Source organism: Haliotis asinina, chromosome 9 (genome assembly GCF_037392515.1).
Source record: "Haliotis asinina isolate JCU_RB_2024 chromosome 9, JCU_Hal_asi_v2, whole genome shotgun sequence".
NCBI classification, from domain to species: Eukaryota; Metazoa; Mollusca; class Gastropoda; order Lepetellida; family Haliotidae; genus Haliotis; species Haliotis asinina.
The window spans coordinates 7,684,885-7,748,228 of NC_090288.1; the positions used below are offsets into that span (position 1 = coordinate 7,684,885).

Below are 63,344 nucleotides of genomic sequence, written 5' to 3' on the forward strand. Positions count from 1 at the left end.
TCTGCGCTGTAGATATATAAGTAAGTAGGTATGGGATGTAAGATTATTTCTGTGTAAAGACAATTTCAGCAGTACTAAGATTATTTGGCACCAGTTGATGTGATGCAGTACTGGGGTGTATTTAGTACTACTTTAGTTTTTCTAGTTTATACTAGTATTTAAACTTTGCAGGAGTGAAAACTTTGAAATCGATAATTATAATATACTTCCCATCAAAAGTTCAGACTCACTAGTGATAATGTAGCCACTTACTTCAAGCAAATGTTCTAAACCGAATTTTGAAAAGTATCCCTTCCTGTTTGAATGTACTGTTTACACATGAAATGATATACTGTAAACCAAATTCGTAACACTGAAAAGTTATAGTCTTGTGTTCAATAAATGATGAAAATCAGTGAAATTTTACGAATTCCTTACGCAACATTACAACAAAATGCAGCTGTTCACGTGCGATATTTGCACAAGTTTTTCAGGCATCTGATGCAATTCATCTACATAAGGTCTACAGTTGGTTCCCCTAAGAAATTCATCTTCGATGTACACACACACACACACACACACACACACACACACACACACACACACACACACACACACACACACACACACACACACACACACACACACACACACACACACAAAAGACAAAGCAGTGTTTTAGGTGACTCTACACTTTTGATGGGAAGTTTGTATCAGTCCAACGTGTTGGCCACAGGAGACTTTCTTTTGTCTTGAAAACAAATACTTGTGACATGTTTTAATATTGGGTAACATCTATAGCATCTGCAGTGTTACACGGAATCAGGTGTGGGTCGTAAATGTCAGAGGGACTTCCCATCAGACTGAAACCTTGTCCTTTTCCTAATTCTGGTTGAATCCATGTTTGGTGTCCACACTGACGTGATTCCTTTGGACAAAGCACCACGTTTGACGCACCCCATCATAATGTCCAGTAGCCTGGTCTTGTGATATGAGCTGAAACAATGAATCGGGAAGTTTTGCTAGGAGTGAGTAAGTGAGTATGGTTTTACACCGCTTTTAGCAATATTCCAACAATATCACGGCGATAAGCACCTGAAACGGGTTTCAAACATTGTACCCATGTGGAGAATCGAACCAGGGCCTTCGGCCTAAAGAGCGAATGCTTTAACCACTAGGCTACTCCGACTCTCCGTGGCTTGGATTGTGCATCATATTACGTATTTCTCTGATGCAGACTCGATTATTGAAAGGTGGAATATTACTGTGTTTCAGGTTGATAGCGAAAAAATACAAAAAAATCATGTGGCATGTATGGTCGTGTGTTCTGCAAACACTCAACAAAGCCAAGTTGTCAAGTTATCTGCAACACACGCACGCACGCACGCACGCACGCACACACACAGCTCTTGCAAAAACGTGACATCAACTGGAAACGATACCAAATATAACCTACATTTTTAAAGTGAACATTTTTCCATTTCAAACTTACCGCCGTCGCATGCTTACTACAATCGGCAAATATCAAAATGCCCAATTTATCGACATTCGATTAAGAACGACGTTTCAATTTGTGTGAGTTCATTGGAGCATGAAATTTGTAGAATCGGATTCAATATGTACTTTTGTCAAAGCATGCTTTGGGCTATGTGTGTTAGATTACAAATTAAATTAATCACGAACACGTGCACAGGTAATCATCTTCATTTCATAGTATCTGTATCGGTCATCAGCCACAGCGACAGAGGATGGTGACATCTACAGTGGATCTACGTCAACTACGAGAAGTCATAATTGCTGACACGATCTGAACTGACACAACGTCCTCAGTGAACGTGAGTGAGTGACAGGTCGTTTTCACATTTATCCCGAAATTAGTTTTATCACCAGTTATTTTAATAATCTCTTAAATTATGTGAGATATGTCTTGAATAAAAGTGGAAATGTTTTGAAATGAACCGAAGATATCTCGAATGATGATATAATAGATATTTGTATGATATCACGAAATGGATTAAGGATATAATAAAACATACTGATGATATCTTTAAAATAATTACGGATATCTTAAATGTAAATAGTGAACAGGACTAAACGCATCCATTTAAGATGTCAATAGTTCATTACTAATGTAATTGACGTGATTTCGTAATACATGGTTGGGTTGGAAAGTGATTGAAATGTTCGCGCGTCACGCCAAAGACCCCACATAGACACAGTAAGTAAAGTCCATTTCTGGTGTCCCCCGCCGTGATATTGTTTAAATACTGCTCTAAGCAGCGTAAACCTCACTCACTATTAATAAATTCCATACGATCGAAAACAGTCATTAGAAAGATGTGGTCTTAAGGCCCTGAAGTAACATCATATATCTCTGTACAATGTCATTGATCGTCCTTCCTCCTCGGTTCGTTGGTGAGGATATTCTACCACTGCAGACAGCCACTGTGACTTTTCCCATTGTATACTCAATCCTGAAATCAAGATCACACTAGCCAACCAAGTTATCAGCAGCGACGTTTTATGTTTATTGGCGTCAAGAACATGGTCAGTCACTCCTCAGAAAAAGCAACATATACTATGCATACGTCGAAATAAATAAGAACATAAAGATTTTCTGCGAGAGAAAGTTCTGATAGTCATACAAAATAAATACCACATATGAATTCCTCATTCGTGTATAGGGGCGGAGGGGTAGCCTAGTGGTTTAAGATTTAGCTCTTCATGTCAAAGATCCGGGTTCGATTTTCCATGAAATGAACATATGAACACCATGAACTGTTTTCATTTGTCTGTCGTAAAATTGAAATACACGCGACGACAAAAGCTCAACTCAACAACGGTATCGGTCGACTAAAGAGAGAAACTATTTCAGCTGGAGCCAAGTTTTTCCACGTATTTACAAAGACCATCACAAGACTACGGAACCATTGTTCGACGTATATGTTGACCCACACCGACTCAGTTCACTCATTTGATAGACTCCTCAAGGTCAGAAAAACAAGATTTATGGATGTCGACTTCCTTATTGTGAATAGCACGACGTTTTGGAACGTATGCTTGCTCCTTCATCAGGTGGTACCTGATATAGGTACCATCCGCTCCGATCAAGGTACCTATCTAAAAAGTAAAACAGTTACTTATCGTAACTCTCATGCCTTAACATAGACTAAGGATAGGGTTAGCGGTGAGGTTGTTTCGCTTCTCAAGGAAGAAGGTGTCGTGTTTACATACGTCATTGGTAACTTCCGCTCAATACTGCATACATGCAGAAGTGGACAGGTTTGGTGTGGGCCTCCATCTCAGACACCGGTAGAACAGAAGTGGTTCACTTCCAGGGCAGTTTAGCGGCACATCATTCCACAGATGAAATCCATCGGCCACACTCCAATTAGAGAACAAGCAAACGTCATCTTCATAACGACAACGCACTATCTCACAGTCACAATACAGTCAACTGCCATCTTGACCAGCAACATCCAGGTACATGGTCCCCAACGTCTCCAAATGTAAACCCCATCGACCAGTCACGGGATGCATGCTGTCGATTGTCTACGATCTGAATCCATAGATGATACTGAAACCACAGAACCCCGAACAGTTGACAGAAACACAAGAGAATGAGTGCGTGATCGGTCCCCAAGCCACAGTTTAAAAAATTATTGATTCCCAACTTTCATTGGAGCAAGTGAAAATACCTAGAGCAGGTATCATTTAGTTGATCTCCAGTGGTGCCTTTATGAACTTTGGCCAGTGATATTGTCCCATATTTGAACAACTATCTGTGGATTATTTTTATGACACCTGAAGCATATATCTGAAAAAACACATTTGCATTCCTTTTTGTGCAGTGTATATTTATACTCCTCCCACATTTAACCCCATATACAACAGTAAGTTTCAAACCACTTTCAACGCAACGATAAATATACATGCCGTACACACTTCCAAAAACCTGTAAAGATCAAAGTTAGAATTGGTCTTCAGCAACCCATGCTTGTCGTAAGAGAAACTGACAAATGATGACTCTCTAATGTTTCTTTGTAGCTTGCCTCCTTTTGTATGAACCCGTGAAAATCCTGGTTAGAATTGATTTTACGTGACGCATGCTTGGCGACTAACGTGATCGAGTGGTCAGGTCCTCTGACTTAGTTGACATATGTCATCGTAACCCAGTTGCGTCAATTGATGCTCACGATGTCAGTCAATGGATGGTCTGGTCCAGATTAGATTATTTACAGACGTCATGTAGATGGAAAAAAATTGTGCGTTTCTTTTTTACATACATTCCTCTCACATTAAACCAAAGATGTAAAATACATTTGAGCAGTGTTCCGAGCAACGTCACCCACTACGCATTACCATCTCCATCACGACAAACATGCACCCTATACTCTCTTGAAATATGCTGATTATTTGAGGAATGGTCAAGACGAACTGAATGAGTAAGTCAGTACGCTCTTCCGTCGCTTTCAGCTATATTCCGGCAATATCCATATCACGGCGGAGGAATTGGCTCGTACCCATGTGCGGAATCGAATTCGGGTTTTCATTGTGACGTACGAACGCTTTGATGACTGGGCTATCCCACAGACTAACGGGAAATAAATGACTTGATTGACATGTATGGTGCTGATGAAAGAATTGACTCGTCCTCACTCAGATATATGACTATAAATGGAATAGTTCAAAAGCAAACAAACAAATAAATTTGTGATCGGATGGTCAAGATGCACAATCTCCCTCATCGACGCTGACTGACTTTTGTCCACAAGATGGAGAAGAAGAACCAAAGACGTATTGTCTCCTTATTTTACTTCAGCCATATCTACTACTCCTACTCCTGCTCCTCCTCCTACTCCTACTCCTCCTCCTACTCCTCCTCCTACTCCTCCTACTCCTCCTCCTACTCCTACTCCTGCTCCTCCTCCTACTCCTACTCCTCCTGCTCCTCCTGCTCCTCCTGCTCCTCCTACTCCTCCTACTCCTACTCCTCCTCCTCCTCCTACTCCTACTCCTCCTCCTACTCCTACTACTACTCCTACTCCTCCTACTCCTCCTCCTCCTCCTACTCCTCCTACTACTACTCCTACTCCTCCTACTACTACTCCTACTACTACTACTCCTACTCCTCCTCCTACTCCTCCTACTCCTCCTCCTACTCCTGCTCCTCCTCCTCCTCCTCCTCCTACTCCTACTCCTCCTCCTACTCCTCCTCCTACTCATCCTCCTCCTCCTCCTCCTACTACTACTATTAAAGTACTGTCGGAAATAGACCAAAATATGTTTAGGTTTTTCTCTGTATCCCTAACATTTACACAACTGCATGTAGGACCTTGGTCTAACTGGGCATTCAGTGGGATGGTAAGAGGTTATCCAGAAAAGCATGTTTACACGTAAAATTGAGCAAAATTTAGAAAAAATACTTGCTGCTGAAAACGATATAAATCCGAACATAGATGGCAATTAGGTCGCTCAGCCATGTATGACGACGGACCGTCGACTCACCTGACATGAAATGTATGTGCTGCCTACTGACACAAAGGTTCAATGTAAAACAAAACCCAGCTTTTTTCCCATTTCCGTTACTACTACTACTACTACTACTGCTGCTGCTGCTGCTGCTGCTGCTGCTGCTGCTGCTGCTGCTGCTGCTGCTGCTGCTACTACCAGGCGACTGTGTTTGTCGTAAGATGCGACTAACGGGATCGGGTGGTCAGGCTCGTTGACATGTCATCGGTTCCCAGTTGTGCAGACCTATGTTCATGCTATTAATCACTGGATTGTCTGGTCCAGACTCGATCATTCAAAAACCGCCGCCATAAAACTAAACTCACTCACTCACGCACTTACTACTACTACAACTACTGTTGCTGCTACTACTACTACTGCCATTACTGTTACTGCTGCCGCTGCTGCTGCTACTACTACTACTGCCATTACTGTTACTGCTGCTGCTGCTGCTGCCACTACTACTACTGCCATTACTGTTACTGCTGCCGCTGTTGCTACTACTACTACTACTGCCATTACTGTTACTGCTGCCGCTGTTGCTGCTACTACTACTACTGCCATTACTGTTACTGCTGCCGCTGTTGCTACTACTACTACTACTACTGCCATTACTGTTACTGCTGCCGCTGCTGCTACTACTACTGCCATTACTGTTACTGCTGCCGCTGCTGCTGCTACTACTACTACTGCCATTACTGTTACTGCTGCCGCTGCTGCTACTACTACTGCCATTACTGTTACTGCTGCCGCTGCTGCTGCTACTACTACTACTGCCATTACTGTTACTGCTGCCGCTGTTGCTACTACTACTACTACTACTGCCATTACTGTTACTGCTGCCGCTGCTGCTGCTACTACTACTACTGCCATTACTGTTACTGCTGCCGCTGCTGCTGCTACTACTACTACTGCCATTACTGTTACTGCTGCCGCTGTTGCTGCTACTACTACTACTGCCATTACTGTTACTGCTGCCGCTGTTGCTGCTACTACTACTACTGCCATTACTGTTACTGCTGCCGCTGTTGCTACTACTACTACTACTACTGCCATTACTGTTACTGCTGCCGCTGCTGCTGCTACTACTACTACTGCCATTACTGTTACTGCTGCCGCTGTTGCTGCTACTACTACTACTGCCATTACTGTTACTGCTGCCGCTGTTGCTACTACTACTACTACTGCCATTACTGTTACTGCTGCCGCTGCCGCTGCTACTACTACTGCCATTACTGTTACTGCTGTCGCTGCTGCTGCTACGGCTACTACTACTGTATCTTTTTTTCGGCTGCAATCAATTATTTCATTGAAATTAGACTATTCCGTTGACTACTAATATTCGAAAATGACTAATACAATTGCCAAGTAGTTGTAACAAGCCACTCAGATACGACCCTGACAGACGCTGATAGAATTATTCCCCTCCAGGAATCATATTACACGATACACCGGCACCCGGTGGCACTATCCGAGGTAAACACAGTGATCTCATTCAAACCTACAGCACTGTCGCTTGCCCTTGGTAGGCTTAACAATCCTTGACCAACGCGACGATATCGAGAACACTCAAAGAAAACAAACAAGTATGAAAAACCAACAGCCAAACTGTCAAAACAGACATTGAAGAAGAGAATATGATCTTAACGATCATCAAATTTCAGACCTATGAGAGTAATCCCCACTTTCTACACACCAGAATAAGACGTATATTTACGCTGTCATATCAGACTTAGTGTGAAGGTTTATCATTCAGATATATGTCAAACAGGCTTCAACTGCGTAAATGCGTATGTTCCCAATCACACAAGATGTCTTTTATGCAAACAGTGGTATGTAACGCATCCACACTTTTTATTTCCAAACCAACTGTTTGTTGTCCAACCCTTTTTTGTCTTTAAATTTACCAATATAATTATTGTTCCTATAGCCAGATGCATTTTTGGGAATGGAGGTGGTATGGAAGAGGGGTGGTGGTTAGAGGAGGTCTTCGGATTGGGAGGTTAGATAGTGGTAAGGTGTCCGCTCGTCACGCTGAAGTACTGGGTTCGATCCACCACATGGTGTGAAGCCCACTGCCAGTGCCCCATTGATGAAATAATATTCGAAGCGGCGTGACGCCACTCTCACTCACTCACTCACTCACTCACTTGTCCCTTGGGGAAACGAAACAGCAAGCATAGATTTAGACAGTCTGAAAGGAAATGGTAATCGACAAGCTGTACTGTTTGGTTTATTGTAAATATTCGTTTGTAGAAATTCCTATTTATTACTGTTACATGTAACTTCATATCCACGCATCGCAATCCTATTAGTTACATTGACACCTGCAATCATGAATGAATATGCACAATATTATAAGTTGTTCACTGGTCACGAGGGGGCATGTTTTGACGTACCCTCAATGTTTGTTTATGAGCCCGAACATAAACAGGGGGAGCATAAATAAGCATCGCGGGTACGTCCCCAGCGACCAGTGAACAACATACTTATCTTACCGAACACCTCAGTGTTAATTTTAAACTGTTTGAAGCATGGTATCGGATCCAACCTGTGAGAATCAAACGATTCGAATATTGCATCTTGCTGTTTTTAATATTCACAGGGACTACATTTGAACGTTTCGTCAAAATTAATTCATTGGAATGTGAGGGAAGTCATTCTGCAACCATCGCTACATTTTGCAGACGCCAGAAGGAAAAGAGATATAGAGTTATCTCCCTTCCAGCGATTTGCATTCGCTAAACATCGGTAGCTTATGGGTGATTCAATGTTATTCGAGATAAAGAAGTACTAGCACCAAGAACCGATTGAGTTACATTGGCAACGGAGTACATTGCATATTTACCTCGCTTGTAGGATAGGTACACTGACATTAATAGAAGAACGCTTAGCCAATCAGAGAACGACATGTATGCGTGAGGTAAGATAAATGTCATTGTACCATCATTTGTGGTTTGGGAATACATGTCTGAATCTGTTTCCTGCTGCCAGTAGGTCTTAAAGGTGAATTACATCCAATGTTGCATATGGTAACTGTGTATACAACCATTATATACTACAGATACAATACTGTAACTTTTTTATTGTAGTACCTCGCAATATAAGATACGATAGACGTAAGCTCTCAACGTAAGAGCTCCATGCTCTACGCAAAGGGTTCGTATGTTCATGTCACGTATTTAGCGCACGTGTGCCAAGAGAGACTGAGAGAGAGGGCTGATGTTGAAATTCATGTTATCAGAGAGTGAGAGAGAGAGAGAGAGAGAGAGAAGGAGAGAGGGAGAGATGATGATGATGGTGACGATGATGATGATGATGATACCTTAAATAACCCACTCGGATAGTTTCTCGACGATCGGAGATTCATTCCCTAGTGCCAAGCAGGGTGTCGGCTCATTCAGATGACGTCCTTTGGTTTGACACAGTCAGGGTTCGAACCACAAACATTCTGCTCTGTCCACTTGACCAAAGACGGGCTGGATCTTTCGTCAGCTTGTTTCCTCGATATACATGTATCTACAGTAGTCACAATTGTCCAGTTGACGGAGTATTACTGAAGGGGTTGGGCTTACTCTTTCGTGGCGTGAGAGGGTAACCAATGGTTTAAGCATCCGCTGGTCACACTGTAAACCCAGGTTCGATTCCCCACAGGGCTAAGCATGTGAAGCGCCTACCCTGATATTGTTAGAGTATTGCTTAAAGCGGCGTAGAAAAATACTCACCCCCTCATTCGCTTGTTTTTTGTTGTTTTTTTCGTGCACGTTGGGAAAGAGAAAATTGTGTTTGATGCCGTTTTGATCAGGCCCCCATTTCCCGAAACAAACTTACGTCTGAATTTTAACTTCATAAACTATACCCATGTGGGGAATCCGACCCAGGTCCTCGACGTGACGAACGCTTTACTCGAAATTTGAGTAAAAATTTGTTTGTTTCGAGAAATCGGGGCCATACGTTTCAGATGTGATAGTTTGTCAATGATATTGGAGATGGGGTGGTGAAATAGCCTAATGAGGTACAAACCACGCTGCTCCCTCATTTACAGAACAGTGCAAGAGACTGATAAGTGTAGTGATGTGAGGTATCATCTTCAGTCACATCGGCAGTGTTTCAACATGATCGTGCATTCGAAAAATTAATTGAATGATGCTTACGTGTTTGTTTCTATCAATCGACAGTAACACTGGATTACTGCCTGCCAAATAAATATGCTGTAATCTTTTTGATAGATGCCATACGCGTATTTTTAATACACGTCGTGCGATGCAACATGTTGCTGATTTGCATATATATACACCCTAAAGATCGAAGATCGTAACCCTTCTGATTATCTATAGGCTAAGCTAGACGAACATTTACTTTAACGTCAATAGAGCCTACGGGTTCTGAAAGAAACGGTTGCTTGTTCATCAGATGCCATTTATTGGTTCCCTGATTCAATGAGTGAGTAGAGTTTGGCGACGTTTTAGCAACATTCTTGCAACATCACCGCGAAGTCCACCAGAAATCTCCTTCTCACTTACATACGGGGCATGGTCGTCGAACTGTCTAAGGCTCCAGGTTAAGAGGTGCCGGGATCGAACCCACCTTTGATTGGGTGTAAAAATAAAAGTGAAAAACCTTGGAGTCAGCTTTGTGTGCAGACACTTTCAGTGTTTCGTTGATGTCTCAATCCCTTTCGTGCAGTATACAACCATGCACACTTAAAAGAATCATCGTTACCGTTGGTAAATGGCCAGACGGTGGCCACATGAATACGTTGCACATATGGCAACGTGCAGTAAGCTTGGACAAAGTTTATCAACTGTGAATGGGTACCTCATAAGGGTGTGAAAGCCGCAATATCTTGGTGCGCCTAGTGGCAGCAAGAATTAAGTGATTCCCAGGGAGCAGAGACTGATAACACGATGTGCCGTTGACGCTGACATCTGACATAACAGCACCTTGCTGGTCACTTGCCTTGACTATGCACCAGCTGAGTGGATATGTGCGGTATATACATATCCTATGATAAAAAAATACCCTTCTCGGGAATCGAAACTGGGACATCCGCGTGATAAAAGGACGCTTTAGCTACTGGGCCACCATGTTCGATCAGAAGGTGCTGCGCGGTCATTACGGACAGGAGTGAACACTCAAGGTTGTATGATTCACCACGTATCATATGTGTGATATTGACGTAAACAGTAAAAAAAACATAACGTTTTAAACAACATATCCCTATCGTTTTGGGGAGAGTATAAATGTCTTGCAAAATACCATAACAGCGTTAGGTAGTGATTTACTTCTTCAATGTTTCCATTGACGACGACGATTCTTGACTACTCGTTTTCCCATTCGCCGATTGAAAGAGCAGGAAGCAGCCCAGAAATGTCATGTTGTAAACATTAATAAAGTTGTAAATCCATACCGTACGCTGTTATGTTACCTTTCAACTTCAAAATACCCCATCAAACTTCCACTTATGTCATTTTAACTATCTGTGTTCAGATCCATTCTCAAATATTCGAAAACAAATACTACAGAAAAAAACATGAATTAGTCTTTCGTGGCATATCCGGTTGTCACTTAAACAGATCAAAACTTCTTCGAAAAACAACTAATAGCAGCAAAACTGTTAACGCGTACTAAAGGCACGCGGATACAGCAGGTGTTATGGCGTTGTAACTGAGAAGCGTCATTGCCATGACTGTTTGCTTTGATGTCACTTCCTTAAATAAGATTGAGTGGCATATATGATACTGTTTACCTAACCACTTTTGCTCATATGTCATAGATAACAGTTACCCGCCTACCTGTAATAGTCATATTTTACGGAGGGGCTGCGCCAGGGTATATAAAGCCCCTGCTGTTACCCTCTGTTTTATCATCACACAAGATCAGGCAAAATGCAAGGGCTTACTCTTGTCGTCCTCGCTGTCGTTGCAGTGGTCGTTGTGCTTCCGTCTGCATCGTCGGAAAAGTGAGTAAAGTCCTATTTTTGTAGTTGAGTGTTTACTTTTATTATCTTTTCGGTTTTTCACATAATGGGATATCACCCATATCACACCATGCCATCTTAATGTGTCAGAAGCGATTCGTGATATTACCTTTAGTATTGGTAAGCGACAAAACAAGGATCGTAATCTGCTCAAAACAACGAAGTATGTTTTATAGCTTCAATACTAATTTACTTTTAAAAACGAATAGAATTGTTTAAAAACTATTTGTAAATAAATGTTCTTTTAAATATGGAATTTTGAATTAGCAAAAATGAAAAAGAAAACTGAATGAAAAAATACAAACCAAAGAAATACATCTAAAAATTACAGTTAGAACTTGCTCTGAAGGGACATCGAAAGTTAACTCGTATACGTGACAAGCGGACACAATTTACCTGTACAGTTGACATATTTTACCTTATATAATTACCTTATCAAGATTATATGCTGATATGTATCTGAACACGGGTACATTTGTAGATGATAAAGGTTGAATGACTTATCCATCCTCCTCAGTATAGTGTGATTTTGACTGCAGACGGAATGAGGGACGGCTGGGGAGGCGATGAGTCGGTTACAAGTTGGTCTGTGAATCAAATGAACGATTACTTAATGGTGAAGAGATTCATTTAAGCATTTGGCAGGCATTCTTAAGATGGAAGAACATAGAAACATGCCATTTTATGTGGAATGCCAATTAAGAGGATAAATGTTGTTGTGATCCATAACAACACTTATAAATAACAACAATGTTTCATTTTTAAAGGCAATAAATATGTGATTCAGTAATTTAGAAAGACCTTTAAGGTCGCATATACCGGTAGTCGACAGGAGTTTCTTAAAAGTTGACAACTATTGGAAAACTGTTTAAAGCAGGAACTTGGACAGGCGAACAAGCCTCGAGGCTGATATAAACGCCGCTCCAGTGCATTGTTCCATTAGATGGATACACGTTTGAAATAAGCTGACAACGCAAGAAAAGTACTGAGATAACAGATAAATGATTGGAAACTAAATATGTTCGATATGGTGTTGGTTATGTCTAGCAACGAAATGAGAAAATCAAGTTATATACAACTTTTCTTACGTGGAATATAAATATAGAGGTGATATTCACAGGAAGCGGTTACCTGCAGATATGAACTGGTGTAATGAGTTGAGAATGTCACTATTTCTTAAGTTATTTCTTACGTTATATATAAAGTTGTTTTAACATCGTATCCTTGAATTTATTTATACACAGTTGTTCTTATATTTGACCTGTTAAGAAGATAAGTGTTGTTTTGATCCATAAAATCGTTACTAGCACCATTCTATGCGGGCATCTAGGCAACTTTAACGTTAATCCGTCAGTGATAGTATAATCACAAAATAAACTTATCAATACATTGTTTTACAACTTGTATCCGTTCAATAAATCGAAGTGTGGTTTAGGCATTACTTTAGTCAACGTTTAAACAGCCAAAAATTGGTTAACTGCCAACATACATCATCATTGCAAAGAGTGCATAAATAAAAATGTTAACGTTTTTTTGTCACAGATTATCCCAAAGGTGCCTTTGTACCAAATGTATATATAACATGAATACCCGAAAATTCGGATTTCTCTCAAGGCAGAAAAATCATTTTATCTCATATTGTTAATATTATTCTGTCTGTGTTAGAACACAGACCACAGCTCTCTAGACCATACCTCGATGTTTCAGGATTGCTTATAGTTGTGGAACAAAGTCAACTCATTACACAACTAAATGTGGTTGGTTCGGATGGCAGCGCTGCTCGAGATACAGGTAGGATCAACGTAATGTTTACAGGTCGGAGTAGGTTTATGACTGAGTGTGGTTTTACGCCGCCTTCAGCAATATTTCAGCAATTGCAAGACGGGGAACACAAGAAGTTGGCTTCATAAACTGTGCCCATGTGGGGTAATCGAACCCAGGTCTACGACGTGACGAAAGCTTTCAAAGCTAGGTTTCCAGAAAATCGTCCTGGAAGCAGACTTTATACTGGTTTTAAAAGTATACTCTTTGGCGGACTTGTGTATAATAGGTGTAGTGAGTGACTAGGTCTGATGTATTTTACGACGCTTTTAGCAATATTGCAGCAATTTCTCGGTGGTAAACACCTGAAATCGAACCCGGTCCATGGGAGCGAAAGCTTTAACCGCACGGCTACCCCACTGCCCTACATGTTGGGCGTAAGGTACCACGTCATCGCCTCGTGTGTGATGGTTAAACTTGAAACGCTGGATTACTGTAAATACCAATCATAACCGCAGATGTTGGTTTTCTTTTAGTCTTTCTCCCGGCTCCAGATATCAACGTAGGTTATGTATTTTTTTTTCAGGTCTACTACCAGGACTTGCTATAAGATGCGGCCAGGTGAGACACTTAGGGATTTCATTACTAATACTGAAGTGAGTGGGCGAATGGGTGAGTGAGTGACCGAATAGACGAGTGGGTGGGAGAAGGGGTGAGTGAGTGAGTGAGCAAAAGGGCGAGTGTAGGCGCGATTAGGCGAGTGGGTGTTCGAATAGGTGAGTGAGTGAGGGAATAGGATGGGCGAATGGATGAGTGGGTGCCCGAATTGGTGCGCGAATACGGGCGTCCTTTAGTGGGTGATATGGTAGATCTGAGTTATTAGGTGAGTGAGTGTGTGAGTGAGTGGTTGGTTGGTGAGTGGATGATAGGAGAGTGAATGAGAGAAGAGTTCGCGTGTGAGCGACTTGTAACGCAGCTATGATCGTGGTCTTTCATAAAGAACAAATTTGGTAAAAGCTAAAATATTTCGTCAAAGCAGGCATGATCTACAGTGTCTTCTACCCTTAAACTCGGACTCAAGATAGCAACTTATGAATAACAACAATATTTCATTTTTAAAGGCAATAAATATGTGATTCAGTAATTTAGAAAGACCTTTAAGGTCGCATATACCGGTAGTAGAGTTTCTTAAAGGTTGACATATATTGGAAAACTGGTCAAAGCAGGATCTTGGACAGGCGAACAAGCCTCGAGACTTATATAAACGCCGCTCCAGTTCATAGTTCCATTAGATGGACACACGTTTGAAATAAGCTGATAAAGCAAGAAAAGTACTGTGATAACAGATAAATGATTGGATACTAAATATGTTCTATACGGTGTTGGTTATATCTAGCAACGAAATGAGAAAATCAAGTTATATACAACTTGTCTCACGTTGAATATAAATGTAGAGGTGATATTCACTGGAAGAGGTTACTTGTAGAACTGAACTGGTGTAATGAGTTGAGAATGTCACTATTTCTTAAGTTATTTCTTACGTTATATATAAAGTTGTTTTAACATCGTATCCTTGAATTCATTTATACACAGTTGTTCTTAAATTTGGTCACAAGATGACCGACTCACTTAGCTTCTTATCATTGTGTATACCTTGGGAGTCTCCCTTATAGGTTTATTTCAAAGAGGAGACAAACTGGGAGTAATCAACTATACTGCTACAGTACATTATTAAGTATAGGGGTTCTCAATAATATGTTTACGTTTATGAGTAGTCATAATGGGAAGATACCCTACAAATGTGCCCCTCCGACAGTCCGCATGTTGACAAGCTATTGCTTTGAACAAAATGTTTATCAAGGTCCCTCTCGTTTACCTGCGAGATAATATCCTGTCAAGGATTAAACCTATCCGGTATCAGATATATGCAGATACTTTTTATAAACTGTCGTTGTACAACGCAACAGCCGCACTATTCACGCCATCTGTGTAACAGACACTGACGAAGCCAACATTACCTTAAGAAGCAAGCATATACGTTTAGTATATGCCACGGCCCTCATTTCAGGATTTCATGACACGTTGTCATATCATAACACACAGCTTGCCAAGTCACAGACTGAGTTCGAGGCCCAAAGGTGCCACTTTGGTATAATATTTTAGACCCAAATTAATCGTTATTTCAGTTTTGTGTTGACTTTTGTAAACGTTTGAGGTTTAATATGTTACTTTTTGTAACACGTTCAGTTTTTGTAATTTCGTTTATTTTATTTTTTCGTAATATACTATATCAAATTACGAAAAGGTAGTCAAAGTAAAACTCAACTTGTGGTAAAAGTATTTGAAATAATCTAACAAATGATTCCAAATACTCTTCAAACAAAGAAAAATTATTCGAAATTGTAAAAAATAATCAAAATAAAGAGAAAAAAGTATTTTCCCAATAGGAAACAAACAAGTGACGTGAAGAGACTTTTAAACGGTTTAAGAAAGAATATGCTCATAACGTAGGACAATTTGGGGCTTTGTACTTTGATGTCAGATCTCTTTTAACAAGTCTGAGACAGAGGTAGCCGGTTCTAAACTCCGTTACAGTGATGCTGAAGGATCGACAATAAGGAAAACATTAATAAATGCGTATAATTAGTGGTTGATAATTAGAAGAGATGTTTTGAAGCGCTGTAGGGTGTGACATACACCATGGTTCACACGAACACCAGTATTCCCCCTGTAACCTATCTACACTATTTCTGTTTCCCAACATGATCGAAGAGGACATTAATCTTAATATGATAGTTCAATTACAAACAGCTTTAGATGGGTTAACGTATCTGAATATACTTTTACACTTCGGAAGTAATCAAAAACACCCAAGAGCTCATCTAAACGATTTTAGGCGTGAAACAGATTTGCATGTCTGAAAAATTGGCAACAGATTTATAAATTCCATTTTGTGGTTGTATATATGGAGAAAAGGTGATACATTTGCATAAACGCTTAAACAATCCATTTAATTTTGTCTATGTGCAGGAAGAAAGGAAACAATTGGTGTATATATTCCATTCTGAGTTTGTGTATATGGAGTAGAAATGATACATTTACGCTTAAACTTTTCCATAACGTTTTTGTGCATGTGCAGTGAACGGCGGATGGTCAGCCTATGGCTCGTGGTCAGCATACAGCACGTGCACAAAAACATGTGGAGGAGGAACTATGTCGCGATTTCGCACACGGTCGTGCACAGAGCCACTTCCCGCCTATGGTGGAGCCTCATGTTCTGGCCGAGAACGCGATACACAGACCGCCAGATGCAACACACACAAATGCCCAGGTAAGTCAAGATCTGGAACAATTTACTCCATCTCTCACTCGCTCATGAATTAGTCTCTCAGAACTCTACCTGTCCCAATGTTTAAAATGATTTGGTATAGCTACAATGAAGCTCACCTGCAACGTCAAATATCAGTTCTTATACAGTCAGTACATGGACTTATCAAACGCATACACACGCACGCACGCACAGGTATATGTCAAGTATGACACATGCAATGCCAGACATACACTTAGTCCCTGAAAATATATAATTTTGTTAGAAAGAAAGATTTCTAGTAAATGATCCTGAATGGCGTGGTGAGACTAGACTTGCTTCATTTGAAACGTTTGCATCACAGTTCGGGTGGATGGAAAATAGTATGGTTATACTCGAGTCGGTACGGTACGGTAGCTCCGCCTTCCAGGTCTTTAGACGTAGTCTTGTGGAGGGACGTGGAGTAGAGACTGACTGTGTTTCATTCTTTTCCACCTGTGATTGTTTTGTAACTCAAGAGAAATATTGATCTCAACAAAATCCTTTACCCAAGCTTATTGCTGACAGTTGACGGTGGCTGGAGCGTCTACAGCATGTGGACACCCTACAGCGCATGCTCAGTGAGTTGTGGAGGAGGCCGCCAATCACGATCCAGAACAAGGTCATGCAATAACCCAATCCCAGCTTATGGCGGCAGCGATTGTGAAGGGGAGGCAAGTGACACCTACAGCAGAGACTGCAACACTCACCCATGTCCAAGTAAGTGGCATTATAATAAATTATTTATTGATAAAACACAAATCAATCTTGGGCGTGACGAGCGAACGCTTTAACCAGTGGGCTATCCTTGAGTATATAGTTTCGTCAATATGTATACATAAAGATATCAATGGACCCGTGAAAAAGATTGAAAAAGATTGGTATTCATCGACTAGAGCTTATCATGAGAGGAGACTAACGGGGTCGGGTGATCAGGCTCGTTCATGCTGATGACGTCAGTCATTGGATTGTTTGGCCCAGACTCGATAGTCATATAGTTTGAATATTGCTGAGTACAGAGTTAAAACAAACAAACAAACAAACAAATTATAGTAAATACTGTTACGGTTCAGAATTTACCGAGACAACAATTTAAGAAATCCACTTGTAAACCAGCAAAACAGAACAAAGACAAGTTGTTTACGTTCAAATTCTGTATTATGCAACGAGAGCAAGGTATACAAAGTCACAAGTCAATGCAGATTTCAGGTACAATTCAAGAGAGACAAAATCTAAGTCAGTGGGTCACAAAATACAGTATAGCAAACTCACCAAAGTCTTGGTGTGAGAGAGAATCAACTATGGCAGAATGTCAACACAGCGATCCGTGCGACAGCAGATAATGTAGTTTCAGGCGTTGACGGGATTGCAAGCGTGGCAGAGATGTAAATGAGTGTGAGTGTCGTTATATATATTTACTAAGTCATTTCCCGAAAGTTCGGGCACAAACGAACATCGTCAACACAGTAGAATGCCCTAGAATAAGTCTCCCGGAAGTAAACATCGAAAACTAGGAGAGGACAGAAAACCAGATTGCTAAAAGTGTTGACCATCTATTAAAACGAAATGTGATACATCATATTTAATATTCAAAAACACTAAACATTGTGACCCAATAATAATTATTACTGAATTAATAACAAAATACACAGGAAATACACACTCGTAACAATACTCAAACAAACAAAACAATTTTTGTATCAACTGTTACTCAGTACAGTCTTCGTTTCTGGAGTTCCCCACCGTGGGGTAGACTAGTAATTAAAGCGTCACGTCGAGGATCTGGATTCGATTATCCAATGGGTACAATATGTGAAGTCTCTGTCTGGTGTTTCCTGCGGTGATATTGTTGGAATATTGCTAGAATCGGCGTAAAACCAAACTCACTCACTAATGAACTGTACAGTCTAAAACGTACTAATACACGCTATTTCCAAAAGGTGGCGTTGAATGAATTTACCACAAATCCAGACAAAGTCTGGGTACTTTCTGACCGACACATCATTACTAGCATCACACAGGTTTTATGGTTGGGTATGATTTTTTACAGTTGATGGTGGATGGAGTGACTACACCGCGTGGACAGAGTACAGCACGTGCACAACTACATGTGGAGGAGGATCTCAGTTCAAGACCAGAGACAGGTCTTGCACCAACCCTGCCCCAGCCCACGGAGGACGGGACTGTGACGGTGATACCAGGGACAGATCTGAGAGGGATTGCAACACTCATCCGTGCCCAAGTGAGTAGCGGAAGTAGCTCTGTTAATTAAGGATATATTTGCAATAGGGACAGTAAGCAGCTGCCTGCACCTCGTGAGACCTGACGTTTAGCACTTCCGTTGACAAACGTTTCATACCTTTTCCAATGGTCTCGTGGTTGTTAGTTGACAGTAAGGACATACTCAAGAATAGTGGGGACATAGACAAGGTGCGTAACATTTCTGGAAACGCATGTAAAATATCTCGATTCAGGAACAATGCAAGGGACGTAACTTCAGCCGCTTCAGCCAAATATTTTATGAGTGCTTTTTCAAATTAAGTTGCTCACTCAGTAAGAACATAAATATAATATAAGGAGACATGTATTTACTTTACAGACATTTCATTATACTGAATAGTAACAACTGTAAATGTAATCCCCCTGTAAGAAAATGACAAGCATTCCAGTTCAGATTTCCAGTAATGTTGTTGTCCTTCCCAAACCGAAATGCAACGTCATATGACCGAAAGACCTGAATGAGTTTATCAGTGTACTTTGCACTGCATCTCCCCTCTGGGACTGATCTGAATTGCATGCTTGATTTATCAAATTCCTTTCCAGGACATCAGTGATGCGAAAAAGCATATGTAATACGGCTATTACAAAATTGCCGATATCAGTGTTATTACAAAGACAGATGTTTCACACCATATATGGGCATAAGCTCTAAAATCTGAGCTTCAAACAATTATGGCAATCAATCTCTGGGCAGCTAAATATGGCCAAGGTAGAATGGCGCAGGGATGACATATTCTATGCAGGATCAACTACTTGAGAGGAGAAAACAACAAATGTGATTTTCAATTAACCCTGGTACCATCTCCCATATCTTCACGGCAAACCCTTTTTCTTTTAGTTTTTCACAGAGTATATTTTGAAGATCTTCCTTTAACTTGACGTATGCATCTGCTATATTTCCAGGAACTGAGATGCATGTGTTTCTTCACTCACCAGAGCGTGTGTTCACGGTAGATTAAAAACATCTGGGCTTAGCTCATGATATCGCGAATTCCATGCCTCTCCCATATGGCCACTAACCCCTACAGTATATCACGCCTAGCCTCTACCAAGCCATATTTTTCTAAACCTGAGGTTTTGCCTCATCCACATTGAAAACGTTATGCAAACGCCTTGTCCATGTCTGTTCAGTTTGTACCATCAACTGATGCCCAGGGGTAACCTAGCGAAGCCTGTGAGTTCCACCAGCTTATATCCATGATTAGGTCTAATCACGTAACGGTAGATATCCAAAGGGAATTTTATGGTTGAATGTTCAGACCTAGGTCTACAATGAACAGTGGCCTCTAGAACCCCAGCAACTGTGATGAGACGACCTTCATTGATGACGTGTAATGAGAAGCTGTCCAGCAGATTTTCAGAGAGATGACTCAGGGGGTCCCTCGTTGCAAGATGTAGGGATAATCACGCAACTTCACCAAGTACTCTGACTTCTGAAAATATGAACACGTGCAAGTAGTACATGTAGATAGGTCACATATTAACATATTAAATTTATAGCATTTATCTCACGTCTTACATTGTAACTTGAGTTACATTTATTTTATAATGGATTACGCTAGAATTGTCCACTGCATATTACACATCAGTACGACGAATAGTGTACAACACAAAGACATACAATCAGTAGTTCTCGCTGTGTACAACACAAAGACATACAATCAGTAGCTCTCGCAGTGTACAACACAAAGACATACAATCAGTAGCTCTCGCTGTGTACAACACAAAGACATACAATCAGTAGCTCTCGCAGTGTACAACACAAAGACATACAATCAGTAACTCTCGCAGTTTACAAGGTTGAAACAGATTTCGAAAGTTGGGCAATGTGATGTTTACCTTTAGGATGCATTACAAACTTTTCCATTAATGGATTGGTATAAAAAATATTATTGCTTTTCTTTTTACCTTAGGATCTATTCATTGTATGTGTTTCACAGTGTCTAGTACAGATCTGAAAGTGGCATAGGTTTTAAGCTTTGATTTCTGGGATATATTTTCATTCCATTCTTCTTGACCACAGTCCATGACGGATTTTAAAATTAAGATAATGAACGCTGGCGGTTACCAGCTTCCTGAACTAATCAGGCGTAGCCAAATCCATATTTGAAGGGAATATTTCTTACATACGTTGCCCAAGATATACAATCATCTTCATCGAATTGTAATCCATACAGTATTAAACATGTTTGTTTAGGTAAGCTTTCATTATTCATCGAAATTAACTTTGTCTAACATTTAATACATTAAGACATATAATAAATAAACGATCGTGGTCTTCCAGTTTCCCCAAGAACAGCGTCGTTACATGTATTTATAAGCAGCTACAGGATCCGTTTGTAATGTTTAGTTTTTTCGATGTTTTCACCGTAGCCCCTCTTCTGATGTCATTCACTTCAGATGTCAATATAGGTCCATAACAGTTTAGGAGTGAAAAATAGTCCCAGATATTTTTAGAATGAAACTGCGTGTATTTTTGTCTTCTCTGTAAAACCAATTTTCATAACGTCTTGAAACGCCCGCTATTCCTGAAAAGCTGTATTTTTTTATTTGTTAATGTTTAAAGAGAGACCCCACTTAATTACTAAATTCTATGATCCAGTCAATATGTCCTTGTAGTCTTCCAGCACTATCATCACCGTTTGCAAGCTTGGACTATCCATGCTGTTTAAAGACATCAATGAACACTTCATGATGTCGTTGTATGGTTACGGTTGTTCTCATGTATTACGACAATGAGGGACATGTAGCATATGCAGACATAGCTCACCCCTTTACTGGAAAAATACTCATTTAGCATTTTTTGACAGTCACATTTTATGAGTGAATATTTTGTTTCATTATGTGTTTGGAATGTTTGAACCCATAATCCTTGAGGAGCATCATATTTTCGAGACAACCAACCCAAAATAGCCATCTATTACGATTGTCAACATATGTGACAACCAAGCATTGTTGTAAACTTGGTTCTATCTCGTAAAGTCATATTTGGGGTTGGGCAATTTGGAACAAAAACTGGTTCTTTAAAATACGCCGGAATTCTGGTAACGAAATTAGCGCCCCGTGAAACTCTATTTACACCCTTGTTTAGTTGACGGTGGCTGGACTGACTGGGAAGAGTGGCAGGATATGGATGACTGCAGTGTCCTATGTGGTGGAGGAAAAAAGGACCAGAACCGCTCCAGGAGCTGTACCAACCCAAGCCCGGCCTTCGGTGGAGCCGACTGTGACGGAGAGAGCTACCAAAACCGGACCATCGTCTGCAACACTGAGGAGTGTGGAGGTAACTTCAACAACGGAAGAAAAACTGGATTCAAATTGGCGTACAATGCCATAACTAACCACATCCCCTAGCTAACCAGTTCAATGTCCAGAGTAACCTCCATTTGGTGTGTCAGGATTCGCTTATTGTTCACTCTGTTCCCTAAGAGTAAGATGGAGGGATTAACAGTCCAAATCTGGGGAGTATGGTGGTATTTCGTAAACATGAAAACTCGTTTTCTAAGCACTAATATTGCTGATACATTTTCCGTCCTCATTAACACAGAAATGGAAATATAACCCCACTTCTTGCAGATCTTTGCCCGAAAGATGAGGTCACCTTCCATGCCCATACTACCAATGAGAAACGCTTCTACCAGTGCAGCAATGGCGTGGCACATCGCCACCAGTGTCCAGAAGGTACCGTGTATGACTCCGTGACATCTGTCTGCAATCACGCTCCCAAAACAGCGTGTCCCGACATCGGTGTCGCCTTCCTCGCCCACGAGAGCGACTGCACCAAATTCTACATGTGCTCCAATGGCATAAAGCACGATATGGCCTGTCCAGCCACTACCATGTTTGATGCCACCTTGAAGGTCTGCACCCACGGAACATGTTAGAAGCAAGATCTCTTCAGCTTTGTAAAGGCAACTTAAATATACCTTTCTGTAACTATTTTCCTTGATGTAAAGCGCTTCTGTCTCTATGTGTTTTGATAAATCATTTATTGCATTTTTTTCATTGTCATTCGTCACAATTCAGATTGTTGCCTCAACGTATACTCCACTGAAAGTAACTGTTTGGATTTAGACAAAATATTATCTCAGGAACCATCGCCTTTTGAGTCGGGGATTCGTTGGGCGGTTCTCATGATAAATATCATAACTTGACAGTTTGATGCATGGAGTAAGTGAGTGAGTGAGTGAGTTTAGTTTTACGCCACACTCAGCAATATTACACCTATATGGCGGTGGTCTGTAAATAATCGAGTCTGGACCAGACAATCCAGTGATCAACAACATGAGCATCGATCTGCACATTTGGGAACCGATGACATGTGTCAGCCAAGACAGCGAGTCTGACCACCCGATCTCATTAGTCGCCTCTTACGACAAGCATAGTCGCCTTTTATGGCAAGCATGGGTTTCTGAAGGCCTATTCTACCCCGGGACCTTCACGGGTCGCATGGGGAAAGGCAAGTGTAAGATGTTTACCAGTCTGCTGAATCTCGTGTTCATCATAATGCCGGCCGAATTTGGGATTCGAACCAAGGATTCGAACCAAGGATGTAGATGTCGTTTTACCATAAATAAAATTTTGATGAATACGTCATATATAATTGTTACTCGTAAACAAATCTTCCTTCGTGATCATAAGCCAGACGCAAAGAAGTCAACAAACGACGGGATGGGTCTTCGGCAAAAACAGCTCATCCACTTTTATTTGTTTACAGCCCATAGGATTTTCCAGGATTAAGGTTCAGGATTAGACTGTGATAATGGGTTGATGTAACCTCGATGTTTGTTGATGTTCCACTTCGAGCTCATGGAACATAAACAAACCTCGAGAATTTAACCCATGGGCTCCGAGGGACCAGTGAACAAAGTGTTTATCTTACCGGACACCTAAGTCTTCACTTTGAATCATATGCAGCATGGATACAAAACTTTTTGTAGCCATCGCTAGATTTTGCAGACGACACGAAAAACAGATTTGGAGTTGTCTCCCTTCCGTCGATTTGCATACTTAAAACACCGGTAATTTCCGTACATCATTCGCAATATTCAGCGTTATTTGAGATGATTAATTACTGCCACAAAGTAGCAGATGTGTTGATTCCCAGTGGGGTACATAAAAAATGTCACCTGTCAGCGGGGTACATTGGAAATAATGGAACAGCCTGGTTCCCTGGGTCTGATGTAGTGTCGGAGCGTTAGCGCAGGCGCATCAGACCCAGGGAACCAGGCTGATAATGGAAGAGCGCTCAGCCAATCAGAACACGACATTTGCATTTTATGTGAGACTAAATAAACGGTACGTGTACTCTTGTTAGACGAAGGTAAGCATGAGTGGTACCACACAATACACTTAATACCTGCCCCGAAACTGTCACTGGCTGTTTCGTGACCTCACCATGCACACTAACAGTCATGTGTTTGTTACCTGCCATTTGTGACACACAGAGATCAAACAATATTATTTTTTTCTGATTTTTACGTTGATTGACTACTAGGTTTGGTAGTGTTTGTATGATAACAAGTCATAATAAATAATGATTTCGTCTTTTCATTATAAACAAAAGAAATAGCGAGACGTGAATTAATAATGGGGACATTCTTTAATGGATACATCCATAAAATGTGCCCTCACTCTTCATATTCTTGACTTCGACAATGCCTATCAAAGAAGTAACGTTAATTGCAAAAGTTATTAATACAATTTTTAAACACATGCACATTTTTCAGCCTTACCACTTTATGGACTCCAGTCACATGGTATAAGTTACTATACATCGGCACACTTTCCGGGCTGAGATGTATCGGAGCGCATACCCTTCGCCTTTTCGAGGATGGTCGCAGAGTGGTAGTGGTCTCTTCATGTTATTTTATAGCTATTTTGTCCTTTACACGCGCTTGTTTCTGACCATTGTCTAGACTAGGTGTTCTGTATCACCCGAACCAATGTCTGAAATTACTATCCAAAAAATCAGTATCATGGTCTAAAAAAGGATAAACGGTGTAAATTAAAACACAATGAAGAATTACATTATGACTTTAGACTTTACACACAGACCGCCACGATGGGTTGAAAGAGAATTTACATTCTGTAGTCAAGACAGCCTGACCAGCAGACCGAACCTGACCACACAGGCGAGTGAGTGAGTCTGGCATTACTCCACACTCAGCAATATTCCAGCTATATTGCGGCGGCCTGTAAATAATCGGGTCACGACCACACAATCCACTGGTCAACGGCATGAGCATCGATCTAAACAGTTGGGACACGACGACATGCGTCAAGCAAGTCCGCGAACCTGACCACCTGACCACCTGACCACCTGAATCCCGATCTTCACGGATTCACGCAAAAGGAAGCAAGCTACAATAGTTGGCCTTGAGTCATCATTAATGAAATTTTCATCGACTTACATGCTAACTAACCGTTTCATGAATTGAGTAGAAAACGTTATGTTTATATATTTTGCAAACATCTTGGAAATCATCTCACCAACGTGAACAAAATTTCCATTCAGCTTTCCGTTGATTAGTTATCGATTGACACCTGATTAAGCACCATAAGTACCACTTAATTTTAATCTATCCCACAGACAGCTATGCTAAACCTGATTGGTATGTCTAATATATGTTGTTTAAATAGTTGAAATTTTCTTTACGATTCTGCTTCGGAAAATTTAAAAATAATGTGTATGAAAATGTTGTGAATTTCCAGTATGTACTGAAAGCAATTCGACCGAAACTAAATTTATGAAAATTATTCTTGCAAGAAGTAATTAACAAGCAAGTCTATGAGAATTTCTCTGGGTAAGAAAGTACATTACTGTGGTACTGTCGTTCAGAAAGTTTTACATAGCACAAATACTTGCTAGAATTTATATATGCTGTCATGTCTTGGTCGCCCTTTTTAAAGTTTACTTAGAAAGTTAACCTTAAGAGGCATCCATTTTCGTAATGCCACTCGCATCGGACCATGCAACACTGAATGCGTGCAAGGTAATCCTCGGGAAAGGTTATTTCCTCGTCCTGACCGTTTCAGCTGAACAGAATCAGAATTGGTACCTTTTCTCAAGACAACAAACTCATAAGCAGACATGGGCAAACTTTTTGTTTAATGACAAACAGTATGGATACCAACCTTTCTTATTTTGTGAGTATACCGTTTCTATACAGATTCCGATACCGTTTGGACAAACTTTATGCATAACGTCTATATTTCGTGAGTGTAGCGTTTCTATACAGATTCGTGTACCGTTTAGAAAACTTTATGTATAACTTCTTTATTTCGTGAGTGTGACATTTCGATACAGATTCTGGTACCCAAAAAGTTGTCGAGAAGGGTACACGATTGTGTATCGAACTGTCGCGTTCACGAATTGAAGAAGAAGTTGTTGTCGCAGAAGTTGTATGTCGCACTTCCCAACTTCTAAATTGCCTCTCAAAGAAGTTATTGTGAATACCGTTGTCAAACTGGAATGTCACGATGATGATGATTTTGAGATTGTACGTGCGCTTTCCAACATAATTCATGGTTCACACATTGGCGCGCTTAACCATTTAGTGTTTGACGAAAGAGGGATAATTTGACCGAAAGATGTGGTGGCCAGGATGGGATGTAACGTGAAGTGGAAATGATGTTTATGTACTTAATGTAGCAAAGAAAACAAAAGGGCAGCAGTTATGTTTTTCTCACGATGCCGGAGTGACAAAAAGTTGGGCTAGTCTCTGAGCATAAAAAATGAAGCAAATGCAAATGAAATAATGTACCTGGAAACATCATTAAACGAAATGAAACAATCTGTAAGTTCCATTCTGCTTTACTTACCTGTTTCTTGGTGGCTGTGGGAAAAATACATCTGGAAATAAAGAACACATCTGTTTTCGGAACACTATTTATTCTATTTTCTTTGGTGTTTGAGAGATACAGTGGAAGCTGTCTAAACCGGCACTCATCGAGACTGAAGAAATAATCCTGCTTAGACAGAGTGCTGGATTGTAGAGCTGATGATAAATGTACAAGCGACAGAAGGGACTGAGGCTTTATGCTGGTGTTGACAACTTACCGGATTGGACAGATGCCGATTTTGACAGCTTCCACTGTATATGAAATATGCAATAATGTCATTTGTTGGACATCGCGTTTGCAGATTTTAAATCCATAACACTGTTTGAATTGCTAGCAAATGCAACAGAGAAGAAAAGTAGAAGATAGCATCACAAGGGAAGGAATTACATTACTCTCACACTTTGACACATCAGTCACTAAAACGTTTCTTTAATCACTCTGATATCTGATAATGATAGACACAACTGTCGGTGGGTTTGCCTTGGTGAATTCGCCGTTTGATTGTTCACAAGAATTATGATGTCATACTAGTTTATTTGACGACTGGGTAGGTTTGATGTGATTGGAGATATATGATTTGCTGTCAGAATTAGCAACGATAGATTAATGTTCTTTTCTTTCGAGAAGAAAAGAAGAAAACAGGGGTTCATTTTAATTATTATTAAATGAATTATGGGCCATTATTTAAATTGGCTTCAATACTGTATGTTTGGATGCTCAGTTGAAAATATTTTACTTAAAGTATACCTATATTTGTTATGTATTTCTTAAAACAATTTGATTCAAATCATTTTTAAAATTACGAAATTGCTAAATATGACTTAGGAACGTTTCTTTGAAAATCGACAAATTAGCATTTTTGAGAAAAACATATTTAGCAACATTTCGACACAAGTAGACTCAAATACGGGCAAATTCTTTCTTTCTTTATCGAATTTATTTCAAAACAAAATTACCCAGGCAAAGACTGCTTTTCACAGAATGTTACAGGGTTTAATGATGGTTAGGTGGGATGTTAACGCGGCACTAGAAATTACAGTTACTTAACCAGGGAAGCAATGTTGTAGATTATACCTGATTTAAAATACCTTATTTCCTGTAATAAACGTTCTGAAATTTTTTTCCACTAACCTCCGCTTCTTAGAGGCGAAAAAAATTATCAGATATACTGGCACATTTTTTTCTAATTAATTTTCTAATTAAGTCAGTCATTGCACAAAATGTTCAAAAAGAAGATCATTAATCTACCTGAATCTATGGGCAGTCTTCACCGACACGACAATGGCATTATAAAGGACCACCCTATGATTTTCATTCAAAAGACGTATAATGATTTAATATGCATTAACAAAAGTATATATCTGCTTCCTCGTTGTTATAGGATATTTGACGACAGCGACAATTAATACACAATGAGAGTTTGTCTGTTTATACCATGGCGACTCCAACACGCGTTGTAGATTATCCCTGGTTCACTCATATAAAATCCACCTCGTGATACCCCGTCATTATCTATGTTGTTATTCCTATGTCGATTGGCCAGGACCATGTATTACGATTTTTTTCATTGGATGACTATTTATAGATCTCATGTGACTGCCGGGGAAGCCTCCCACACAAAATGTAGTTTCTCTCTACCGGAGTTCTCAAGCTACACATTATGAAATAACACAGGTGTCACCTGACAACATGGCCGATGATCAAACCGCGACATCTTCTCCAGGAGAAAGCTCCACCGACTACACACAATATGGCATCACGGATGTCCCCAAGTATACGACACTAACCGCGTTCGGGAAGGTAAACAGAGCGAGATATCACCAGTAACTGTAATGTTCAAGTATGTTGCAAAATATGGGTGTGAACCTTCTCTCATTCATCGCTGCATGTACAATTTGCACGTGAATTAATATGCTTTACAATTTTTTTTAATTTGTTTTCATTTATGGCGATGTTATCAACAACAGAAAACATGTAGTATGGAACCGCTTCTAATCTACTTAAGTTAACTAGGTGTTGGGCTGTTGTTTCACCCATTTTTTTCTGCAATTGGAAAGGTAGATATAGGGGCGTTTGTTGTGATCAGTTTTGTATACATGTGCTACAACAGTTTTGTATATGTGTACATGCGAAGGGTCATTGAATTTTAGGGGATCACATGCTTTGTACATAACTATTGCCGGGTCATTCACATTGTACATGTCTGTGTTTCTCCACAAAAATCATCATCACCACCTTTAGGCATGAATTATGAATGGTCCCTAAGAGCGTTTTATGTAAAATACATGATCAGAGACTATATACTACATAATGGTCTCTGATATAATAGAAGATGTTGTTGTAGTGAAAAACATTAGTTGACATTATAACTAAAATGGATAGAATTATCATGAAAACGACCGCTCGTTATCAGAAATAAGCGGTCCACTGTAACTTGATAACGCCCGCAAAATGCTTGACGACGGGCCAATATCAAGCCCGTTGTTAGGTGACGTCATAAGTAGCTCAGCTGTTGAAGTTCAATCACCTACGGCTCGAATGAACTTGGGTTCATTATTGACCATATATCTGGCTCACATTCGTCACATGTACCTGTGCCATTATGCACTTTCCTGCTTGTGTCATCCATAACGATTGTGCCATAAATGACAACATACAGCAATGAAAGTATCGACTTGAAGTCTAACGTTGTTGATCACTGAAAACAATGGCGGCTGGTAGTATGAGCAAAGGTCAAGGTCAAATGTCGTCACTTTCAATAGTGACGTCATCTCTGGTGTTCTATGACGTGACTATATTTCTAAAATGTGTGTCAGTGACCTCCGTCGTTTTGTTGTTGGCAGTAAATGATTCTAAACCGATGCCGCTGTTTTTAGTATTCTTTTATAAAGAATTCTATTCATTTTAGCTATAATAACGGTAACGCTATTTTTCAGGGCATTATCATTTGCAGAAGCCCTCGGTCTTTTCAACTGCACTCCTTCGTCGGGCAGTTAATGAAAGACCTCGGGCTTCTGCAAATGATAATGCCCTGAAAAATAGTGTTACCCTTATATCATACACTATCTGAAATTGCTGCATTCCATTCATGTGTAACCACTTACATTGCATTATTGATTTACTCCATTACACTTTTGGGTTTTTCGTTAATTCCTATAAATTTTTAGCATACTTTTATGTGAAAAAAGAAACGTGCATTCCCCAGTTTCTCAAACTTGTACATCTGAGAATGTAATTTATTTGTATCAATCTGTATGATAATGTAACAGTTCAACTCTATAAATGTTGTGTTTTAGACGAAGACATTTGCTGGCCTGTATCCAAAAGAATGGGCATTTCTGGTTGTGTCATCTATCAACATCTTGGCAGCGGTAGGGCTTACCATCTACAGGCTGGTAGTGGTGGTTGAATCTGACCCTGAGTCATCGGATTTCACTTTCACGATTCTGCTTCTCATCAATGCTGGTAATTATCATTCGAACTTGAATTGGGGCATCATGCTTAACAGTCTAAGCTAGTAAACTTAGTCTCAGTACATTTCGTTTAACTGTGCTACCGAGTCTAACAAAACCTTATGGGAGGTCGCGTCAGGTAACCTTTGAGACTGACCAATCAGAACACAGCTTACCAAATCGCAAAAGTGGACATTCCCACATACATTTTGAACTTTTACCTCAGAAAGGTTTGTACCCGAACGGTTCCTAATGCTACTTTTACATACGATCGCTACCAGGTAATGCATGCTACAATACTGTCAACAGTGAGTAAACAGTTGCTGAAAATAGCATTTTTGTCAATATTCCAGGATGTCAGCTTGCTTGTCAGTTAGCTAATGGTACCATGTCATCAAAAAGCTGTAAGCATATATACTGCAGGTCAAATACCTGTGTTTTATGCAGATTTTCATTTACTGAGGGATCAGTGTCAGTGACTAGTGAATTTTTTAAGTCCCGCCAAACCCTAAACAGTAGTCATTGTCTGATTGATTAAATCCATTCCGCCTTCTCTTGTTTGATTGGACAGTCATGGGTTGCTCAAGGGTTACCTACCGCGACCTCCTTCTAGGTCTTGTTTGAATCAGTAGTGGAGTGTAACGAAAAGTACTGAGACTAAGTTTACTTAGACTGCATGCTGAAGAACCAGGGTGGATTTCCTACATAGGTACAATGTGTGAAGCCCATTTCTGGCGTCCCCCTGTCGCGATATTGCTGGAATATTGCTAAAAGCTTGTAAAACAAAAACTCACTCACTCGTGCAACTCATGCAGGCAAACAAGTTAGTTGTTTTTGTCACCTGCAAACCAGAAAATAAACAAATTTCCTTATATTCAAATACTTTAAATTATAAAAATCTCATTTTTCTGTATCAGAACGACATATTTCCTGTCTTTGTGTCCTCCATCTTCAGGTTTCAGTGCCTTCTATGTCATCCATGGTGTGTTGCGTGAACGTGTATATGAACTGTACGCACTGATGTTGGCCATCTTGGTAGTAACCATGTACTGTGTGCTTGAGTATGCAGCCTTCAACGTAGAAGGACAAACAACAGTCAAACTGGTAAATATAATTAGTTATGTGGTTGACCAGTTAATAACTAACTCCTTGCATTGTACTTCTACTATATAATTCAAAGTCCCATGCTGGGATTCGAACCATGGACCTTCCGATCCAAGTTGGACACTTTAAATGGGATAACCCAGTCATAAAGTTGTCAAGGTAAGGATATCATCTATGGGACCCGTGAAGGTCCGGGGAAGAATAGGCCTTCACCCACCCATGTTTTCCATCAAAGGTGACTGTGCTTGTCGTAGGAGGTGACTTACGGGATCAGGTGGTCAGACTTGCTGACTCGGTTGACACATGTCATCGGTTCGCAATTGCACAGATCAATGCTTATGCTGTTGATCACTGGATTGTGTGGTCCAGACTGTACATACCACTCCCATATAGCTGGAATATTGCTGAGTACACTCACTCACTCACTCACTCACTCACTCACTCACTCACTCACTCACTCACTCACTCATTCACTCACTCACTCACTCACTCACTCACTCACTCACTCACTCACTCACTCACTCTATGGGATGACTCCAAGTTCTGCTCATTCATATCTACCCACAGAGGTTACTTGTCATATCTTCCCCTATGCTCAACTGTACAAACAGATTAGATTCTGAAGTGCATTTCCTTCATTTTATACTGTTTTCCCAATTTGTTCAACATTTGAAATCGTATATATGTTGTCCACAGACTCTACCATGAGTTAAAGAATGCCTTAGTTTTATTTCTGTAACATAATTTGAAAATATGAACCTGATTTATGGTAGGTTTAAGTCACATCTCTCACACTTAAGCTCTTTTTGCATATCCCAGAAAGTTTTGTTGCTATGACAACATAGTTAGAAACCTCAGTGAAATATCACAGAACCAGTAAAGATCTTGGTTAGAACTGGTCCACAATAAGCCATGCTTATTGCATGAGGCGATTAACTGGATCGGGTGGTCAGCCGACATGTCATCATATATGCAAATTGTGTAGATCGATGTTCATGCTCTTGTTTACTGGACTGTCTGGTCCAGACTTGATTACTTGACCACTACAATCTAGCTGGAATATTGTCAAATGCAGTGTAAAATCTCACTCACTCATCCATGAAAACTCATAATAAGAAGAAATGTTATTTTATTTCAGGAGAACCTTCTTAGAACATTCTCACTGAAAGTGAGCATAGCTACTTGTGGTTTACTTATTGTTGAGATGCGTTCTATTTTCAGGTCCGTCTGATCTTAGTCTGCATCTTAGCGCCGCCAAACATTTTACTTGCCTGGGCTGTTGCAAAGGACTTTGGATATCTGGAATTTAGAATAGTTGGTGCTTCAGAATATCTCCAGCGTTAGTATCAAATCAACCCTTCAGTTCTTTAAACCACTTCTTGTCTTCAGATCACAATTTGTAATTTTTACTTTTAATATTTGAGTCCATTGTGAGTGTCAGTTTTGAGTTAAGATGGAATGCTATGGTCCTTGTTATGACGAAGCCTATTGTTAAGTGTTCAGTGTTGAGGTCACTGAAAGTGGAGGCAGTGATTAGCCTAGTGGTTAAAGCGTTTGTTCTTCATACTGAAGACCCAGGTTTGATTCCCAACACTGGCACAATATGTGAAGCTTATTTCTGATGTCCCTCGCCTGATATTGCTGGAATTGATAAAAGTAGTGTAAAACCTCACTCACTCGCTCACTCACAGTGGTTTTAATGACTTATATAATTTCCTGCGTTAATGATAATGACACTTTGTTTTTCAGATCTCTACAGACAGGCTGCTATTTTTTCCTGCTTCTTAAAGCTAGACTTGCAGGCATCGGTAAGACGTTATTCATCACACATAGTGTATTCATTCATTGTTAACCGACATAAATGATCTTATACAGTGGAAGCTGTGTAAACCGGCACTCACTGGGACTGAATGAACAATCCAGTTTAGACAATGTGCCGGATTGTAGACCTGATGATAAATACTAGTATATAAGCTATGGGTGAAACTGAGATTTTGTGCCGGTGTTGACAACTTGCTGAATGGGACAGATGCCGGTTTTCACAGCTTCCACTGTACTGTTACTGAGGTTAATATTACATTCACCTTGTGCAGATTTCATGTGGTCAAATCTCCAAGTAACCTGGAAACACTGCATATGTATCTCCAAAGGCAGTTAGGGGTCTTTGGACAATGGCCAGTATTGTGGTCAGTAGTAGTTTCGGTTTGGTATGAAATGTCAGGACAAGGGCTGCTCTTATTTCAGTGTGTAATTTGTGTTTTGCAAATACCCTAAACTGTCTGGCATTGTTGTGTTGTTAAATGTAGCTGTAAATGATATTAAGGCAACTTAAGCACTGTTTTGTATTTTTACACAGTTAAATAACACAGGTTTTTGTGGCTGGTTTTTGTGGAACACTATTCTTCAGTTTGACCCGTGTGAATGACCAGTTAAGATCTGGGTTAGAACTGGTCCACTGCAACTCATGCTTGTTGTAAGAGGTGTCTAAGAGAATCAGGTGGTCTGACTTAGGGACTTGGTTGACACGTGAAATCGTATCTCAGTTGCATAGATCGATGCTCATTCTGTTGATCACTGGATTCAGTGACCTGTGAAGGTCTGAGGTAGAAAAGGTCTTCAGCAAATCATGCTTCCACAAAAGGCCACTGTGGATTAGGTGGTTCAGCTCACTGACTTGATTGGCACATCAATTCCCCATAGTGTAGATTGATGCTCATGCTGTTGAGCACTGGATTGCCTGGTTCAGAGTTGATAATATACTGACTGATGCTCACTTGTCAATCACTGGACCAGACTTTCCAGACCGCTGTCACATAGCTATTATATTACCGAGTGCAGTACTAAACAACATACAAACAAAAACATGATGATGTCACATATGCATTTTCAGTTTTGGCTTAAATACTTCTTACATTTTAGGTGAGCTTTGTGGTCCTGGCATTGAAGGAGGGAACGGACATCACACTGCTGGAACAGATCAACCTTGGTGTTGGTATACCATACACACTTGTGTGGTCAATACTGGGCTGGTTTGTGGTGAGTGTTACATTTGAGTGTTACAAAATGTAACAAGTTGCCCATGCAACCAGGACTAGGGTGATGGGGGAATGTTGGTAGATGTGCTACATGTATTTGGAAATAATTAGTGAAAGGAGAGAGCATTATTATTATTGTAGCATATTTATATAGCGCACTTATCCAGGCAACTAGCGCTTGCTCAAGGCGCTGACATACATTTCCTTCGATCATTGGATGTAAATATCAATGGCCCATTGTATTATCAGTCTCAACTCCCAGGGGACTATACAACTCTAGCTGCCTCTAGGCGCACCAAGTGTTGTTTGTAGCTGTCTCGTCCTAACGAGGTACCCATTTACATTTGGGTGGTCTGGGACACAGTCACAGTACTTTCTCCAAGTTTACTGCATGTTGCCGTGCCTGCAACTAGATGTTGGCACATATTCATGTGGCCACCATCTGGTCATATACCAAGGATTCATGGGCTCTTTTAAGTGCCCAAGTGTGGACTGTACACTGGGGGTGGTGACGACACTGAAGGAGTCTGCACACAAAGTTGACTCCAAGGTTCTTACACCCGGTCACAGGTGGGCTCGATCCAGACACTTCAAAGCTCACTGGATCACTAGCCTGGCATTTTAGCTAGCTTGCCCACTGCGCCTCCACACGGCAGGGGAAACAAATGGAATTCACATGTTGTATTCGTGTGGAGAATCAAATTAAAGTCTTCAGAGTGACCAGCTAATGTTTTTAATTTATTGACTTGTTTTGATGCTAGAGGTGAGAAACACTTGAGGGAACATGGATGATATTTTGGACTGTGCAGTGAAGCAGCAATAATGCAACAGCCTTTTCATCAGACTCTCTAAAGAACACCTGAAAAGACTCCAGAAAGTTCAGAGTATTGCAGGCAGATTTCTTTATCTTCTAAATATGACCAAATATCTGTTGTGCTAAAATCTCTACACTGGCTTCCTGTTCAATACAGATAGACTTCAAAGTGCATGTCTATAACTGTCTGAATAATCTGTCTCTTTCATATCTATCATCCCTGTTAACCCAGGATGTTGCATCAAGGTCTCTTCGTTCTCAAGATCAGCATCTACGGGTAGTTCCTCCAGTTCGCCTCTCTTACTACGGAAAGAACGGTTTTCAACATGTTGCTCCACTTCTATGGAGCTCTTTCCCACTCCACATAACACTTTCTGAAACAACGGATTCTTTGGGGATAAATCTTGAGACTCTTTTCTTCACTAAATCCCTTCCAGTGACTCTTCATTCTCCTTGTACATAGGCTCTCAGTGCCATGACTATTCATGAGTGGACATTGCGCTTCATAAACATCCCAATTATTTTTATTATCATTATATGAAACATATGTCATATCTGGGATTTCTTTCTTAGTAAAGTACAAATTCTAGTACACTTATCAGAGGGGTACACAAAGCCCGCAGTCTAGACTACCAGTTGTCCGACTTTCATTTTTGTGGAAGTCGCAGTGGCTGAGCGGGCTAGACGGCTGACTTTGTGTGCTGGCGATTAGGTGCCTGACTCTGAGGGTGCAGGTTCGAATCCCAGATGGGACTCAACCTAAAAAAGTACTAGAATTTGTACTTTACTAAGAAAGTGAAATCCTAAACATGACATATGTTGCATTTGACCACTTTCTAAATGGCATCGTGTAAGCATTATATGAAATATCAGTTGAGATGCAGGAATATCAGGGAATTGGATATTATGAAGAGTTACATCCCTTAGTAATTTAGTCTATTCCCCCAAATTCATTAAGTATACTATAAACTTGAGGTGTGTTTTCATTTTGGAAAATAGGTTTATCTTTGTGTGAGTCATAGAGCTATTGGGGTAGCCTAGTGGTTAAAGCGTTCACTTGTCACCGAAGACCAGTGTTTGATACCCTATGTGGATGCAGTGCGTGGAGAATATTTCTGGTGTCCCCAGGTTTGATATTGCTATAACACTGCGAGAAGTGGCATAAAACAATCCTCACTCACTCTATAATTCATTTGCATGCCTTGTGTTAATTCGAAGCCCCAGCCAGACGCACTTTAATGTTAATGATTTTGTAGGTGTAATTGTCCGGGGTGTTGTTACACTGCATAAGGATAGGACATGGTTACAGTTGTTTATCAAAGGTCTATCCACTTAACATGTTGAGTCATTATTCTCTATAGTGATATGGCTTCTTGTCATCTGAAGTAGATTTTGTAAGTGACATATCCTGTATCCTATGCTCTGTTTGAATAATGATGATTGTGGAAGAGATTGTGAATATTTGTAGCATCTGTCTATGCCAGCATTTGTTTGATTGTTTGTGTAAAATGTCAAATGATGGTAGTAAATGGAGGTGAGAAGTTTGTGCTGACTAGAGTTATCTGCCCTCACCCAGTTCTCAAAAATATGAGCATTTGACATGGCAGTGAGCAGTTCATCAAGATGCATCTTGTAGCTTTCAACACACAGTCATCTAAGATGGTTGCTTTTGTTTATCTCATTCTGTCCTTACTTGAAGATCCAGGTTAGAACTGGTCTTCAGCAACCTGTGCCTGTCATAAGACTCAACTGACGTTATCGAGTAGTCAGGTGCGCAGACTTGTCTGACATCTGCCATCCTATGCCAGTTGAGTACATTGATTTTCATGCTGATGATCACTGGATTGTCTAGTCCAGAGTTGATTATTTTTAGACTATTGCCTTAAAGCTGAGATATTGCTGAGTGCTCCATCAAACAACAAACAATATTTTTTCTTTACATTTTGTAAGTAAGTAAAGTTTGGTGTTAGTGGCAATTAGATTTTGTATATTTACTGGTAATGCAAAGATTCAGAACATCCAAACTACCACTTTGTGTCATCATACAAGACTTTATGAGATACCATGATAGTTACCATGATCCATGAATCAAGGTTAGCCACGAATTGTGGTTTCGGTTCTGTAACAAGAGTTAGCAAGACTAACATTTTGGCTCCTCCCGTGCAAATGTCCACTGTATTTGTGGTCATCCATGTAAACATAAAAAACTGAATGTCACTGACCTGAATCTTAATAGCAGTAACCACAGTAACAAGAGTTACGCAGTTTTTGTGTGATTATCATTATAATGCCACAGTGTTTTGTCTCTATGACCAGCTCCGCAGGGAACTGAGGGTGTGGGCGTGGGTGTTTGCTGTGGCTGGTGTTGTGAAGCCTGGATACTACCTCTACAAAGTTATTAAAGTGAGTACTGGAAATATTGGAAAGGAATATGAAGATACCATTATTTCAGTACACATGGCAGTCTCTTTATTTATTTTGTGTGTGTGTGTGTTTTTGGAGGGACAAGGTTCAGTCAAATAATGATCTCTTAAGGATTATGTTCTTTTTGTTTCAGTGACGTAAGAGTATAATATCTGATGTGATAAAAATTTATGTAATGGATTTTAATAAAGTCTTAATATTATATCTATTGTCTGATTCCTTATCATGCTTATCAGCCAATAAGAACTAACAAATGAAAATTAGACAAGTGAAAAGCCATGCTCTACAAAGAAAACACGTAATTCCCATTAGCATTGATAAACATTTGATATCCTCTGTCATGTTCAGGTGTTCATAGGAAAATTGCAAATATCAGTATATTATCAATATTGAAGACATGGAAAATTTTTGTAATGTCAGTAAATTTACTGAACATTTTGAATTTTTTTAAAGGAATTTAGATGTGATGATTAACCTCAGAATATCTCAAATAATAATAATAAGTGTTTATTGAGGGTGCATGAAATATGGTAAGAGAGGAATTGATTTGTATGAGGAAGGGTGATGAATACAAAGATCTGTTCACAAGTACAATGATAACCCAGCAGTTGTATCATTATATTCAGTGAAACAGTAACAAATTATTTGACATGGCTTAATTTATCACAGTAAATGTTACAACGTTAAGCCTTACGTTTCGGTTGACTGGCTATTTGGGGATTAAAGAAACGCTTTCTTCAAAACCTGTGAATATTTCTAACATGACCATGACTAATGAATCATATCTTAGAAACCATATGATTCATCCAAACTAACATTTGAATTGTAGAAGCCCTGAGGAAGTTTTTATTAACTCTTCAGGGAGTCTTTATGAACTCTTCAGGTAGCCTTCATGAACTCTCCCGGAAGTCCTTGTCAACCCTTCAGGTAGTCTTCATGAACTCTTCAGGAAGTCTTCATGAACTCTCCAGGAAGTCTTAGTGAACTATTCAGGAAGTTCAGGAAGTCTTCAGAAACACTTTCTTCAAAACCTGTGAATATTCCTAACATGACCATGAATAATGAATATTTTCTTTAACTCATTAAGGCCAAGAGCCGCATATATGCGGCAAATTAATTAGCTTCTCACAGCGAGAACCGCGTATTGGGGGTAATAAAAAGCACCTCTTATTCAGCGAGAGCCGCATATTGGGGGTTATGAAAAGAACCTCTCAACCTCTCATTCAGCGAGAGCCGCATAATGGGGGTTTTACATTTTAAATTCGTGCTGTACCTATAATTTCAATCAGTTTAGCAGTAATGATCAAAGATTAACCTTTCCTATGAGAGAGGTTACTTTCTGTGTTAATCAGAAGAACTATTAATGTGTTTTGATAACAATTGCTTGCAATGTCGGGGACTTATACAGGCAAATGAACACATGTCTGCGAGAAAAGGGATTATGAGATGTTGTTACAGGAGGTACGTGTTTGTTACTCGTCACTGGGAGTGAATACTAAGATACTATGTTTGCACATTGTGATTGAATTAACGGTGACAAGGTTACAAAACCTTCTTCTGAATTAAATCATTCATTCATTCGTTGTAATAGTTCATATAATGAATCGAAGACATAAATAGCAATACTGTATTACACTCGTATAGATTTGAAATAAACCAAGTTACTAATTTAGACCTAATTCATTTGCGACTATTGATTTTTAAAGTTGACAATAATACATAATCGAATATGAAGTGATAACTATTGCATCTACTCATAATATACATATATAGTACACATAAACCATACAAAGGTAACTGTGGTATTTTGTTCAAGCTGTTTCATGCTTATTTGAAATGTGATTTTTCAATGCAATTTACATAAGCATTGTGAAAGAAACGTTTGTATTTGATCTCTGTAATTATCTTACCCTGTGTAATGATCACGTGTATCAGATCCATCGTCAATAAAAGGAGGATAATATATCAGTTACGGAATTGATGCGTGTAATCATTCAATCAACAACACTAAATATATGAACACCTCTTTCAACCTCAAAATAACAGACTCTGGTCGAATGCATGTCCAGGTAAACTTTTGTCCCGTGACAAGGGTAAAACAAACTTATGCGCTGTTACATCATTGGACAACCTGTTTTGTGGAGTCACTCCCATTGCCAATCTTCTGAACCTCATTTGCTTTCAAAACAAAAATGAGTATGCCCATCTTCATAAATATTTGGGGAGATTCAACTACAAATGTATACATCACAATAAATTAGTATCGTGTCACCTTTTTTAATTCTATAATACATGTACTTGAATTATGATATTTATTCATAACAATGTACAGATTATATTGAAATGTTCGGCAAGCCATTATGTTTGATGTACAAGTAGTGTGCGCAAAAAGTATACGCTAATAGATACTATCTCTACTCAATGATTGGATAGGGTTATCCGGGGTGAAAATAATCGGCTTGTAGCGCTTTGAGCTCTTCAAAAAAAAAAGTAATAAATTCGTCAAAGTGCTTGTTAGTCCTACGTGTACATTTCAGGCATCCTTACGATTATGTATGTTCACGATACACAAACTTTTCCATGATAGCTAGAGTTGATAGAGCCGAAATCTAGCATATCGATTGGTCAACCATCTCACCAATAGTCAATCTGTATCCAAGCTGTCTAGTGACCGAACATACTCTTCAGAAATTTAGCCCACGCCCCATCACCTGTCATTTCCAATGTGACAGGTATCTCATGATACGATTGGTCATAGATAACAAATCAGGGACTATATTGAACAGTTAAGATACAAAACGTCCTATTCGGGAACTTTGTTGACGCCCATCCCATGACCCTTTGTCTTATGTATGTGCAAGGAATAGCATTATTCAATATGTATGCATGTATGTTCGTATATTTTCTGCGTGAAATCTAGATGAACCAAAGCGACAAACTGAATCTGTTATATGTAAGTCACAGGCTAGCTTATTAGTACTTTCCTGAAAATATTCAATATACACTAGCAGTGTATCAGCAAAAACGCTTCTTTCATAGATTATTATGCTTGTGCGTAAATTCGTCTTGACAGCCATGGACATAGTTGTTTTGAACAATTTAATCTCTCACAATGATATGAGAGGGACATCATTTGGTTTAAGTATGTCTTACATACAATGAAACGGACTGGCAAACGTCGAGACATCAAATGCAGATGTTCAACCTGTGATTTGTTTTTGTGCGTTGACTGTTTTGAGGCTTACCAAAAAGACTTGTTCCAAGGACGATAACGCTTTATGCACTAGTTGTGTTGTACAAATGGTACCGTATACCATTCTTGTCAGTTGTTGGGCACAATGTGTGAAGCCCACGCGATACTGCTGGAATATAGCTAAAATCGCCGTAAAACTAAATTCACTTATTCTCTTCAATTGTTGCATTTCAGTCGTTATTCTTTTACATTTCCAAAATACTAAGACATGTGTGTTCACCATCTGAGAACGAATACACTCATCATAGTGTCAGTCTACTCCCATATGTCTTATGTGTTTCTTTCATACATCATTACAGTAACTGATGTTATGTTTACAATACACAAATTGTTGCATGATAGTTGATACAGCCGAAACACAACATAGCCATTGGTCAACGATAAAGCCAATAATCAATCTCTACCCTATCACTTTGAGTGTCCAAACGTGCTCTTCAGAAATTTAGGCTACGCCCCATCACCTTGCCCTTCCTATGTGACAGGTTCTCACGATACGATTGGTCAAAGTATCAGCCAATATAATGAGTGAGATATAAAATGTTACATTCGGAAAACTTTATCCCATCGCATGATGGAAAGCTTTGTTTAACGTTGAGTGATGATAAATGTATCATGCAATATGTATGTGTATGAATAGTGATGTATGTTTGCAGCGTTAAGTTCAGATGAACAAAGTGACAAACTATAAATCTCTATATGTTCCATGTTACTTACACACCTATTGATACTTTCCTTGAAATAGTCAGAAAGCATGAGCAATGTATTGGCAAAAAATATAGACGATTATAATGCAAGACCCCCTCTTTTTAAACTCTATTAAAAATAATATATTATAATTCAGTCCATACGATGAGAGAGACTGGAGGAATTTGTATATTTGTTCATCTCGTACGTACAAAGACCGCGTAGGTGTTGATACAGCACACACTGGCAAAGGGGTATAAGAGACACAGGTAATAAATTACATGAAATGCTGTAATATATGTATTCTCATCGGCCTCTTTCCCATTTACATCTTTACGACACAATTAAATAATCAGTACTTGTTTGTGAGACTAGACAGTTTCCTGTCATATCCGAGACCTGCCAGGGAAATCAGGCATGATTAGCACTAATTAGCCTCGTCGCAGCAATCAGGCAGTCAGCGAGGGGTGCCAGGTGTTGGGCAGTGGAGCAGCTCCAGGGCTTAATGAGTTAAAATGATATGACTCATCCAAACTAGCATGTGAAGTCCTCATGAACTCTTTGGGAAGTGTTCATGAACTCCTCAGAAGGTCCTCATAAACTCTTTTGGATGTCTTTGTCTTCTCTTCGGGAAGTCATTGTGAACTCTTCAGTAAGTCTTTATGAACTTCATTATTGTTATCGTTAACTCTTCAGGAATTACGTTCACTGACTCTTCCTGAAGTAGATGTGTCATTTAATGTTATTGAATTCTTCATGAAGACTTCATGATGAAACTCACGGAGTCCTCAGGAATAATTCCTGAAAAGAATTCATGATCTTTTCAATGGGGGAACTTTACACAGCAGTTTTTGATGATTATGATGATGATGATGATGATGATGATGAATGTTGTCCCCAAAGGTGTACACAGAGCTGGCGGAGGACCCTGAAGCCTACAGCAACACCATCGTGTACTCCCTCCTGGCTGCAGGTAACTCACACAGACGCGTGACTCTCCATAGTTTGCCTCAGTTGGTAATTTAATTGTATTGATAGTAAGATAGTGACTTTATTAACAAGATGTAACAATATTTTTATGATTATTGTTTTACGTGAGTCATGTCAAATGATAATTTATGTAAATGACTGCGTTTCGATTAATCACTGGAGATCAAGATGTACATGTTCACAAATGGTGAGGCATTTGATGATGATGATGATGATGATGATGATGATGATTATTGTTGCAGGAGCTATTGCCCTGATTTCATGGTTCATCCTCATGGCAGAGCTGATTATTGTGTACAGAAACTTTGGCAAAGGTCTCAGAGAAAGAGGTAGATATTGATTCAAATGATGTCATTTTACAAGGGATCAGTGTTGAACATTTACATATATGTTTTGATTACATCAATGACAAAATATATCGACCTATTGTGAGCTGACCTCCATACTCAGGGTGTATGGTCAAAGTGCTAACATTATAACCCAGCTCAAGAACTTTTGAATTCTTCTCTTGGTTTTTTTCTTCCAGGCACCCGAACTAACTCAACATCTCATCTTCTTCACTAACAACTGTCATGAACTCTCAGTTTCAACTACATGATCAACTTGGTTGTATCAACTGAATACAGTAGCCATAATTTTTTTGTGAAGCGAGCATAACTGAGAGTTAACAGATTCACACAGTTTTTACAAAATTTATTGGCTCACAGTGAGACCTTACTGTTTGTTGCCAAAAGTAAATATAACAAACCAACTGTCAAAATAGGGGATGTGATTTTGCCAAACTTTTTTCTAGATGGTGAAATTCTAAATTAAGGTAAGACATATAGAAGGCCCCCTCTACCTCTACTCAATTTTACCCCAAGTTTCTCCAACCCGTTCCATCCTTCAGCAGCATTTAGGTTCCCGTACAACACATTTCACATATCAAAGTAGAAGCACTACTGTTGCACTGTCAGTTTGTCACTTTGGCACATGCTATGTGAAGATCAGAGGTCATATGATAGAAAAACTAGAGCACATGCCATGAGAAGGTGATGGTCATGTGATAGAAGTATCTGTTGGTGGTTATACTTTCTCAAAACTATTTGTAATCATGTTAAAAGATCTAATTTTACATGGAGTCTCGTTTGAAAAGGTTTGGTTCCAAATACGGTCAGTATTGAGGGTATTGAAATATGGTTTATCACTGGCAGTCTTTTGACAGGGTTGGGGCAGTGGGGTAGCACAGATTCTAACAGAATGATGTATAACCATTATCACAAGCAATTTTGACAGAATCGTCTATGAAAACAAGTTGTAACTAGCAAAGCAGGTCACAAGATTAGATAGATGCAATTATGAAAACATGAAGCTTTCAATTTTATTTTTCAAAACAATGTTCAGGTTTAGACAGATCTGTAAACAAGATAATTAATCCCCCGAAATGTACATTAACCAACCAACATAGGTATACCTCGCATTACTCCCCTCTGATTGGTTGAAATTTCATTTGCGGGAGAGAATTGTGCTTTGTTGCCAAAAAGGTGGATTTTATGGTAAATATACTGGCGTCTCCTATTCTCACGGTACTTACGGATATCGGCTGAAAAAATAATACAAACAGTTCTTTTCGTATGTATGCTTGTTGTTTTTAAATGAAGAGATTACCCCTCTAACATCTGCATCTATCACCTGCTTGATCCATCAGGTGTATTATCGCAATTGAGCTCGATGAAAAACATGGACGTCCGCCGCTGACTTTTTGAGACATCTCCTATTCTCGCGGTACAACGAGAAAGCAATGTTATTAGGTGTAAGGAAGGGGAATCTTATCGGAAAGGGCGGGGAAGAGTTACTATTTTTCCAAGTTGGTTAAAACTCACAAATATTCGTTACATTGCAAAAATTTTGATTATTCAGAGACTTGGACCACTTCCTAGTTACCAGTCAGTGATGTAAACAACCGCTAAGCATCACACATTGGCGACCTCAGCAGAAAATGTCTTTACCGCGAGAATAGGAAACCTGTGAGAATAGGAGACGGCCCTATATATGTCAAACTGAAGGGTTTTCATTTACAAGGATGTCAATAAATGATATATGTATTTGCCTAGAGCATATGTGATCTTTAAAGTGTTCAATCATTAAGCTGAAGACTTAGGATACGTTCCACACATGGGTACAAGGTGATATTGCTGAGGAGGGTGTACTCATGGTTTTCCAACATTTGGAAGCTTAGAGGATTAAGAACTGTGGGACAGACCAACTTTCATTTTAGGGTCGACAGACTGGATAGGTGACTTAAAAACAACAAGATGGACTGTCAGCCTGTATAGGGTTGACAGTCTGGAGATGGTGACTCTCACATAACAAAACAGAATGGACTGTTAAGAAGTTGTTTATTACATCTCTGACAACATCCTCGATATCTCCAGGGTATACGTTCCAATAAATTTCCACTATGCCCTGGATGCATCTACGGCAGGACCCAAAAATTTATTACCTCCCTTTGCTGGCTCCACATGCTCACAGTAGCCAATTGGCTAAGCCGACGTTACAACTGAACTTGCCAGCGTCAACAAAGATAGCGGTTACAGCTGCGAAGTTTGTTTGCAGTGCGACTCAGATTTTGGGGAAATCATGCAGACACATTGATAGGTCCGACAATTTAACAACAACAAAAACAAGAAATATGCAAGAACTCCTTCGGCCTCTTTCAGGGAACCTGTGCATGGTTCGTGTTGCCAAGTTTAATCAGTTAGATAATTTGAAAAACGAAAGCGAGTTGTGATTGGTTCGCTCAATTCCCTGCATATACATCTGATTGGATAAAAAGCCAGCCAAGGGGGGTAATAAATTTTTCCGGCTTAGCTGTAGATGCATCCAGGGTATAGTGGAAACTTATCGGAATTTACACCCTTAAGATATCGAGGATGCTCTGACAATGGATCATCATTCAACATAATGACATCAACACTTCCACTTCGTCTCTAAACTAAAGTCATTATAAACAAGGTTTCCACCTTCATGCCTGTACTTGAGGTACTGGATACAAACTTGAGCATTTGCCATGATTGCAATGGACCAAAGAAAAGATTGCAAGTATATACATCAAGTTTGGTGAACACATTTCAGTTTGACACTAGCAATCCAGCCTGACACCCCGACCAAGAGTTGACCCATACCAATTCTTGTATTCTACACCTGGCTGATTTTGTTGTTTTATGAAATGTTGGGAAACCAGGGGCACCCTGCTAAGGTGTCGGTAAGAGTGACATTACACCATGCTGACTGACACATTTACCTCTCAGACATACTTTACCTCAATGATTTGCAAGCACATGGCAGTACCTCTGGGTGATTATTGATGAAACACTGAACAGTATCTATAGATTGCGGCTGGATGTGAAACTCAGGGTAGGAAAAGCCTGTCCTGACCAAAACTTACCAGCCCATAAAATATCTTCATATACACGTCTCAATTTTATCCTGACTTTGAGGAAGGGGAACTTGAGAATCTGTCAGTCCGAGTTGAAAATAACCCATCCCGAGCAGTCGGGCAGGCAGGCAGGTATTTCAAATGCTGACTGTGTTGTGTAGAGTTTTGTCTCCTGAGCAGTCAACATTTCCACAGATGGAGAACTGAACGTTTTTGAAGGATCTTTCAACCATGAAATAACTAACAATATTGTATAGTTGCTGCACATCCAAGTCCCTCAGTCCGATGTATGTGATGCCCTCAGATACATTCCCTCCTCTCCTCCGATATTACAAGCTCTTAACCTCAATTTGACCCTGGCTGCAGAGTAAAGAAAGTACTTGACAAAGGGTTCCTAATTAGTAAAGGATAATCTTGTTCCATATGAAGTATATGTGACAAAGCTGTCTCTGTGATCCTAAGAAATCTCTATGAAGATGGTTACTTTGTGTTCTAAGCCTGTGTTAGTCATGATATGTTTTCTGTAAAAGATGCCAGAAACATGTGCAAAGGCCAGTCATTTGTTCAGATAAAACACAGAAACACATGTCAGTATATATGCAGAAGCAAAAACCCAAAGCGTTGCATTCAGTAGTTTCAAGGATCAAAACGAGTCATTGACTATAAAATTACAAGTCAACTAAATCCTTAGTCATGATTAATTCTGAGGTGTGACAGTAATTAAGGCTGAAGCTTTAATTTGACATACCTCCAACAGCAGATTTCTAAATTATCAGCATTACATTTCTTCTTGCCATTTCTTTTTTACGAAAATGTATTTCATATATAATATAATTTTGTTATTGTCTGTGTTGCCAAATAATAATGAATTTTCTTCAAATCTCATAGAATTTGGCATTTCTGAATCTGGAATTGCTTTGGGTGACTATTTTGTCACAGATACATAGATTGTTTTCATTCTGTTATTATTATACCAGCTATAATATCCATGGAAATAATGACTCATGGAAAATGTCTACAAACAATGAAGATCTGTGGGATATATGAAAAAAAAGACATGACACTGCAGCAAGAAAAATAAACTTTATTCATTGTTTATCTTTTGCAGCTTTTGAAGTTCTTGCAACAGAAAACTCCAGCTTGTTGACAGGACGAAGGTCAAGGTGGCAGTGATTCAAGGTGAACAACTCCATGATTCTGGTTGCCATGGTAGCTGATCACAAGCTTTGTACATAAACAAGCAAATCTGTGATGTTGGCTGTAGTGCTGTTCTGCTCAGTGGGCAAGCTTTCAGTTATTTTGAAAGAATGATCTTGAAACATCATTCAAAACTACTGTGGCAAAATGTTTCCTGTCTTCTCAAGTCTCGGTCACTTTCATGGAGTTATCATCCTGAACTCCTGAAGTTGTCTACAAGTTACTTTGATGTTTTTCGGTCAGGTTTCTTAAACATGGTACCAATATTCTGTTTATTTTGAATGTTGTACTTATATTCATTTCTTATTTTATTTTTAATGTTTTCCAAAATATATTTTGACGTCCCTTTTTTATATGTATTTTTTAACAACCTATCCACATCAATGTAAAAAGTGAGAAAAAACTGTTTTGCAGATGTATTTTAATATATTTCATCAAAAGATGTTTTATTGGTTTGTGAACATTCAGTGGTAAATATCCAGAAGTTAGAATTGTTTATCCATTTATTATAATCGTAGTAGCTGTTGTAATAGTTAGGCCCTGTGAATTTCGTTTCATACATACTGAACAGCAAAAGAAACGCATGTTTAGAAATGTGAAATCTTGTGAAAGCAAGCTTTCATGTTTGTCTTCTTTTCAAAAACTTGACAAAATGCCATAGTTGCATATCTTTTGCTGTTCAGTATTTATTGATACACTATCTAGTGGCTTTTCACAAAGCAAAAGGATAAAATATATCATTCAGATGTATCTGTTGTGTTGCAACCCTGAAGATGGTGGTGTGAACTGTTCTTTAGAAATGAATTCAGAACAGCATAAGAAACACAAATTTCAAAAACCAAACCTCATGAAAGCTAATGTTTATGCATTCATGTCTATGTTTTCTATTTAAAACCTTGACCATAACAAACAGAGTTGAGTTTATTTTGCTGTACAGTATAGATCAATGTTCAAGTTTCAATCTCAGGAATATCTGGTCCAGCACAGGAAAATTGCTGAATGCGATGTAAAACAACAAACAGATATGTCTTGAAGTTTTTGTTTTGGTTTCATTGAAGTGTTACCTTTTGTCAATATGAGTACTATGACCTCATTGAATTGGAACAGCTGTGGTCATTATATCATTTTTAATTTTATGAAACATTGTCTGGGACTCTTGCCTGATGAAATGACATATCTTAAGTGAAAGTACACTATGTTGGTCACTGGACAATGTGGCTGTGTGTGATGATGAGGTATTAGATCATCTCAAAGCTTGTGTATAGTTATAGGTAGATAGCATGCAAGAAGAATCGGTGGTGATGTGACAGGTATATTGGCTGCCAGAAGTCTGTGGTGATACGACAGGTATATTGGCTGCAAGCAGTCAGTGGTGTATGACATGTATATTGGCTGCAAGCAGTCAGTGGTGTATGACAGGTATATTGGCTTAAAGAAGTCTGTGGTGATATGACAGGTATATTGGCTTAAAGAAGTCTGTGGTGATATGACAGGTATATTGGCTGCAAGAAAAGTCTGTGATAGCATGGGGAGGAAGTAGCCAGTAAGAACAGCCCATATCTTAGTGTCACAGGTCAGAGGCAGATAGAACTTTTTGAGAAAGTGGTGCACACTTCATTTTCACAAATTTTCATGGGTCATTTAATAAACTTTCAGGACAAAAGAAAGTGTATGCACCCCTGCACTCCCCTCAGGATCCGCTTATGTAGACATATGGCATGTGAGAAGTCTGTGCTGTATGGCAGCAGGAATAAAGGAGTCTAGAGAATCAGGAGTCACAGATAACTAGAATGTGGAACAACATTCTGCTCAAAACAGTGTACTTATACAGTATCTTTTAAATTCATCAGGTCGTGAATAGTTGGTTTGGAAAGTAGTTGATGTGCAGAGTATAATAATACATGGCTGACTGTGAAATTTCAATTCATATGGATTTGTAATCACATGTATTTTCTTTCGTGTTCTCAGAATGTTGTCTGTTCTATATTACTGTCATGTATGTGTATGATTAATGTCCGCCTAGGTCGGTTAGCTGAACGGCTTGTTGACGTTTAGCTGGCTGAACTATGCCCCGCCAGAAGTCCCAATCATTGGTGGTTGTTCCTGAGAATGTTGAGAATATACCTTCACAGGCCGGGAACGTATCATCGCCAGGCATAATGTCCAGGGTCAACCTAACCGACACAAGAGGATCTATTCCAATGTATCGCGCAATATCAAATTCAGTGGAGAATTTATTTTCCACTAAACTCAGTCAACTTCACAAATCAGAATGCCTGATACTTATGCAATTGTGAGTTATCTCCCCTATCGATTTCCTTTTACCGCATCTTGAAATTTGATTGGTCGAAAGATTTACGAGACCCACGAGAATATACCCGTGGGTTAGTGTACGTATTCTGAAATTCATTACTCGTAGAAATAGAGGATGTGAAAGTATTTTTGGTGTATCAGTAATATGTTTCACTTTCATGTGCTGGCTCATACTGTAATCGCGCTCTGGTCTATCGCCAGCCCACCTCTACCTCTATTGATTTATACTTGCTCCTGTTACACACTCATAACCCACTTCTGGTGTAACCTATGTGACAGCATCTATATGATTTATTTCACAATATTTTCCACCGACAAAACACATCTTACCATCTATATTCTTGCATATTGTTTACAAAGCGAATTGTCCCACCTTTTATGTCTGCATTAGGCTACGTCCCTCTTCATCGACTGACTCTTTTGTCTGTGGCAGGAGAAAATGGCGCCAAAATACGACATACAATTTTTCTTTTTCAGCGTGTAGATATAGATACATACAATGGTATTGAAAGTCCAGTATCTATTTTGAAATGCGCAAAATGATTTTGTAATGTTATTAAATTGTATTGGGATACGTTTATTTGCATTCAAAATGCATCTGTACATTTGTTGGTGAAAACGTGAACCTCGAAGGCCATTCACATTCAGAACCTTCTTGCCGCCACTACTGAAACTAAAATACTCTGGTTTGAATAGGTCACTTCAACAAATGAATGTTTTAAATTTTCTGGTGGGATAAATGAGCAGTGTTGGCTCCATTTTCTGTATGCAGTTTGAATATGAAATCACTTGTATCAAGATAAATGTCTAAAGATTTTTTCTGATGAGTTACTGCAAACATTCAACTGGCGTGTTTCAGTCAGGAGATAGAACAAAGCTATTCTTTAAGTTTGCGTATATATAGATGGTGTTAAAAGTTTTGTAATATTTTTGAAATGCACAGGGTTTTTTAATAATTGAGAGAATTGTTGATGTCTATTTTACTGTAAAGCTGCATTGTAAAGGATATGTAATGTTTTATTGTACTGACTTGTATGTATTGTAATATTCTGTGGTTGTACATGTATTCGTGAAAGCTTGGACTTCAAAATGGTGCTTTGTCATATGATACCTAATAAAACATACTAAAGCAAAATCATTAAGTAAATAGTGTCACTGTACTTCCGGTGATGCTAGTCTTCGTTGTGGTTAAGTCGGAACTTCACAGCTTCGGAACATGCAAGCCATTACTGCAATATCGATTGTACTTGCTTGAGCTGAATTTGAATTTTGATACATTTCCTTAATGAAATAAAATATTACTTTTAATCAGTTCTCAGTTCTTTCGACCAACGTATGTTGGTGTCGCGAAATTTATTTAATTAATTTATTTATTTTTGTAACAGGTGCCGACAGTGCAACAATGGGTTTTAAGGGGAGACACTCGCACTTGTGTACACTGTCACTGACGGGGTCTTAGCATTATGTTAGCTAGTTGAGCTGTCATTACCCTAGAAGCACTGCTTTACATCGTAGTGCTGTGTGGACTAGTTGGTTATAGCCCGGGAAAGCCTCTTTTAAGAAAAACAGAGTTGAAAATGGCGTGGCTCAACCGGCAATGGGCATGTTTGAGTGATCGTATGAATGTGGCTCTCCCGAAAATGCGCAATTAGCTAATCCATGTTACAGTATATAATGGGTAGCAAATATTGAAATATCCATTATGTAACATCTAGAAATCCTGTTGAATTGTTCGTGGAGAAAAGTCCAGATCACGCAAACAAGCTGCCTCATATAGGTATTCAAACACATTTTACGAATTATTTATCATTATACAGAGAGGATGAGTGCCCATGCCATGCTATGTTTACGACACGAGTGCCTCAATGTTGATATTTCCCGAGCAAGAGCGAGGGATATACCGATATTTAGGCACGAGTGTCAACATTATATGTTATGGGGACGAATATAATATTCTGTTTATTACAAAAGTCGTTAAATTGAGGAAAATAAACCCAAATCTACTTTCAAGCCCGAGGGTATCGTTTGAAAAATATGAACCTCAATATGTTCGTCGTCGTAGGTAATAAAACCAATTATTTCTTTGAACCATTTTAACTTGTGGGAGGGCCATAACAGCGTTTTCCGTTTCAGGTGATGTTTTCCGTTTCAGACGATTTTTTCCGTTTCAGGTAACATTTATGACTAGATTTTCCGAAATTCCCAAATCAGTATCTTGGCAGCCGTTGCCGTAATGACGCTTTGATTTCAAGTTGAAACGTGATCTTAAATTTTATGGAAATTTCTTGTCCAAACGTCTCGGCTGCTGCAACATACCTGTCATAAAAACCAAAGTGGTTACCATGATTCCCGGGCGGACAACGACTAGGCTGCAGACGTTGCTAAGCGACAAGCATTACCATTTATGTGATGTCAGCTTAGCGTACACCGGCCTTAACACTAGGTTCCCGTTGGTTAAACCAGAAGAGCTCAGTGTTGATTTATTACCATTCTTTTAACTTCATTTAGTGTTTTGACACGTTTCAGAGTTGATTCTTGCTCCATCTTTAAACGAAACATTCAAAAACATGAAAACAATTTCATTATCATGATCTATTTATCAGGGAGATTAGTTCTCCAGGTGTGACATTTCCGCCTGTGATTACGACGATGACTTTCTTCCCGTCAATGTCAGGAACTTTGCCGTTGAGAAGCGCCGCCATCGCTGCAGCACCGGAGGGTTCCACCACGAGTCCGCGCTTGTACAATAGCTCCGTGCACTGGACTATCTCAACATCAGACACAAGTAACACACGCTCTACGAACTCAGAGCAGTGCCGATACGTCAACTGTCCTGAAAAGAACTTTTTTAGGTTATATTTCTTATAGCTTATATTTTTAAAAGGTAAGGATAAGGTTAATAATATCAGTTTCGCCATCATCTGTGCTGAGAAATTTAATATTCCCCCTACACGTTACATAAGATCCGTGTTAAATTTAGTCTTCAGCAATCCATGCTTGTGCGTCAAACGGGATCAGGTGTTAAGACTCGTCATCGTATCGAGTCTGACCGATCAAAGTAATTGTCATTGCCTTTTTAACTATTTTCACACGTATTTCACACTTACATGGGTTAAGGCAATTATTGGTGGCAAGTTTTGGAACCGAGTTCGAGCTGCAGGCATCTTGCCTGTAATGCCGAAACAGAAAGCGAACGAAACGTGAACCATCACTATCAACACTTACCTGCAAACGGTGGCCCGAGGCCCGTGGCTACTGTGTTCACTGGGCGGCTCACAGCTTTGCCCAACTTAAAACTTTCAGACATACAGGGAACTGAAAAATGAAATCGCTTTCAGTACACTTCATCCGATAGACAAGGAGATACATTTGCGAAATACGATCCATCAAAGGAAACTGAAATGGACTTCAACTCAGCTCATTCCGATCTTTTTCAAGCGTTGTTTAGTCTCAACATTTAAAGCCACATATAGTTGAGATGTGCAGGCTATTTCCAGGTGCAACTTGCCAGTGACAAATATATAATGTCTGATGTAGATACCTACTTTGACTTCTACTACGTGTCCTGGGTTTAGGTACGTGACCAACTGAACTGTCCGTGCATGCCAATCGTATGTCGGGATACAGTAATCTGATATTTTGATGACAGTATCATCAGTATTCACGACAACAAAACACATGCTTTGGATACAGTCTTAGTCGTACAATGAACTTGTGCCTGTAGTAGAGATATCTTGTATTATTCAAAAGGGTCTTGCGAGAATTAACTGTAAACACAAAGCGATCGACCAAATGTGATATTTTTGTGTTGCTGTTGTGTTACTATTTGAGAGACGATGAATCGGGACTTACCACGGGGATTATGTAAAGGTGAAAAATGTTATATTTTGTAAACATTGACTCGTATGACTTCACGCAAATAACTTCAAACAACCCCGTTTCCCCCGTAAACAATTGGAATTAGTATTAGTAACCCAGCCTTCTCGAAAAAACTTGGAGGTATTGTGAAGGACCACTACTCAAGAGATCACAGAGTCATATGTAACCGAGGTTTGGAAAGTATGGACTCAATAAATGTATTGGTAAGATATGCTAACAGTGTCCCTCACATCCAAGAACCAGATGTAGACATAACTGATTACTGCCATAGACGGACAGGTTTCTAGCCACCATGATACACGGGTCCATACCATGGTTGCCCGTTGTATAGCGTGCTATATAATTCAACTAAATCTTACTTCTTAGAAATTGTTACTGTTCCCAGATGGTCATACAGAGCCGTGAAGGTCTACCCGGGGTAGAATAGGCATTCAGCAACCCATGCTTGCCATAAAAGGCGACTAACGGGATCGGGTGGTCAGGCTCGCTGACCTTGTTGACAAATGTCATCGATTTCCTATTGCGTAGATTGATGCTCATGTTATTGATCACTGGATTGTGTTGTCCAGACTCGATTATTTACAGACCGCTGCCATATAGGTGGAATATTGCTGAGTGCGGCGTAAAACTCAACTCACACATACACACCCAGTTTGATTTGGTTTTCAGAAACCCATAATGGCGACTGGGTTAGGGTGTTCAGGCTTGCTCACTTGGTTGACACACGTCATCGTATCACGATTGCGAAGATGGTTGTTCACTTGATTGTTAACTGGGTTTTCTGGTCCAGACTCGATTCTTTCTATTTTAGACCATATAGCTTGAATGTTGCAGAGTTAAACAACAAAGAACATAGTTATTCAAATCTGACCTCCTTCCGGCTCCACAGCATACACTCTACAGGCTGACGGCCCGAGTGTCTTGATGGCTGCAGACACTCCGGACACCAGTCCTCCACCCCCACAGCAAACCAGAACAATGTCAGGGTCAGGGACCTCTTCCAGTATCTCCATAGCAACACTGCAATGATATTATTTAAACATAATCCTACTACCATCTCTAACGTTGTCTAATTTACCTTAATGTTCGAATCATATGAAACGATATCAAGAGAACGATATTTTATCATCTATGATTTATCTCGAAGCTATCGCGCATTTGAATAGTAAAGCATGGTTGACGTTTTGGACCACACTGGGAAATACTGTGTATAAATGACAGCTGCGTGTACCTATCCAGTCTTGACCAGACGCACTTGTTTCGTATAATTGTATTATACTATTAACGCGTGCCGCTGTCAACCGACCACCTATCCAAAAGGATAGGCCACAAGGGAATCGATTCAAGCTTGAATCACTTGATGAACACGCGTTTGTAAAATAATTCGAGAGGAACTCGAGTCTTCTCGGGACAGCAAATGGTCACCTATGATTGGGCATTTTGAATCTATACACCTGGAAATTAATCAAGCAACACCCCAATTTTTTCTATTGGAGCAACTTTGAAGTGTTCTGACAATCAAAATATGCCGGGTTGATATAGTTTGACACTTTTTTATTCAACAGACGATCTCTGACAAACAACTTAAAGGGAAAAAGTATCAAGACTTTGCTTTATTGCAACGAAATCCAAATTCTTAAAACTGTCTTAAATTCATGAAAAAATGGACACAATTTACTATTCATCCACAGACGTTGTTGTCAGGTGTATTAACACAAATGTCACATGGAAAGAAAGAACAGTCATCTGAGAGTCTGCACACCGACTTTCATCAATATCTAGTGTGTCCTCCCTGCGCACGCACCACCGATTCCAGACGCCTCCTCATTCCTTGGATGAGTCTCCGGATCTGATTCTGGGGGATCCTGTTCCACTCCTCATGCAGGGCAGCCGTCAATTCGTTGAGATTATGGACTGGTGGGTCTCTCTGCCTCACACGACGGCCAATAAAGTCCCACAAATGTTCAATGGGGTTGAGGTCAGGGCTCATGGCAGGCCATGGAATTCTGTCAATTGCATTTTGCCGCAAAAAATCATTTACAGCATGCGCCCTGTGAGGTCTAGCATTGTCGTCCATAAATATGGGTCTCGTTGCCAGAGGATGGTTCTCAAAATGAGGTACCACAGCCCTGTCAAGAACCTCCTGTTGGTAACGAACACCGTTAAGGTTGCCACGGATGGTAATGATATCCAACTTGCAGTTCATGGAAATGCACCCCCATACCATAACGGAACCTCCCCCAAAGGCCACAGTCTCCTGGATGTTCCGTGGAGCCATTGCTGTGTTCCTCTGCCTCCAGACCCGAGTACGACCGTCCACCATGTGCAGCAAGAACCGGCTCTCATCTGAGAAATGGACCTTCCTCCAAGAGGCAATGTTCCAGTGCAAACGGTCATTACACCAGGCCAGTCGGGCTGCCTTATGGGCTGGAGACAGTCTGGGTCGCTTGATTGGCCTCCTTGCCCGGTATCCTGCAGCTTTCAGACGATTCCGAACAGTCCTGTTCGAGATGGGTCTCCCTGGAAGCCACTCCTGTCTCAACCGAGAGCTCGAGTCGAAGGACCTGCGCCGTACAAGTCTCAGTAAAGCTCTGTCCTCCCGGACTGTGGTCTTCCTGGGTCTTCCTGGTCTAGGCAGGTCTTTAACTTCATTAGTGGCCCGGTATTTTTTCAAAAGTTTTGAAATTATGGAATGATGTCGTCCGATTTGAGTCCCGATTTGTCTTAGAGACATACCAGCATTCCTCATGCCGATTATTTGCCAACGAGTGGCCTCTGATAATTTCCTACGTGCCATGACATTGAAATGAATGAAAAACCGAATGCAATCGACAACCTGCGCTTGTAAACACCCCAGGGAAAAAGTGCATTTTTCGAAAGTTGAGGTTAAAGCAATGCACGTGCGCTGTGCAAGCTTCACGCGCGTCATATCAACCCATGAAAAGCTCATGCTGTATGTCAATACATCAAAATTGAATAATCAATCATCAAAATTACTTCGTTAAACTTTGTTAAGTTTTTATGTGTCTTTGAATTTGGTGTTGCTTAATTAATTTCCATATGTATAGTTTGATTTTTCGACAAATATACATATTAGAACCATTTCGATAAGTCAGATATGTTTGAGAACCGCCGCCATCTTGTGTCTTGTGATGTGACTGTCACGTGCACGGAACTAGAAACGACATGGATTAAAACAGTTATAGTCAAAGAAAAGCGGAAATGTCGTAGAGCATACATGGTTGTCTTCTCTGCGTACCTGGCGTATCCGGCGATGAGGTGGATGTCGTCGAAGGGGTGACAGTAAACATGGCTGCCGTCTTTGGTGTAATTGTCCACGGCAGTCTGTAGTTCAGCTGTTGGCATCTGCTCCACCGATACTCCAAGGCTCTGGGAAGGAAGATCTCGTATGGCATATCAAAAGGGTGGGAATGTATACCTAGTCTGCTTAAAATATGTTTATGCGTCCTCCGATACACTGCCGTGGTGGGGTCGGTTCTGTTGCAGTGAAAGCTTCCCACACTTAACAACTCATGCCACTTTCTACACTTATTTAAACATACTAACTTAAAATCACACTGCGTTTCGTTTGCATGTATACATGTATACATGTTTTACTTTCTTAAGATTGTTTGTTGTTTAAGTCAGTACTGGCCAGCCAATTCTGTGAGTCGAGAGCATTAAGTTAGCCATCCTAGTACATTCAGTTGCAATATGTTCGGCCAGAGAGAGATTATAGAAAGCACGGAGGTTCGAATCTCTGTTTGGACTGTAATTTTTAAACATGAAAATATAGACATTTGCAATCGTGTAATGTTTAATATGTTGTCATAGACATATATTTCAAATTTGAACGAAATCGCCAAAGATATATTTTCTATGAAAATTATTTGAACCCGTGCGACAGAAACTACCTGTATAAGATGTACTCTGCTTTGCGGCGCCGTATTGGGAATCATGCATTTCCCTGGGACGCCTTGCTGGTGTAAATATGTCGCAAACGCCTTTCCATAGTTCCCAGCCGACATAGTGATAGGGATCTTGTCAGACGCCAGTTGAGCCTGGAGGTGTTTCATCTGGTTCACAACCCCGCGGATCTTAAAAGAACCTGGGTAGACATAACGATAAATGATCCCGTCAGTGGGACACTATATTGCCGATTTAAGAATATTCTAACAATGCTGATTTCATACATCCTATCTGCGTATAGTACAAATGCGTGACGAGCAAATACTGTAACCAATAGGCAACCCCACTTCCGCTAACGGCATTGCTTCACCTTTGTAAGGAACCGTCTGTCAGGGTTCGAACTTAACACTAGTCTTAATACGCATTGTCAGCTTTATCCAGTGAGGGGAATCAATCTCGGGTCTTGAGGATGACGAGCGAACGCTTTAACCACTAGGCTACCCTACCGCCCCCGATTGCGTGAAGTGCAAATTACATTACTTCGCTACAGTTGCTTCCTTAGCAAATTACTGTGGTATAGCTACCTGAACGCACGCACGAACGCACATTCTATTTCTGGACGGAACGAAACGCAAAGAGCGCTTTAATTATGTCCGTTGCACACAAAGACTATATTCAAGTCAATAAGATTCATGATTCAAATGCCGGTCAACAGAGCAATTTGTCCCCGATTGTTTGCAAATGAGAAAGCATCCTTTCTGCACATTGTTAGATACGTCTTCATCGTTTTTCCATCTTGTTTATGAAAGAAATATGAAGGAGCCCCAAACCATAAAAAATACCGCAAAACAAACTCTCACTCCCGTCGCCATGAAAATAAATCGGTTGCTGTTACCTGTCGTCTGCATGTTCTCCAACTTGAGGTACAGCTTCAGGTTGTGTCCGGCCAGCTGCGGGAACATGTCGTGGACCAGCTGCAGCAGTGGGGTCCGTACACACAGCGGGTGACTGGTAACGACCTGCCGGGCCTCTTGCATGTCCGCCTCCGTCACTAGATCCCCTCGGGAGTCCGCCATACTGCAGGGATATGGATGTTACAAAAGCCTTTCGAGGCGACTTAAGGTGAACGTGATCGGTTATCTCGACTAGTCATTAGTCAAGGTGACGACCCGTCTCGACTCGTGCACTTCCCCTGGACTAACGAAACCAAATGAATTATATCAATCTGACCACACATATAAAATTGCAGAGAATCACAAATTCTGTGTATCGTTGACGCACTGTAAGATGGAGCGGACTAAAACGGGGTCCGTCTCTCGGCTCGACGTTGCTGCAAGACATATGATGGTGAAGTGAGTGAGTTTTACACCGCACTCAGCAATATTCCAGGTATATGGCGACGGTTCCTAAATAATGAATCGAGTCTGGACAACACAATCCAGTGATCGACATCATAAGCATCGATCTGCGCAATTGGTATACGATGACATGTGTCAACTAAGTCTGCGAGCCTGACCACCCGATCTCGCTATTCGTTTCTTACGACAAGCATGGGTTACTGAAGTTAAACTCTGACCCGATTCTTCACAGGTTAATACGGTGAAGTAACCTACTGTTTACTCACTAAGACTCGGGTCTAATGTTCGAAGTTCATTTTCTGACACGGCATCCGAGTCATACACATTCCACGCTTATTGAGTTAAACGAAAACGATCAGACGATCTGTATAAATTTTATAGAGTTAAACAGTATTAATGGCATCTTAGTCAGTATGGTATTATGAAGCTTTCAGAAAATAATATTCCAGCAAACCTTCGGGTGGGGACACTTTTAATTTGGTCCATGCCCTGCAAATGAGAATCAAACCCTATCCTTCTGCCGAAAAAACACTTTAACCACTAGCGTATAGCTAAAAGTGGAGTAAAACCTTACTCACTCACTTACTCATTAACTTGAACATTTGCGTGTCATCGAGATCGTACATGTTTGACATGGGTCGTTCCTAGTACTTTGTTCCAAATAACAGGATTATTACGAACTGCGACTTTAAACAAAATGCACTTCATCGTCTTCCCCAAAATAACATTTCACTGGATGCGACGGAAACAACGTTGAGTGACTTTCCAATCGGTCACGGTCACTCGTTGTTTCAACATATCTCCCAATCGGAAATAACTAGTTTGAAATCAGTATTTAAAAAGTGAGATGAACTTCTTTCACAATGACTTGAATACACTTACCTCAATGTCGCGCGATCAGATTTTAAGACACTTCCCTCGATTGCCGTAGTCCGTAGTAGATGGTTGTCCCGATTTTAAATGAAACCTAACCATAAATAGAATGGTCTACCAGCTGAAGAGCGCTTACGCTTCTCACGCTTTATGCAGCTGCTCAAAGGCGAGGGGCTGGGAAGTAATTGATGTGAATTGTTCTCTGACAGAATGTTTTTTCTTTACAATTCTGAACAGTGTTCTTGTACATATATCTAGGTATCACTAATCGTTAGTCACTATTCCGAATTAACGACCTCATTATAGAATCAAACGCTAGACGCCACCTTGGCAGGCGAACACCAAGGTGTATGGTGTTACGAAAAGGCGGAACCGTATTTTTCTGAAACGAAATAAGATTGGTCAAACCTTGTCAACGTAGTGAAACCTATCTGCACGCGAGGCTTCTATTTTGACAGCCTGCGTTTGATTTCCATCGTATTTCATAGAGATGTAATTCAGTTTTATTTCGATCGTTTTGATTGTCATTCCTGATCTGACGAAATGTATAGATTTTGAGGGTCATTCAGGCCAGTAGATAATATTCTTTCAAACGGGCACAAAAGAGACCCGATTGAGATAAGGCATTATAAATAAGGCATTCTTCCCGTTAAGGCAGACACCTGCGTTTTACACGCAAAAACATAATTATTATAGAAACATCGCAAAACATATTTTGCACGCTTGTTTTGGACGCATAGATTCTTATCTACTCAACAGCAACATTAAAAAACCCCAAATTTTGAAATCATTCAGTATCGTAATAAAAATTATACGCGAAAAAAATCTGGACTACATATGTATCATTTTATTTCTGCACGCACTCTTACAAAACCTACCACGAACACTGATAAGGGTTATCTCATAATGGCTCTCAGTATTTTTCGTCTGCGAAAGAATAAAATAATTCTAATTTTCACTTGGTTTTATTTGCAGTTGAATACATGAACTTAAAAACTGTACAACATTATGATACATCTTTGTACACAAGCAGTGGCGGGTTCGAGTAATACATGATCACCTATGAAATAACACCATTGAGTGTAGTAATATTGCCCTTACTACTGTTCACAAGGTGAATGCTCAAACGCTTACCCAGTACAGTCGATCACTGTGCAGTACACGCCTGTGAGGCGCTCGAAGGTAAACACTCATAAGACCATCTCATCCTACCGGGTACCCATTTATTGCTGAGTGAAGAAAGGCAATGTTGAACATATTCACATTTCTGATGTGTTAAATGTGCATCGTTTTTGGACAGGGTCAGAGTCCTGGCAGCTATCAGCAGCCAACCTGCCAAATACTGTCACCTATCAAGTGACTCAGTGTTACTTAAATTCAACTGAAATGGTGACAGAAACTTCATATATACTATTAACTATCACCTTGGAGACTTGAGAAAGTCAAGCCAACACCGTGATGTAAGCCTGTGCGTTACACGCAACTGTACACAGGGATAACACGTGGAAAGTCTCTTTCTGTGATCTCAGCTGCTCATCATCCACACACCCGTGAAGGTCCGGGGTAGAATAGGCCTTCAGCATCCTATGCTTGCCATAAAAGGCGCCAATGCTTGTCGTAAGAGGCCACTAACGGGATTGGGTGGTCGGGCTAGCTGACTTGGTTGACACATGTCATTGGTTCCCAATTGCGCAGATGCTCATGTTGTTGACCACTGGATTGTCTGGTCCAGACTCGATCATTTACAGACCATCGAACATCGCTGAGTGCGGCGTAAAACTTAACTCACTCACTCACTCATCATCCACATCCAACAGTAGAGCTGGTGGGTGATCACTTATACGCCGCAGTAACCACCATACTGCTTCGTGCGGCGTTAAAAATTAACAAACGAAGGTATAAATAAACTTTAAACAGTCCCTCGTCCATCTCTCGTTTACACTCTATGCTCAGTTGCCATGGAGTGTTTATGGTGGATACTGTTTTGTGAGACAGCGTCAGAGAGGCATGGCATCATATACATAAGGTAAATCAAAGAGACACCTTTTGGCAATGTGACCTGAAACTACAGGAAATTAAAAGGGAAGTAACTCTTGGTACCTTTGCAGGCTATACGACACCAAATGTTTCCCTATAGAGTTCTATAGTAACATTATGTATTTAAAAAAAATATCGAGGCTATCAACAGCCATTCCATGTACACATGGGTAGAGTCTGGCCTAAAACTTGACGAGCACAGGAAGCTGAACACCCCAGCTCCGCACCAAGTCACCTACTTGAACATATCTCTACCGGCATAAGCACATGCACACTTGGTAATATTTTTTTATAATGACAGCACTAAATACTTAAAGTCGTGGTCAGTTTTTATTTGTGGATAGATGTGCTTTTGAAAAAAAACCCATAAACATCGTGCACTGTTTCATTCAATCAGAGATGTCACGTCTCGGTCTCTTCATTTGTTTACATACGGTACTCAGTCAAGAAGCATGTGATTCTGACTTAGTGTAGTGGAGTCTCTGCAGCACTGTAATTTTAAGAATGATGACGAGAGGCGAGCGGATTCTTTGTCCTTGAAAATCGTGCATATATAATTCGAGCTGAAATGTCCTATCATAATTACCTTGCTTGTACCTGACAAGCAAAACATCACAGAATGGTGATATACACCGTTTAGCAAACATACAATTATATAAATTCCTTTAATTCGTTAAAAAGACACTATTTTAGATAATACCCGATACGGATAGAACACAACCATGGAGCGCCTCGACGCTTCATCACTCTGGAAACGGTGGAGCATCCCAGAATAATCTTGATTCCCAAAACCAAATAAACGATCATATATCCTGGTCCTCGATCAACACAACAGAAAAATTCTTGCACTGCATATTTCATTGAGCTTGGTAACCATATCTCGTATGTCTTTCCCCGCTGACGGCCAAGTGTCTTAACGGCTGACACTCAGCGTCCAGATTTTCGAAGCTCTGTTAACGCAAAGACAGTCGTAAGTGCCAAATCTTTCATTGTGAAACTCCCAGGAGGTTCTCGTTGATGAGCGTGAACATTACGTCAATATATAAGGAAAACATATACTGCAGACACATTTGGTCAGCTGTGTACAGTGGAAGCTGTCTAAACCGGTTCTCATCGGGACTGAAGAAATAATCCAGTTTGGACAACGTGCCGGATAGTAGAGCTGATGATAAATGTTCAAGACACAGGCGGGACTGAGATTTAATGTTGGTGTTGACATCTTGCCGGATTGGACAGATGCCGATTTGGACAGCTTCCACTGTGTATATGTACGACTCCTTTTGAATTATTTTGACTATGGGAAAACGAAGAACAGAATATTTCGTTACACCACAATGAAGAAATACTGATAACATTTCATATCAAATTAACGGCACTTCGACATTTCCGGATATTTTCTGTGAAAAGTGAGCACTTATTTCCACCAATATCAGGTTACCATGTATCCTTTATAAAGACCTTTGGCAGTCTATAACAAACGCCAGCCACAGCCTTGCGTTCAACCCGATGGTAATTATCATTAGAGATAATTAGGGATCATTATCTAAAGATCAGAAGTCTTAATAACTGTTCATGACGTCACATGGTGATGATGTATGAGTATGAGCTGTTTACCTGTTGTATGGAATGCTTTATCACCAACTCCTGACAAATAATTCGCATCTTAGAAAATGATATATTCCCAGGGCATCCTTGACTGAACTAGTCACGCAACGCCTATTCCCACCAATCACACAGTATCCGTGGCGGATATATATAGTCCGTTTGGCTCAAAAGTGGACCGCTGAATTGCAATCGAACTCGAAAACTGATAATTATAAAGTGCCCGATGAAATCTGATATATCAGATGATCATAATCAAAACATCAGAACAAACGAGTTTTTTTTGCAGAATCCATGTCC

General features: G+C 40.0%; 3 protein-coding genes across 3 annotated transcripts; 2 read left to right on the top strand and 1 right to left on the bottom strand.

Annotated features, from left to right (window-relative positions):
• Window positions 1-11,311: 11,311 nt before the first annotated feature.
• On the top strand, window positions 11,312-22,741 carry LOC137296540 (coadhesin-like). Its single transcript, XM_067828346.1, has 7 exons — window positions 11,312-11,452; window positions 13,178-13,261; window positions 13,818-13,852; window positions 16,371-16,562; window positions 18,628-18,819; window positions 21,949-22,140; window positions 22,434-22,741. Exons 1-7 carry the CDS (start codon window positions 11,379-11,381, stop codon window positions 22,739-22,741), a joined length of 1,077 nt encoding a protein of 358 aa, XP_067684447.1. The 5' UTR covers window positions 11,312-11,378.
• Window positions 22,742-28,300: 5,559 nt separating this feature from the next.
• Window positions 28,301-50,694, top strand: LOC137295712 (uncharacterized). Its single transcript, XM_067827230.1, has 10 exons — window positions 28,301-28,502; window positions 29,999-30,167; window positions 31,110-31,258; window positions 32,480-32,597; window positions 33,008-33,066; window positions 34,178-34,294; window positions 37,424-37,510; window positions 42,372-42,441; window positions 42,701-42,787; window positions 46,985-50,694. The coding sequence occupies exons 1-10, from the start codon at window positions 28,392-28,394 to the stop codon at window positions 47,047-47,049; spliced, it is 1,032 nt and encodes a 343-aa protein (XP_067683331.1). The 5' UTR covers window positions 28,301-28,391; the 3' UTR covers window positions 47,050-50,694.
• A 1,269-nt stretch (window positions 50,695-51,963) lies between these two features.
• LOC137296000 (L-threonine ammonia-lyase-like) lies at window positions 51,964-59,771 on the bottom strand. The gene is made up of 7 exons (XM_067827622.1): window positions 59,415-59,771; window positions 58,070-58,251; window positions 57,180-57,373; window positions 56,525-56,655; window positions 54,137-54,285; window positions 52,612-52,701; window positions 51,964-52,219 (listed from the first exon to the last, which is right to left on the bottom strand). Exons 2-7 carry the CDS (start codon window positions 58,248-58,250, stop codon window positions 51,972-51,974), a joined length of 993 nt encoding a protein of 330 aa, XP_067683723.1. The 5' UTR covers window position 58,251; window positions 59,415-59,771; the 3' UTR covers window positions 51,964-51,971.
• Between the last annotated feature and the right edge of the window lie 3,573 nt (window positions 59,772-63,344).

Excerpts from the sequence above, each read along its gene's own strand:
- LOC137296540 (XM_067828346.1), top strand. The coding sequence starts at position 11,379 with ATGCAAGGGCTTACTCTTGTCGTCCTCGCTGTCGTTGCAGTGGTCGTT. Across the intron at positions 18,820-21,948 it reads CAACACTCATCCGTGCCCAA|TTGACGGTGGCTGGACTGAC; the intron begins GTGAGTAGCGGA and ends ACCCTTGTTTAG. Across the intron at positions 22,141-22,433 it reads CAACACTGAGGAGTGTGGAG|ATCTTTGCCCGAAAGATGAG; the intron begins GTAACTTCAACA and ends CACTTCTTGCAG.
- LOC137295712 (XM_067827230.1), top strand. The coding sequence starts at position 28,392 with ATGGCCGATGATCAAACCGCGACATCTTCTCCAGGAGAAAGCTCCACC. Across the intron at positions 32,598-33,007 it reads TGCTTCAGAATATCTCCAGC|ATCTCTACAGACAGGCTGCT; the intron begins GTTAGTATCAAA and ends TTTGTTTTTCAG. Across the intron at positions 34,295-37,423 it reads CAATACTGGGCTGGTTTGTG|CTCCGCAGGGAACTGAGGGT; the intron begins GTGAGTGTTACA and ends CTCTATGACCAG.
- LOC137296000 (XM_067827622.1), bottom strand. The coding sequence starts at position 58,250 with ATGGCGGACTCCCGAGGGGATCTAGTGACGGAGGCGGACATGCAAGAG. Across the intron at positions 56,656-57,179 it reads GCAGAGTACATCTTATACAG|AGCCTTGGAGTATCGGTGGA; the intron begins GTAGTTTCTGTC and ends CTTCCTTCCCAG. Across the intron at positions 54,286-56,524 it reads CTCATCGCCGGATACGCCAG|TGTTGCTATGGAGATACTGG; the intron begins GTACGCAGAGAA and ends ATATCATTGCAG.